Source organism: Meles meles, chromosome 8 (assembly GCF_922984935.1).
Source record: "Meles meles chromosome 8, mMelMel3.1 paternal haplotype, whole genome shotgun sequence".
In the NCBI taxonomy this organism is placed as follows: domain Eukaryota; kingdom Metazoa; phylum Chordata; class Mammalia; order Carnivora; family Mustelidae; genus Meles; species Meles meles.
In genome coordinates, this window is record NC_060073.1 from 16,956,730 (window position 1) to 17,028,818 (window position 72,089).

Below are 72,089 nucleotides of genomic sequence, written 5' to 3' on the forward strand. Positions count from 1 at the left end.
CGAGACTCCAGAAATTGACCCTCAACTCTATGGTCAACTAAGATTTGACAAATCAGGGAAAAATATCCAGTGGAAAAAGGATAGTCTCTTCAATAAATCGTTTTGGAAAATTGGACAGCTACATACAGAAGAATGAAACCGACCCATTCTTTTAGCCCATACACAAGACAACCTCAAATGGATAAAGTGCTCTTTTAAATTTCAGTTAGCTCATATACAAGGTAACATTAGTTTCAGGTGTACTGTATAGTGATTCAACATTTCTATACAACATCTGGAGTTCATCAAAAGTGCTCCCCTTAATGTGCATCACTTATAAAACCCATCCCCCATGCACTTATGCACCTACCTTATGATAACCACCATTTTGTTCTCTAGATTTAAGAGCCTGTTTTATAAAGAATATATGATCCATATGTACAATGGAATATTATGCTTCCATCAGAAAGGATGAATACCCAACTTTTGCATCAACATGGACAGGACTGGAGGAGATTATGCTGAGTGAAATACGTCAAGCAGAAAAGTCAATGATCATATAGTTTCACTTACCTGTGGAGCGTAAGGAATAACATAGAAGACATTTGGGATAAGGAAAAGAAAAGTGAATTGGAGGAAATTGGAAGGGGAGACAAACCATGAGTGACTGTGGACTCTGAGCAACAAACTGAGGGTTTTGGAAGGGAAGGATGTGGGGGAATGGGTAAGCCTGGTTTTGGGTATTAAGGAGGGCATGTATTGCATGGAGCACTGGGTGTGCATAAACAGGGAATCTTGGAACACTGAAAAAATTAAATAAATTTTTAAAAAATGATAAAAAAGAGTCTTTTCTGCTCCTTCTGAGACGAGCTATACGTGGAGCCAGTGGCCGGTGGACTCTTACCCACAGGGCTCTTTTTGGATGGACTCAAGGACCCAGAGCCATGATCGAATGGACCTTGGTGTGTTCCAGCCTGGTACCCAGCACCACTCTGCAGAGTTGAGCCCATCTGGGACGTGTTGGAAAGCGGAGGGCTGGGTTTTGGCACAGGGCTTGGACGGGGTGAGCGCCGCCTCACCACCACCGACTGGAGTGGGCTTTTAAGAGCAGGGCTTCGGAGCAGCCTACACAAAGAGGTACCTAGATGAGCAGAAGACAGAGAATGGAAAAGATAAGGAACAGAAACAAACAAATACCGATAAAGAGAAAATGAAAGAGAAAGGGAGCTTCTCTGACACGGGATTGGGTGATGCGAAAATGAAATCTGATCCATTTGCTCCCAAAACTGATACCGACAAGTCTTTTCGTGGTAGCCAGTCTCCCAAAAGGTATAAGCTTCGAGATGATTTTGAGAAGAAGATGGCTGACTTCCATAAGGAAGACATGGATGATCAAGATAAGGACAAAGCTAAGGGAAGGAAGGAATCGGAATTTGATGATGAACCCAAATTTATGTTGAAAGCTCTAGCAGGGGCAAACAAAAACCAGGAGGAGGAGAAGTCAGGCAAATGGGAGGGCCTGGTATATGCACCTCCAGGGAAGGAAAAGCAGAGGAAAACAGAGGAGCTGGAGGAGGAATCTTTCTCAGAGAGATCCAAGAAGGAGGATCGGGGAGGGCCCAAGAGAACCGAAAGTGGGCACAGGGGGTTTGTGCCTGAAAAGAATTTCCGAGTGACCGCTTACAAAGCAGTCCAGGAGAAAAGCTCATCACCTCCCCCGAGAAAGACCTCTGAGAGCCGAGAGAAGCTAGGAGCCAAAGGAGACTTTTCCACAGGGAAGTCTTCCTTTTCCATTACTCGAGAGGCCCAGGTCAATGTCCGGATGGACTCTTTTGACGAGGACCTTGCAAGACCCAGTGGCTTATTGGCTCAGGAACGCAAGCTTTGTCGGGATCTAGTCCATAGCAACAAAAAGGAACAGGAATTTCGTTCCATTTTCCAGCACATACAGTCAGCTCAGTCTCAGCGGAGCCCCTCTGAACTATTCGCCCAGCACATACTGACCATCGTTCACCATGTGAAAGAACATCACTTTGGGTCCTCAGGAATGACATTGCATGAGCGCTTTACTAAATACCTAAAGAGGGGAACTGAGCAGGAGGCAGCTAAAAACAAGAAAAGCCCAGAGATACACAGGAGGATAGACATTTCTCCCAGTACATTCAGAAAACATGGTTTGGCTCATGATGAAATGAAAAGTCCACGGGAACCTGGCTATAAGGCTGAGGGAAAATACAAAGATGATCCTGTTGATCTCCGCCTTGATATTGAACGTCGTAAAAAACATAAGGAGAGAGATCTTAAACGAGGTAAATCAAGAGAATCAGTAGATTCCAGAGACTCAAGCCACTCGAGGGAAAGATCAGCTGAGAAAACAGAGAAAACTCATAAAGGATCAAAGAAGCAGAAGAAGCACCGGAGAGCACGAGACCGGTCCAGGTCCTCCTCCTCTTCATCCCAGTCATCCCATTCCTACAAAGCGGAGGAGTACACTGAAGAGACGGAGGAGAGGGAAGAGAGCACCACAGGCTTTGACAAGTCAAGACTAGGGACCAAAGACTTCGTGGGTCCAAGTGAAAGAGGCGGCAGAGCTCGAGGGACCTTCCAGTTTCGAGCCAGAGGGAGAGGCTGGGGGAGAGGCACCTACTCCGGTAGCAACAACAGCAGCAGCAGCAACGATTTTCAAAAGAGAAACCGGGAGGAGTGGGACCCCGAGTACACGCCCAAAAGCAAGAAGTATTACCTGCATGATGACCGTGAAGGTGAAGGCAGTGAGAAGTGGGTGAGCCGGGGCCGGGGCCGAGGAGCCTTCCCTCGGGGTCGAGGCCGGTTCATGTTCCGGAAGTCCAGCACCAGCCCCAAATGGGCCCACGACAAGTTTAGTGGGGAGGAAGGGGAGATTGAAGACGACGAGAGTGGGACAGAGAACCGAGAAGAGAAGGACAATTTACAGCCCACAACTGAGTAGGGGCCACTCTGATGGGAGCCCCTGCCCAGGGGAGAGAGGGCGCTGGGAAGATGGCTGGTGAGGAGCAAAACAGAGGAGCCTGAAGATTGCAAAAATCCCACCCCTACCCCCCACCAGCCAGCCGTGCAGAATCCTACTACAGCCGAAAGCATCCCTGGTGCTGCGTCCCACTGGACAGAGGCGGCCGGCCAAGGAGCCTGGGGTCAGGCCCGACTCTTGAGCAGAGCAGAATACAACACGTTGGGCTTTAGCTGTGTTTCTCATTTGTTGTTGGTGTGTGGGGTGGGGGCTGGGGTAGGGAGGGGAGAGCGATACTTGGATTTTGGTTTGTTCCCTATTAGAAACCGACAGTTTTGTTCTTTCATTTGGAGCTAAGAGGACTAATTTGATGATTTTCAATCTCTTCTTTCTTATCCTGATTTTAAAAACCCTTCTTCTTCCCTTTTTTCTTTTTCTTTCCTTTTTTAGGCATATGTAGTAATAATAGCAGAAAGATTTAATTTGGGCAACTTTGATTCTTCAAAGAGAAAAAGCATGTGAATAAACATTGAAGTGTTCACCTCAGTTTGGGACCAAACTGCTTGGATCTTTGTAAAAATCGGTTTTGTATGTCGAGGAGGAGTTCAAGGCCTTTCTGACCACCTTGTGTTCCCCTTTTCTGCACAGCCATGTATTCCATGGCCATGGCTGTTAACCACACCCCACGTGTCCCCCCACCCCAATATTTTCTGATTTTTTTCTGGGCTGGGCATCCCATTCTCCACCAGCAGCTCCAGTATCCCAAACTTTGTAGTCCTGCTGATCCTCTCAGCAACAGGGGTGGAAACTGGTCGGCAGTTTCTGGTCTGTTTTCTAAGAAACTTCTGAATTCTATTATCTTTACAGATATAAGATGAGAAAATAATTTTTTCAATATTTTTTATTAATCTTTTTATAAAATGAAAAGAAACTCCTATGGTCGATTAAGGAAGGTGGTTATGGCTGGGTGGTTTGTGGGGGTTTTTTTCTTTTACTTTTTTTTTTTTTTTTTAACAAGCTTTAAGTTGAAACATTCTTGGATGTTTGGGGGGGGAACATCCTCTTTAAATGGGTCCTTGTGCTTGCCTTCTGGGGAGGCGGTCCTGAGCAGGTGAATCAAACGGCATTTATGCATATGTTATATGCGGACTGCACCCACCTCTTCTCCCCCCGCCCCAACCTTTGCCTCTTGGGTTGTTGTGCTTCTTTCCCCTTACTTTGCTACATTTCTATAGTTAAGTTGGTTTTTCTTGAATGATTCATGTTTAGGGGAAAAAAATGAAAACACCCTTAAAATTTGTTTCAACTCCTCCTGCAAATAAAAAAATAAATGAAGAAGGCAAAAAAAAAAAAAAAAAAAAGAGTCTTTTCTGTATTTACCTATCTATCTATATCTATCTATCTATCTATTCTCACATTTTCTTTATCCATTCATTATTTGATGTATATTCAGGCTGTGTCCATAATTGGCCTTTGTAGATAATCCTGTTATAAATATCAGGGTGCATGTGTCCCTTTGAAATAGTATTCTTGTTTTTCTGTATTCTTTCCACAAATATCTGGTAATAGTGCAATTTCTGGATTGTTGGGTCACATCTAAAGTATATACAGAACCTCAAAAACTCAACAATCAAAAACGAGTAATCCAATTCAAAAGGGTCAGGGGACTTGAATAAACATTTCTCAAAGGAAGACATTGGGGTGGTTAACAGACACACTAAAAGATGCTCAACATTACTGAACATCAAGGAAATACAAATCAAAACTGCAGTAAGACACTGAAAAAATAAATAAAATGAAAAAAAAAAGAAACAATGAAAAAAAAAAAACTGCAGTAAGATATCACATCACATTGCCAGAATGGCTAAAATCAAACAATACAACAAATAAGGCATGTTGGCAAGGGTGTGGAGAAAGGGCAACATTCAAGCACTGTCAGTGGGAAAGCAAAGTGATGGAGCCACTCTAGAAAACATACAGAGTTTCCTTAAAAGTTAAAAATATAACTACCCTAAAATCCTGCATTTGTATCTATTTTTTAAATTTCTTATCAAGTCTTGTGTACAACATAAAAATAGTAGTTCTGTGTTTCTCATTACTAAACTGCAAGTTTGGTTATATGTTCTAGATATAGGTCTTTTTGTATGTATATGACTTACACAAAATGTTAAATATAAAGTATATATTTACATATAATTTATATGTGGAATTGAATATATAAGATTTATATAATATAAAATGCTTATACATCTGTGAAGGGCATGTTGGCTCTTTCCACAGTTCAATGACAATGGCCATTACTGTTATGAATATTGGGGTACATATGGCTCTTCTTTTCACTACATCTGTAGTGAAACTGCAGGGTCGTCGGTGTGGTGAATAGAAAATGAATCTTGGAGCACTGAAAAAAATAAAATTAAATTAAGATGTTAAAAAATGCTTGTACATAAGTGTGTGTGACTACACATATATATTTTTGTTTTTTCCCTAGGCCATGTATTGCCTTTTAATTTTTAAAAAAGATGACATACAATGAGCAAAACAGCTAATTCCAGGATGACTTTTCAAACTGTTAAAATTTTAATTTTTTTATTTGCTAAATTTAAGAACCAATCAATTGTTGCATTTATGACCAAACATGAATCCAAAACATTTTTGTAAAAGGAAGTAATTGTTTTATGATTGACATCTTGTTCATGGGATTCAAGTTGTTAAATATATATATAAAGAATAAAGATGGCAAATTTTTAATGTAATGGATATATTAAATGTCTATTTGGGGGTTCTTTCTCTATTGAATTTTATTTCTTCTACTCTTTTGAAAGTTCCATTTGATTGGAAAAGTGTTCATTCAATAGTGCCTTTGATGTTCACTGCTTTTCTTTTTAATTAAATCTGTTGATTTCTGGAGAAATTGTTGGGAAATTGGCTTCTAGTTTATACCTGGGAGAAATTGTAATGCAGGCTTCCATGATTCTACTTTTTGATTGTAAGCCATTGATTTTGATCTCGACCACTAATATCCTTTGTTATTCCTCTACTATTCCTACTTTTCCCTTTCATCTCTTTTTTGCTTTTTTTTTCTTTACCCTTCCTATTTTCATCAAATCTCCTTCCTTTTTTTTTTCTTTTGTACAATATCCAAAATGTCAGACTTTTACCCATTTCTATTCCTAGAGTAACTTATAAGCTGCATACCCCTGGCTAGTTTCACCACTTACACAGCTGATTTCTTGATCACACTGGACCTTTTAAGAGAGACTATATGTTCCTTTTCCAAATAGCCATAAGCAGGGGAAGTTAGCCATTGACTTACTTTTCCCACTGGCTAAAGTTCAACCCTAGAGCAGGCCATTTGCACTGCCATCTCCCCATGTCACTGGACACTTCCCGAAGTTATAGGGAAAAAACAGAATCAAAATTTGCAGCAGGAGCATTTAAAGCAGAAAGCAAGCTTGATGAGAAGTCTGTGGGGCATATTAGGTTCTAATCATGTCACACAGTATCTACTACTTTAGCAGCAACAGGGAATATCTGTGGGTAGGATTTCAGAAGCAGCCCCATGAATGTGAGCCAAAGTCTTGGCAAATAAGGCCCTTGAATACCCTAAAGATGGAGAATACTTTCCATAACTATGTTCATCTATAGTCTCGTAGTATCACAATGGAATACAGGGCATTGCTAAGGCATCTATGTCTAACAGCAGAAGGGAGGAATGTGGGTGCCACATTGTTACCTGGGTTTCATGCTTGATCTGCCTCACATTCAGCTATTAGCTCTGGTTGCTTGACTGGTCAGTTGACATTCACCTTCACCCCATGGGTATTTGCCTCTTTCCTGCTTTGCCTTGTCAGTGAGATATATTCCACATACTATACCATTCATGTATTTAAAGTATAGAATTTAATAGTTTTTAGTATAGAAGGCTGTGAAACAGTCCAAGTACTAATCTTTTGTTTTAAGGAGAGAGAAAGAGAGCTCCCATTTGGAGCACTGGGGGACAGGTAGAGGGAGAAGAAGAATCTCTTAAGCTGACTCCACACTGAATACAAACCACAGCTGGGCTTGATCCCATGACCATGATGAGATCATGACCTGAACAGAAATCAAGAGTCGGTGGCTGAACAGACTGAGCCACCAAGGGTTCCATAATCTCCTTTCCTTGATTATAGATTAGCTTTATTAGACTTTTCATATAAAAGGAATTATATGGTATGTTTTCTTTTTTAACCGGTTTCTTCCATTTAGGGTAATGTTCTTACCATAAGTTTTATTCACCTTGTAGAAGAGTAACACTTCAGTTTATGAATATGTAATTTACACATTCATCAGTTGATTGGCATGTAGATTGTTCCCCCATTTTAGTACGTATGAATAATGATGCCGTGAACAATCGTGTACAAGTTTTTGTGTGCATATATATTTAACTTTCCTTAGGTAGATGCGTAAGATTAATTAGAATTGCTAGGTCATTGCTATTATATGTTTCATCTTGTGAGGAACTGACAAATTGTTTTCCAAAGCGGTTGCACCATTTCACATTACTATCAGCAATTTATGAGGATTCCAATATCTCTACCACCTCAGTAAGACTTGCTACTTTTTTTTTTTTTCTAGACATCCTAGTGGGTGGAAAGTGGTAACTCATTATGGCTGAGGTTTGCATTTCCTATTACCTAAAGGTGTTAAATGTCTTTTCACGTTCTTTTGGCCATTTGAATATTTTTGTAGAGATATGTTTACTCAGATATTTGGACAGTTTTTTAGTTGGGTTGTTGCCTTATTACTATTAAGTGGTATTAATAAGTTCTTTATGAATTCTGCTAATAAGTTCCTTATCTTAAACATGATTTGCAAGTATTTTCTCTCAGTTTGTGGGTTGGCTTTACACTTTGTTGATGACATCATTTTCATTATAAACGTTTTTCACTTTTGGGAAATCTAAGGCCACCATTCAGAGTATCTGTGATATACTAATTTTCAATAAAATATCTGTAATTTTCCTCTCATGGGAGTGAAATTCTTAAAGACAATCACTGTTCTGTTCCCCCGAACCCCAGAAATGATCACTAAATTTGAAAGACTTTTTTATTGGGGAGTGGTTGGGGGGATGCTTAGATATATTGGTAAGGTTTTTTTGTTTGTTTGTGTTTGTTTGTTTGTTTGTTTAGAAATACAATTCTTTTTCTGAGATAAATTTTAAACATAATGAAATGCAGACTGTTTAAGTATATGGTTTGATGAATTTTTATAAATGTATATACTCACATAGCCATTAAGAAATTCAAGACCTAGAATACTTTCATTAACCCAGAAAGTTCTGTCATGCTCCTTTTCAGTTAATTCTCTCAGATGCAACTATTGTCCTGATTTGTATCACTCCGTTTTAGTAGTGTCTATTCTATAACTTCATGCACATTGAATCATAGCATTTACTCATAATCCATGGTTTATTTGTTCTGGGATCTATAATATTGATGTGTGTATCAGTCCTTTACTTTTCGTACTGAAGATTACTCTGTCTATTCCATCAACTACTGCCTTTCAAGTACATTGTATTGACATTTAATGTAATTATTACATATTTGGGAGTCAGTTCATATTATTAAAGTTTGCTTTTTTCTCCCCTTTGTAAGTTATTTTCTTTCTTTTCTATATTATTCTGAGTAGAAGATTTTTTTCTAATATTCACTTTTCTCTTCTTCTTAACATCTTTTTAATTAATGGACTCTTTTTAGAGCAATTTGTGGCTCACAGGAAAATGGAGCAGAAGCTATGGAAATTTTCTTCACTTCTTTTTTTTTTAAAGATTTTTATTCATTTATTTGACAGACAGAGATCACAAGTAGTCAGAGAGGCAGGCGGAGAGAGAGGAAGGGAAGCAGGCTCTCTGCTCAGCAGAGAGCCTCATGTGGGACTCGATCCCAGGACCCTGGGATCATGACCTGAGCTGAAGGCAGAGGCTTTAACCCACTGAGCCACCCAGGTGACCCTTCTTCACCTCTTCTGATTACAAAATGAGCAGAGGCACGACACAGACATTTCTCAAATACTTACAAATTGTGAACCCTCTCCTCAAAGGGTGCTCAACAGCACTCATCATCATGGAAGTGCAAATAAAAATCATTATCACATCATTACCTTTGTTAGACTGTTATTGAGAAGATAAGAGATACAAAATATTGGTGAGGATGTGGCATCTAGGGGTCCCATGTACCCTACTGATGGGCATATAAATTGGTGCAGTCATTATAGAGAATATACTGATTCTTCAAAGAATTGAAAGTAGAACTGCCATCTATCAATCCTAATGTTGCATATAATCCAAAGAATCGGAAATTATGATTGTGAAAGGCTATCTGCGTACGTGAGTTCAATGCATCATTACTCACAGAAACCAAGGTATAGATACAACTTCATCCTTCACTGATGAATCAAGAGAGAAAATGTGAGATCTTTATTATTCAGACATTAAAAAGACAAAAGTTCTGCCTTTTGCAGTAACAAAGCAGAGCTGGAGGGGGCTGGAGGTCTTGAAGTTAAGTGAAACAAGAAAGACACAGAAAGAGAAATACTGCATGATCTCACTTATATGAGGAAATGGTTTAGTTCAAATCACAGAAACAGAGAGTACAGTGGTGGTTACCAGGGGTCAGGAACTGAGAAAAATGGAGAGATATTTCCCATAGTGTGCAAGGCCTCAGCTATGTAGAATGAGAAAGTTTTAGAGATCTAATATATAGCATGGTCACTATTGCTAACAACACCATAATGAATATCTGAAATTGCAACCAGGATAGATTTAAATTAAAACTTTTTACACACACACACACACACACACTAGTACTATATAGAGAAGATAGATGTGCTAATTACTTAGATTGTCATGATATTTTCATATTATATGTACATCAAAAGTCAATTTGTACAACTGAATATATATAATTTTTGTACATCAACATGCCAACTTTGGACACTAGGGCAGTCATTAAATTCATAATAACCCAGAAATCAAAAAGTAGTGAGAACATTGAAAACATGACACTCCAATGAATTTATTTTAAAATAGCCTTTGACAAGAGGAAACTATTTACATTAAAAAGGTTTTTCCAGGTAAATAATGTACAGCAGCATTAAAAATAAAATGGAAGCTTGTAACTGTTAACTAAGGATGTGGTAAACTTGAATATACTGAAAGTAAAGAATTTTATTTGTTATTTATTTTTCAAGTGTTTTATTTCAATTACAGTTAGTTAACATAGAGTGTAGTATGATTTCCAGGTGTACAATTTAGAGACTCAACACTTACATACCATACCAAGTGCTCATCACAACATGCCCACTCCTTAATCCCCATCACCTATTTAAACCCTCCTTCTAGACACCTCCCCTCTGGTAACCATCTGGTTGTTTTCAATAGTTAAGAAACCATTTCTTGATTTGCCCACCTCTCTGTTTGTCCTTATACTCATTGTTTTCTTAATTTCCACATGAGGGAAAACATGTGGTATTTCTCTTTCATTGACTGACTTGATTAGCTTAGCTTAATAGTCTCTAACTCAAACCTTGTCGATCTCATTCTTTTTAATGGCTGAGTGATATATACCCCGTGTCTATTCCATTCATCATTCAATGGAAACTTGGGCTGTGTCCGTAGTTTCGCTATTGTAGATAATGCTGGTATAAACTTCAGGGGCATGTACACCTTTGAATTAACACTGTACTCTCTGAAATCAATGAGTTAAAAATTCATGACAATATCCGTGGAAGGCACAAATTCAAGGCATGGTTGCTAATCTGCTCTGTTAACTATGAGCAACAAAATTCTACTGGCAATTCTAACTTGTCAATCCACATTACCACTTTACTAGGAAATGACAAACAGAGAAACAAAGTGGCTTCCTGCAGCAAAAGCAGGTTCACTCTAACTCCATTAACTAGAGACATTCCAGTGATTATTTCTGAATGCCTCTGGTAATTTATTTTATTTCATTTATAAAACATAGCAATAAATGAAATAATATGCTTTCCCTCCCCCTTTCAAATTGTGTTCTACTTTTCTGTACCTCAGTCTCAAAAAATACGGTTTACCAATGATGTATTTTAAATTAGTATTTAGTTTTGACAACATACATTATGTTGCTTCTTTTCCCTTTAGAGTTGTAGAATTCTCTTGTAGCTCCTATATACAAATCATACAACTGAGCTGAATATCTCCAGCCCATGTAATGCTACATTAAAAAAATCCGGAGCACTGGGTGTTGTGCAAAAAGAATGAATACTGTTACGCTGAAAAAATAAATAAAATGAGAAAAAAAAAAAAAAAAAAATCCTATATATAATGCTTCAATTATCCTGATAGTCAAAGGAAAAAACAAGGATAATAGTAATAATAATTAATTATGAATAATAAATTATATATATACCTTTTTGGTGAGGGGTTCACCATTACAAAATTTTTAAATGAACGAATGATATAATAAAAATAATTCTTGACACCCAAACTTAGTTCCTTTGCTCTGATGTGTTAAACAGAAAACAGGATACCTTGTTTGAAATTTTCTATAGAGAGAATTACAAATCTTAGAGAATATGCTCTTTTTTACTGATAAATACTCACTGTTTGAACAGTTGTGATTGTGTAAATAACTTTCTTCTTATCAAACCAAAGTGTAGACTGAAATGTGAGGAGTATTTCATATCAACAATGTCAGAATTGAACTCTCAGGAGAGGTAAGAACCTCTCTGGCATTATGAGGGAAGCTATAAGTTTGAGGGCAGAAGTACAGAAAAAAGTAAGGAAATCAGGTGCATTGTAATTGCAAAAGTGTGGATAGACACTATTATATTTGATATCTGTACAGATTGAAGAATCAACAAAAACCCTCAATTCATCCCTTGCTTTCTGAGGTATTTGTGATATGGCATAGCTTTCTCATGGCATTTTTCACTTCTGCATTCCTCAGTGTGTAGATGAATGGGTTGAGAAAAGGGGTCCCAATAGTATAAAATACAGACACCATCTTGTCCACAGGGAACGTGGTCTGGGGGCGTGCATATATGAATACACATGGACCAAAGAATAAGACTACTACAATTATGTGAGTAATGCAGGTGGAGAGAGCTTTTTTCCTCCCTTCTGCACTGTGGTTTCTCAGTGAATGCAAGATGACAGTGTATGAAATTATCAGAAACAAAAAACTGCCAGCGCAAATGCTCCCACTGTTAGACACCCATTCTAGGTTGATTGTATAGGTGTCCATGCATGCAAGTTTTAGCAAGGGCTGCAAATCACAGCAGTAATGATTAATCAAATTGGGCCCACAGAAAGGCAATTTCAAGGCTGGCAACAGCTCAGCAAGGGAATGGATAAAAGCCCCTATCCATGCAAGAATGATCAGGATTATGCAAACCTGCCGTCTCATGATGGTTGGGTAATGTAAGGGCTTACAAATAGCCACATAGCGATCAATAGCCATGAGGATGAGAACAAAGACTTCCATGGAGCCAAAGAAATGCATTGCAAAGACTTGAGTCATGCACTCATTGTAAGATATGGTTCTTTGTGAAGAGAGTGTATCCACAATGAGTCTGGGGGCTGTGGACGTTGAGAAACAGGAATCAGCAAGGGACAAATAAAATAGGAAAAAGTACATGGGGCTCCCAAGTGTGCGGCTGGACTTGACGGTCACAATAATGAGCAAATTCCCTACCACAGTTCCCACATAAAAAATGAAGAAGATTACAAATACCATCTTCTTTTTCATTGGGTCTTGGGTCAGTCCTAGCAGTATGAACTCAGTAACAGTGTTATTTTGCTCCATTATTTCAGGCCAAGTGGACAAAACCCAGGTTGGAAATCATCAATCTGCAAAGAAAGAAATATTAAGAAATGAATTCTCCATTTGGATGTCAAATTTGTATGCTAGTTCATGGAAGGGCCAGGTACCAGTGGGTAATCCCTTATCTTCTGTGTTGTTTTCCCTTGAATAAAGCAAGGATCATAATATTTATTCACAATCTATTCACCTGATTGCTTATGGAAACAAGGAAATATATTAATAATGAGAAAGTACCCAATTCTTCAGGCATAATAAATATTAATTTAAAGAATTTATTTCAAGAGGTATCATTCTGAGCTGAATATTTTTCCTTATTTTACATCATGGACCCATTAAGGTAGAATGTTGCAAAAATGAGAAAACTCATGCATGATATACATAATGTGCTTTCATATTTTTTTGAACTTGATAGATATTTATGAAGTATCTTCTAGTAAATTTTCTGAACATTCAATAAATGACATGGAAACTTTTAATAGTTTTTTGTTTGTTTGTTTTGTTTTGTTATTTTTAATGCAAGAATATTTATTTTCTTACAATGTCATTTTAATTTCATTTTGTTATTAAGTCTTTCAGTTATTGACAATCAGTTTTGTATGGTATGAGGAAGGATGTACACTCTTTCCTAGTTGTCTTAAATGAATAATTATTGATTTCTGCTACATATTCTTCTTCTTTTTTTAAATTTCTTTTCAGCGTAACAGTATTCATTGTTTTTGCACCAGACCCAGTGCTCCATGCAATACATGCCCTCCCTATTACCCAGCACCTTGTTCCTCCAACCTCCCACCTCCCGCCCCTTCAAAACCCTCAGGTTGTTTTTCAGAGTCCATAGTCTCTCATGGTTCATCTCCCCTTCCAATTTCCCTCAACTCCCTTCTCCTCTCCATCTCCCCATGTCCTCCATGTTATTTGTTATGCTCCACAAATAAGTGAAACCATATGATACTTGACTCTCTCTGCTTGACCGAAACCTATGAGAGAGAGAGTGAGATAGAGTGAGAGAAAGAGAGAAAAAGGACAAGAGAGAAATTAGTAAAAATAAATAAATAAATAAATAAATAAATAAAAGAGAGAAATAAGCAACATATTAGCAGTGAATATTTGGTCAATTCTTTTAGTCCATCGTTGTTTCTTTGATTGGTTCCCTTGACTAAATTTATTTCATTTTACTTTACTTCTCTATAATTTATAGTTGCTTATAGTTGTGAATTCAACTTCTATCATAACATTTTGTACTTTTTACATTATCCTATATTGTACAAAGTAGAATTATTCACCTCATCCAGTATTTTGATGGGTCTTTCTGCATATTTTCTTAATATGCAGAAGACACAAGGAGAAACTGGTACTAAAATAAATAGGAAACATTTGGCATAAATCAAAATATTGTTTCAAATTTCATGTTATTTTAAGCACCAGGGAAAGAAACTGCACGTCACAGCTGAAACTTTTTCATATGATTCTTGGAACACATTTTCTTGCAAGTCCCATGCCCTGACTTCAGTAAAATATAGAAACAGGAAAGGAATGAAAATTCATTTATATATACCAAACTGGAAAAATCCTTTTCTGTCTTCATCACTTATATTTCCCATATAATAGCACAATTAAATGTATAATTGCCAAGGCATTTAAGTATATTTACAACATGTACCACAGACAAAAGCATAATTTTCTCAAATATAAATAGATCTCAAGATTGAAAACACAATCCATATGGTGTCTGGGTAGCTCAGCCGGTTAAATATCTGACTTTTGATTTTCATTCAGGTCATGATCTCAAGGTTTTGGAATCCAGTCCTATGTTGTGCTGGGGATGGAGCCTGTTTAAGTTTCAATCTCTCCTTCTTACTATATCCCTTCTCTGCTTTTGTGTTCTCTCTCTCTAAATAAATCACGAAAATTTAAAAAAAAAAACAGTTAAAATGAAAATGGGCAAAAGAACTGACCTGAAAGAACTCTATTTATTAGAAATAATATGAAAAGATTATCAAATTCTTTCATAGAATAATACATTCCATTCGAATCCAATTATTTATCTCTTCACTTAGATTAACAAAATGACAGGTGTTTTGTTTTTTTGTTTTGTTTTTTTTTTTGTTGTTGTTCACTTTGTTTTTGTTTTTGTTTTGGTCAGGTTACTTTTTTATTGATTGCATCAGAACAAATGACAGTTTTGATAAATGTCTCTTAACAAACAGTTCTGAAAATGATGTTGGACACAATTGATTCCACACATTCTTTGGAGGAGTTTAAGGGGATACAGTCTCTCCTGGGGTGATTTTTAGCATTGATGATATTTCAAAGTTACATAGACACAGGTCTAGTATATGCATTTGCTGCAAATAATCTCACTCATAGGCAGGAAGATCATCACAGCAATCCTTTCCATATTGACCAAACGTAAGAAACAACTTCAATGCCCACCGGAAGGAAGCAAAATGACTCAAGGATGGTATTTTATGCAATCATCAAACAAAGGGAAGTGGATATATATACAATGGTTTCTAAAATATGTTGTAAATGGGCAGAGTTCAGGACTGTCTGTTGAAGGTGGTAATATTTAGATTAACAGCTGAATAATATCACACACACATACACACACACACAAGTTATATCAATTAATTGTATTTACAAGACTATTGAGATAGCATATGTGTGGCCTCAGGGTGGGGAAATTGTTTTCTTGGAATCAAAGTTAGGAGGATGACTTACCTTTTAAAACATTCCCATTGGTAGTTGAAAATCTGTCATAGTTGTGATGCAACAAAATAAAGTCTTTGAAAGACCTTCTCTTAGTAGATGGCTTAATACTGCCTTTGGTATATTTCTGGTCCATAACAACTGTATTCTGACACAGGCTGCAGAAACAGCCAAATTTCTAGGGTTAGAGTAAGATTAAAATGTCTGTGTAAGAGAGTGAGTCACTGTAGAGACAGTTCTGGACTCAGGGGTCTTTACCACATCATACCCCCACCACAATGCCATTCACTTCATGTCCCCCTACACTCTTAGGAGTTTGCCAAATATGCTCTTTGTCCAACTCTTCAACAAACAGGAGTGAAAACCTGTCTGTGGATTCTAACAATTAAGTATTGTAAAGCAATGTCTGTCTATCCATTCATCCATACATCTGCCTATCAATTTACTACTTTTCTATCATCTATCTATCATATATCTATCAATCAATCTATCTTTCTGTCATCTATTATCAATCATCTATCTTACAAAGATACAGACTGAAAGATTTGTGTCGTTCAAATAAGAGTAGATATAAGAGTGGCATATGTTCTAAAGAAGCAACATAAGGAAGGTAATCTTTATCTGTTCACTGCTGAATTCAAGCATCTAGAAAAATGTACATATTTAATAATAAGTATTCATAAAGTAAATGAAAGAATTAAGAGAATCTCCTATTGATACAATCCAATAGTGTTCAGTCAGTCCTTCAATACTTTGTTACCACTGAAAAGGGAAGCCTACTACATCCCAAGTAAAATCAGCATCTCCGTGGACCATCCTGGAACACTGGACTAGATACAATTTTTATTTGCCACTCTCTCCACCAGGAGCTACTATGTATTTCTTTTATTCTGTTTCTCAGTTTAGATTGTCAAGCACTTGTAGAAAATTCTCTAAACTTTCTATCCTTCCCCAAATGCCTTTTATGTGTTAGGTGCACATTTGACATAGATCAGATGAATTTTCTCAAGAGTATGAAGTACAATTAAGTTAATCCCCAACACAGACTCACCAGTTGTGTTAAGAGCTTATGCAAAGGGTAGGATGTTCAGTCATTCTCTTTTCTTCTCATTGTAATACTTTACTCCAATAGGAATTTTAAAAAGTGCTTCTAAAATTCTGTCTGATCTCTTTTGATGTCACTGAGGCTCAGGTTCTCACCTGTATGCCAGAAGACAAAGTTGACCCAGGATTCTCTTCCACACTTTCTGATATCCACTCTCATTTGTAATTTTGACAGGTGCATATTTGTCTTCTGCCTTTCCTACAGCAGTATTTAAACATGAGTGATGCAAAATATAGGAGTCTGGGGAGGTCATTCCCTAAAGTGTTCCTTCCCTTTTAATTAAGACACATGAGCTAGATGTGATAAGAACTTAATCTTCACTATGTACTAATGGATTTGGGGGAAAAGGTGACCTCTTCTTGCAATTAAAGTGTTTATTTATGTGGGCCATAAATGACAAGTTTTGACTAGAATAATAATACAAAAAAATGATTATCTAATGATCTAATGACAGGACTTGTTTTCTGATACCTTTATCCAAAAGAAATTAATTAGGATTTTTTTAAGATTTTATTTATTTATTTGACAGACAGAGATCACAAGTAGGCAGAGAGGCAGGCAGAGAGAGAGGGGGAAGCAGGCTCCCCGCCGAGCAGAGAGCCTGATGCGGGACTCGATCCCAGGACCCTGGGATCATGACCCGAGCCGAAGGCAGAGGCTTTAACCCACTGAGCCACCCAGGCGCCCCTAATTAGGATTTCCTAATCAAAAGGCTGATTCTAGGTCTCAGGTGGGGAAAGTACAAGATGAACTGGCAAGAATGTGGAAACACACACACACACACACACACAGAGGTAACTTACACAGTGATAAGTATATGAGAAAGGGACACAAGAGCCACTGGAATCAGCCCACAGTGCCTAGAGTTAGAAAGGAATTGAACAACAAGATAAATAACACAAATTGTTATATAACTCTTAGTTTAAAAAATCCACGAGTTTGTAGTAATATGAACACTTAAATAAATAGCTAATAAATAGGGAATAGTAGAAAACTTTCCATTAAAATTCTTATTAATTATTTTGTTGGTATTCTGCTCTCAAAGGGTTATAGGATAACACTCCGTCTCTTATTTGTGGGCTGCACATAAGTGAACTCCTTCCAAAAACTGTATTGTGGAATGCAGCAGGGGAAATAAATTTACAGAGGAGAAATGTGGCAAACACTACCTCATCCAGGTGATCAAGGTTAACCTGAAGAATGATGAGTCAAAATGAAAGTATGTACCCACTGGCATGATGCAATGCAAATGGAACTTTGCCTCTGTGACTCTTCTCCCAATAACTCATAACCCCAGTCCCATCTTGAATGAAATACAAACAAACCCCAAATAAAGTTCTAGTTCTAGTTATCCTCAAAACTTTCAAGTTTATCAAAAACAAGGAACGTTGAGCAGAATTATTATGATGGGCAATGAGTAAGCTCTGGAATCACAGAATCATATTACACAAGTTAAACTATTACAACCTTGTATTTTCAACATAACTGAAATAAATCAATAAAAGGATATTCAGAGAAACTCTCAGTGTCTGGAGGTAATGAAGAAGACATGATGATACACAGTTTATTTTATTTAATATGTCATCAGAGTAAATCTGTGTTGAGCATGGGTCAGAAATTCCTTCCTTTTCCATGCTGAATAATATTCCATTGTATGCATTCCACAATTTGTTTATTCATACGTTGATGGACACATGGGTGGCACATTTGGGCTACCATGACTAATGCTGATGTGGACATGAGGGTACACATGTCTCTTCTAATCTCCACTTCCAGTGCTTTTGCTATATTCCCAGAAGTGGAAATGCTGAATAACTTGGTCATTGTATTCTTAACTTTCTGAAGAAGGTCTTAATTTCTTTCACAGTGGCTTTATCATTTTAATATTTTTATGGACAGTGTGGATGAGTGTGTTTAGTAATGCTGAGTATCATTTTGTGTTGCTCATTGCTCATTTATATTTATTTTTTTGAGAAATATTTATTCACCTTTTGTGGATATTGAATTGTAGGAATTCCATGAATTGCCTTTCATTCTGTTGATTGTGGACTTTGATGCACAGAAATATTTTTTTTAATTTTGAGATAGTTTAATTAATTTATTTATTTATTCTGTTACTTGTGTTTTGTTGTGTGTGTGTGTGTGTGTGTGTGTGTGTGTGTGTGTGTCCTATTCATGAAATTATTTCCTAAGGTAATGTCCTGAATTTTTTATTTTATTTATATTTTATTACTTTTTGGTGTTGCATTCAGCTAGCCAACATAAAGTACATGATTAGTTTTTCCTTCTAAACATTTTATAGTTTTATTCTTCTACTTAAGACTTTGATCCACTTGGAGTTTATTTGTCTACAGTGTAATTTAGCAGTATTCCTTCATTCTTTTTTAAGATTTTATTTATTTATTGGACACAGAGAAAGAGAGATCACAAGTAGGCAGAGAGGCAAACAGAGAGGGAGGGGGGAAGCAGGATACCTGCTGATCAGAGAGCCCAATGTGGGGTTCGATCCCAAGACCCTGAGATCATGACCTGAGTGGAAGCCACAGGCTTAACCCTCTGGGACACCCAGGCACCCCTGCCTTCCTTCTTTTGCATATCTAGTGTTCTTCTGCATAACTAGATTTTGAATATCTAGTTAGCTAAACTATTTGCTGAAAACCCTATTCTTTCCTCTTGGGTTGTGTTGGCACCCTTGCAGAAATTCAGTTGACCATAAAAGAGATGGTATATTTCCGGGCTCTCAAGTTCATTCCATTTGTCTACGTCCTTGGCTTAATGCCTTTACCATAGTCTCGATTATGTAGCTTTATAATAATTTTAAAATCAAGACATGTGGGGCATACAAATTTTTCTTTTCAAGAATTTTTTTGATTAAAGATCCCTTGATATTCCATATGAAACGTTCAACTGATTTTTCTATGTCTGCAAAAATTGTCATTGGAGAGTTTACAGGGGTAGCATAACATGTATATTTTTCAGATATTATTGACATCTGAATGATATTGAGTCTCTTGATCCATGAAGATCTGACAGCTTTCTGTACACACATACACACACAATAATTTTCTTTTGTGTATATGGAATCTGGCAAGTGCAAAATCTGCATAATATAAGTCCCCTTTTGAGTCTAAACACCAGAAACTTCAGTTAACAAGAAAGAACCTAGTTCAGGTCCTTAGGCAGGAGGCTAGTGTAAAATCAGGGAAGAGTTAATGTGTCAGAGTGCAAGTCATCAGACAGGAGGAGCTAATGGTTCAGTCTGAAAGCTCTCAGGCAGGAGAAGTCCCTCTTACTCAGGGGAGGTTAGCCTTTTGTAATTTTCAGTCATTCATTTCATTAGATGAGGATGCTATGTTAGTGAGAACAATCTACTTAATTAACTCTACCAACTCAAAAGTTAATATCATCCAGGAAAATCTCATAGTCATAACCAAAACAATAGTCAAGGCACTATCTGAGCACCCTGTGGTGTAGGCAAGTTAACACATAAAATTAATTGTTAAAAACCCATTTATTATCCACATAGTACCTATACACATCTCTGTAAATCATACTTAACCTCCAATAAACACTACAAATGGTTATAATACCAAGTGACATCATACAACAATCCTGTACATAAACAAAAATACACTAAAGCTTCCCCAAGAATAAAAAGTAAAATTCTGGCATGAATTTTACCTTTCCCTTGATATTTAGTTAGATATATATATGCACATATATATATTCAGACAGAATTATAAGGAGTAAATACAAAAATTACAGTCCTCATTTTTGTAACAGTCACATGGTTTATTTATAATTACTTTCTTCTGTTACCTGTTCTGTATTCAATGTGCCTTCAACAAGCATCAAAACTGGTTGTGGTTTTTAGCTGGTGGGGTGACACCAACCTTCATTACTGAAGGGTCTGGGTAACTAATAGTTCTACCTTGATTGGGTTTCTGCAGTTTTATTGACCTTAGCACAGAACATGCTGACTAAGTGTCTACAGGATCTCCAGGATTCTAGATATGCTCTTCATTACCTCTATTATGGAGTAGTAGTCCAATTTCGCATTGGTTGTCAGGATCATTCACCCCAACCAGCACAGAAGCCTTCTTTGCCTATTGATTTAAAGGCATAAGCTACCCAAAAAGGTCAGGCAGCAGTCTTAACACTCTTTTGAATGGAATCTTGTTGTGTATCATGTTGGAAGCATTTCTCCCTTTAGAATGAACACCTCAAAGCACAAAGAGCATAAGCAAATGGGAATAGGAAGCAAAAATTTTGCTAGTGGACCACTAAGAGTAACAATGTGTGGTGCTTCTCCCATTTCTATTTTTTGATTATAGGACCTGGCTATGGGAGGAAGAGCAACAGGAAACTGATGCTGATTCAGAGCATATATGGTCTTCCTGAGAACTGAGGACGCTTGCTCCAACCCTGGAAGGCATTGCTACATAGCTCATACTAGAACTAATTCTGTAAAATGTCATTCTCCCATTTTGTCAGGGCAATCCCTTCAAGATAGTGGGAAATATGATAAGACCAGTGAATTCCATGAGCATGGGCCCATTGTGGCAGTTCATTTGCTGTGAAGTGAGATTGTTGATCAGAAGTAATGCTCTAAGAAATGCTACGATTTTAGGTTACAAAATTCTCTAAGTCCATGGATAGTAGTTTTGTCAAGAGTGTTGCTGGCAGGGAATGCAAATCTCTATCCAAAGGAAGTGTCTATGGCAGTAGGAACAAAACACTGCCCTTCCATGATGGAAACGTTCCAATGGATTCCACCTGAACCCAAGCATGCCAAGGAATCCTGCCACATTGTGGACTTCAGGTTGCATCTGCTGAGTTGACCCTTGGCAGTGGTCATGCCCACAGTAGCTTTAGTAGGTGGAAGTCTATGTTGTTGTGCTCATGTACAACCTCCATCTCTGCCACTGAGATCACTTTGTTTGTGAGCCCATTGGGTAATGACAGAATGAATGGAAAATAGGCTGACAGGTATCATGAACTGGGTCATTCTTTCCGCTTGATTCTTCAAATCCTCCTCTGCTAGTCAGTCCTTGGTGAGCATTCACAATGAACATAAATATGTTTGTGTGTTTTTATTCATTCAGAAAGGTATGGAAACATGACTCTTCCTCAAATTTTCTTGTTACCAGTTTTCCAATAATGTTTGTTTCTTTGTTTTTTTTCCCAAGTCCCTGATTATTCAGCCAAACTTTTGACCAAACCTATGAATCAGCATACTTTCTACATCCAACCATTTCTAATTCAAAGAAAGTGACCATTGGGCGCATTATTTCAGGTTCTATCCATTGAGAGAAACTCCCTTCACCATGGACCCTCAGGGATTTTTCCATAATGGGGATATAGTGTTCTATCTATTCACTTTTGTGGTGTACCTACAAATCACTACTGAATTTTCTATATATCAGTACCAAATCCTTTCTTCTGTCACTTGATCATAGTGAATTCCCCACAAGGCCTTTGGTGTAGGCTGTGAGAGAGAAAGCATTGTAGCAAAAGTAGGGAGTGTGAGCATTTGGGCACTTCTTTTCATAACATTTTCTTCAGTTCCTGCTTGGGACCGAGCACCTATAAAGTATTCCCTCCTTATGTGAGGGGAGCGATGTAAATCAAGACACCCAGTGAGTGACTGAGACTACGGATATTACTGAACCTTATATACATAATGATTTTTTTTCCTATTCATGCATTCCTGTGATAAAGATTAATTTATAAATTAGGTAAGCTAACAGATAACAACAATAATAATAAGATTAAAAAAATCTTATTAATATATTTTAACAAAAGTATCTGAATGTGGTCTCTCTTTTCAAAATATCTGAGTGTACTGTACTCCTTCTTCCTCCTTTGATGATGTGAGATGATAAAAAGCTGTTCTGATGAGATGAAATGTGATGAATGACACAGGCATTGTGTTGTAGCATTAGACTACCACTGACCTTCTGAAATAATTTCAGAAGGAGGAGCATCTGCTTCTGAACTTCTGGCAACTGTAACATGGAAAGCAAAACCATATATAGAAGGAGACTGTCTATTCTATGGTGGAGTGCTGCTTCTGACACCAACTCTATGGTTCTGCATCTGAAAACACCAAATTCATGATGAGCAGTTCAAATTTCACAGAAACTTGTAGCCCATAGTTAAAATTTATTCTGTACTAAGGTCCAGTATCAGGCCAAGAGCCATTTCTCCAAAGGAAAGTAATTACCTATATACTATAGTTGGAATTTGCTCCAACATCCTGAAGTTCTGTACTGCAGTCCATATTAGGAGGACTGCCAAAGACTCCAATAGCATCTCTTTCTTCCACTGACACTTCAAGAACCATTGGTTGTGATGAATCTTAACATTCATGTGCAATAGAAGTTTGTACCACAGTCTGGACCTGTGGCAGAGCCTTCTCTTTAGTCCAACTCAAACTAGCAGCTTTTTGAGTCACTTGAGTCACTTTTTCTGGTTTTATTTAAATTCAGCTTACTTAAATGCAAAGTATTATTAATTTTGAGATAGAATTTAGTGATTCATTTGTTGCTAAATGATAGCACCCAGTGCTATCTGATAACACTGATAACACCCAGTGCTCATTACATCAACTGCCTTCCTCAATATCCATAATTAAACTATCCCATTTGGCCACCCCCATCTCCTCCAGCAACCCACATTTTGTTCTATATAGTTAAGAGACTCCTATGGTTTGCCACCCTCTCTACTTTTATGGTGTTTTACTTCTCTTCCAAAAGAAATACTCTGATATGCTTTATACCCCTTGCCCTGGACATTTCCCTGTGTTACATTCCCTTGCTTTTTAATATAAATAATATAAAATAATGCACTTATTTTCCAATCTCTGACAAAAATGTCTTACCAGTAAATCTAGAGTCGATATGTCTTGATCATTAGATCCACTCAGCATAATGTCACCAATATAATGTACATACTGGTAAGTATGGTAAAATAAAAGGCAATCAAGATGTCTATGGAGTAAATTATGACATACTGCTGGTGAGTTGACACACCCCTGTGGTAAGGCTTGTAGACATATTGCTGGCCTTCTAACCTGAAATCAAACTGCTTCTGATGGTCCTTACAGACAGGGAGATAAGAAGCAGTTGCCAAATCAGGTGCTGCATACCAGGTACCAGAAAAATCTGTCAATTTGTTGAAGCAAGGAAACCACACCTGCTATAGCTGTTGCAATTCTTTGAGTCTCCACCTGAATAACCATGTAAGTAACCACTGTCATTCCCTAAGATCATCTCTCTCCTGAAATGTCCAAATAAGTAAGTTAAATGTGTGTGTTGCGGAGTTACTATCTCTGCTTCTTTCAAGTCCTTGATGGTGGCACTAATCTCTATGATTCCTCCAGGGGGGTGGTGTTGCTGTTGTTGTACTTCTTCCCTCAATGGAGGCAGTTCTAGGGGCTTCTATTGGCTTTTCACCATTATAGCCTGCATGTCAGGGAACCAATGTGGGGATTCTGCCAGTTGCAAATACATCTTTTCAAATAATGCATTCTGGACCTAGGGAAATAACCATAGGATGACTTCATTGACCTTCTGCCTACAACGCAGCCTAGGACTGAGCTAAAGCTTCAAAGACCACATTCCTTCAAAAGCTCCTCTCTGACTGGTAGATCATACTGTTGTTTTGGATTTGCTGGAATCAGTTTCAGGTCAAGATGTTCAGAAGTGCCTGAAAGACTGGTTATTTTCTTTTCTCCAATACACAATCTACTAAGAGAATGCCTCAGGTCTCCTTTGGGGAAGGCTGAGGGGAAGATTGATATATAGAAATGTCCCAGGGTCTTTCCTCAAGGGAATCCAATCTCCCCCTTATTCAAAAAAATTGAGTACATATACTGGTTCCAGTCTGGGAATTATTGTGAAGCCATGAATCTCTGATTTTATGATTAAGTTAGACTTCTGTTTACTTAACCCGGACTTTTTTCTAGAGAAGACTATTCAAGGAAGACTTGAATAGTCTTTTTCTCTATTTTACTTCTAAGAACACTGTGAAAAACTACCCAACACTGTTAGTCTGTTTGTATTGATTATCTCATTGATGTATTGCATCTTCTCTCCTTTAATGGGAAGCGTGCTAACCTTCCCATTGAAGAGCTTGAGTACTTCAACATGGCCACTATTATCTGGGATCAACTATCTCCCATTGCATTGGGATTTCACAGTTTAGTGACACTAAAGATCCAGTCTACAAAACAGTGATCATAAAGGTTTTCACGGGTTCTGGGATTACAGTGCCAAATTTATTTATCGTGACTATGATAAATGGTATGTCTTTTGGACCCTCCCAGGGGGGTTAAAGAGATCTTAAATGAAAAATCCATTCTTCATTTTATTATTATTATTATTATTATTTATTTTGTGTGTGTGTGTTTGCCCCTTTTCATTTTTTTTAATTTTTTAAATTTTATTTTCTTCTTTCAATGTTCCAAGATTCATTGTTTATGTAACACAACCAGGGTTTCATGCAATATGTGCTCTCCATAATACCCACACCAGGATCACCCATCTCCACATCCCTCTCCTTTCCAAAGACCTTAGTTTGTTTCTCAGAGTCCACAGGCTCTCATATTTCATCTCCCTTTCAGATTTATCCCAATTCACTTTCCTTTCCTTCTCCTAAAGTCGTCCATGTTATTCCTTATGCTCCACAAGTTTGTTTCATTCAACCAGAAAACCAAAGAAGAGATTAAACAATTCACTGAAAGCAATGAGAATGAAGACACATCAGTCCAAACCTTTGGGATAAGGCAAAGGCAGTCCTAAGGTGGAAATACATTGCCATTCAAGTGTCATTCAAAAAAAAATTGTTTTTTGAAAAATCCCCAATACACCAACTGTCCTTACACCTTAAAGAACTGGAAAATCAATAACAAATTAAGCCAACCCCATGCACAAGAAGGGAAATAATTAAGATTAGAGCAGAGATCAATGAGATAGAAACTAGAGACACAGTAGAACACATCACGAAACTAGAAGCTGGTTCTTTGAAAGAATTAATAAGATCAAAGTGTCCACCCTGTTGTTCATTGGTTTCTGCTGGGGCCTGGGATGTTGGGCAAAGCATACAATTTTGTTCTGGAACAAATCCACAGAGAAATTGGTGTACTGAGCTTTGAGTTTATAGCCCAGACAAACAGAAGCTGGGGCATTACAGGATCAAAGGGAAATGAGCTAGACATAGCATGCTAGACACTCTGCATCCCCTCCAGCATCACAATACTTCATACCTCCACCCTTTCCTATCCAGGTCATTTCAGGAACATCTTGATGTCACTCTTGTTCCCTTCATTCCGTTTCACACACTAATGACCCATACAGTTATGAAGTCAAACACAAATCAAACTCTATCACTTGCTGGTTCAAAGGCCACACTGCATTCATGTGGTTTTATGAATACTGATTTTCACCCCTTGGCTTTTGTTGGTGTTTTCTCTTGTAAGAATGCTCCTACTCCAACTTATGTGTACCTCTTCACACTTCTGACTTGGTTTCTAGTTTCAAGTTCCATTTTGTATGTCCTTTCATCTCGGAACATTATCCTGAATCCCCGGGTCTTTGCTGTGTGTCCCTCAAACATGCTTTCATAGCCCCTGTGCTGCCACTACCTTACCATTTATCACACTGCACTGTCATTTTCTGCTCCCCTCTGGGAGTCTCTCTGTGGATATGAAGACTGGAAGGCAAGAACCAGATTCTTCTCTACTTATCATTGTAAGCCCAGCAGCTATCGATGTGTCTGATATATTCTTTGGACTCAAGAAATGTCTGTTGATTAATGAGTGAGGGATAGAAGGAATAAGCGGAATATATTTATGCTGCCTTTGTTTTGTGTGTAGATGGAACCACATATTTTTAATAATACATTCTCATAATGAAATATTATCAAAATTAAGCTAATTGAAAGAGAAAAATAACATAGCTCCTCATCATATGATGAAAACTTTCTGAGAGCTGGAAAAGTATCCAAATAAGCTATTTCTTCCTTCACTGAGAATGTTTCAATTTGTTTCTCATCACACAGTTTAAGCAGGAATTACAACAAATTGTGGTTCCTAAAGAGATCTAGCTTGAAGTCTCAGAGTCTGAATCAGATAAATAGGAAAAAATTACTTCGACCCAGTAATTTTTTTTCCTGAAAAATTTTTTGACTTTATACATCTTCCTTTATACTTTTATTTTTTATTCAAAATTTATCATGCACCAGTCATTGTTGTACACATATACATTATTTTTTAGTTAGCAGGCTAGAACATTATGAGATAAATGTATATTATAAAATAAAAATTCCTGTCTGACATTAAAATAATCTTTCATTTGAAGCACTGCATTTTCTAATCACTTATAAGTGTAAGATACGTGATTTGAATAATACAAAATTATTCAGAAGCCTACAAGAAAATTTGGATACATGGTATAATATTTGTCACCTATCACTTAAGGTTTTAGTGGAGCATTGTTTTTACATTCCTAATGTAGTTACATACCACAATATGATAGTGGATGCATTATTATCAAATATGATAAAAATGAGCAGAGTTTTAATGAAATGTCCATAGAATTTTGTTATAGATAATGGATAAATATAAATATATATATACACACTCGTGTGTAATTATGATATATCACATATAAAATAATATAACATGTATATGTATGTTATATATAATATGTAAATATTATCTATTATATAAAATGTATAGTATTTTAAAATCCCCACTTTAATAAATGGTAACTATTATAAAAATATTTCTGTCATCATTGTCTGGCACTGTATCACAGCAGTGAAGAGCGTGGCCTGAAAAATCAGGTAGATTCTGATCACCAACACTTCAGTCCAGTTATTTTGATACTCACCTTTGTGTTTCCTCACCTATAAAATGGGAATAATTGCAGTAGCTCCCTGTTTGAATTTTAGAGAGATTATAGCTCAATTCCAATATATTTTTATTTTTTTTTTAAGATTTTATTTATTTATTTGAGAGAGAGACAGTGAGAGAGAGCATGAGCCAGGAGAAGGTCAGAGGGAGAAGCAGACTCCCCGTGGAGCTGGAAGCCCAATGCAGGACTCAATCCCGAGACTCCAGGATCATGACCTGAGCCGAAGGCAGTCGTCCAACCAACTGAGCCACCCAGGTGTCCCATATTTTTAATTGTTAAATTAGGATTAAAGTTTATCAATCCATATACATGAATGAAGCTAGTGAAACTAAAATGAAATTTGGTAGAAATGTCCAAATATACAAGGAATGATCTTGGGTTAAGATTATTTTTCCTTTTCTGTTTATTAGTGGGGGGTAGGAGTCAAGATGTTGGGGAAGTAGCAGGCTGAGGCGACATTAGGTAGCAGGGGATCAGCTAGATAGCTTATCAAACCAATCTGAACACCTACAAATCCAAAAGGAGATCGGAGAGAAGAGAAACAACTCTAGAAACAGAAAATCGACCACTTTCTGGAAGGTAGGACTGGCGGAGAAGTGAAGCCAAAGCAATGGGAAAATAGACCATGGGGGGAGGGTCAGCTCCCGGTAAGCGGTGGAGCAATGGAACACAAAATCATGACTTTTAAAAGTCTGCTCCACCAAGGAACATTGTTCCAGAGGCTAAACCAGGGTGAAGCCCACACAGGGTAGACGTGGCCCCAGGTCCTGTGGGATCAGAGAAGGATTGTGGGTGTCTGAGTGTCACAGAGCTCACAGGTATTAGAGTGGGGAAGCCAGCTACAGAGACAGAGCCAAGGAGTGAGCTCTCAACTCAGGGTTACCTTGCTCTGTAATCCGTGGCACAGGCCACTGCTCTGTGAGTGGGGTCCCCAAAAGATCTGGGGAGACCCCCCAAAGAGCTCAGGGATCTGCGGCGTTCTGAGACTCCAGACAGATCTGGGTGCCAGAGATAGAAATGCTTGGTCACAGGCTAGGTGAGCTCAGAGTGCAGCTGGAGGCCAGGGAGACAGGAATGATTGAGCACTTTTCTCTAAGGGCACACTGAGGAGTGGGGCCCCAAGCTCACAGCTCCTCCTGGACGGAGATTGGGAGGTGGCCATTTTCATTCCCACCCTCTGGAACTCTACGGAAAGCATTCAGGGAACAAAAGCTCCCAAAAGTGAACCTGAGCATATTACATAGCCTGGCCTCTGGACAGGGTGGTGCAATTTTGCCTGGGGCAAAGACACTCGAGCATCACTACAACAAGCCCTTCCTCCAGATCAACAAGAAATCCAGCCAAGACCAAGTTCACTTACCAAGGAGAACAGCGGAATTCCAAAGGAGGAGAAAGCAAAGCATGGAATTCACGGCTTTCTCCCCATGATTATTTAGTCTTGCAAAGTTATTTTTTTAAAATTTTTTTTCTGCTGAATTTTTTTAACTTTTACCCTTTTCTTTTTTTAACGTTTTTTAATGAGTTTATCTTAACAATACTTTTCTTTAAAAAAAATCTTTTTTGAACCTCCATTATTATAGTCATATTTTATCCTTCATTATATCTAACTTTATTTTTTTGTATACACATAGGGTTTTTCTTCTAAAAAAACTGGGGTACAACTTCTAATAGATCAAAATACACCCAAAATCTAGCACTGGGCTTGTTCTAGTCTCCAGCCAGAGCAAATTCTCTCCATTATCATTTTCTTAATTCTCCCAAACAACTTACCATATCATTCATCATTATAGTCATATTATATCCGTTCATTGTATTTACCCTTATATATGTTTTTCATTCTTTAAAATTTTGAGAGGTAGTTCCTTCTAAGAGTCCAAAATACTCCCAAAATTAAGTGAGTGACATGTTCTAGTCAACAGTTTAATATATATATATATAATATAAAAAATATAAAATATATGGAAAAAATAAATAAATAAATAAATAATATAAAATAATTAATATAATTATATAAAATACAAATATATAAATATAAATATATAAAAGATATAATAACATATATTATTATATAAATAATATAAAATATAAATATATGAATATATAATAAAAATATAAAATAAATAAAATAATATAAATAATATAAAATAATTAATAAATAAAATAAATAAATAAAATAAAAATATAAATATAAAATACAAAATATAAAAATACAAAAATATAAAAAAGAAGAAATATATCTATTTCTTCGTTTTATTTTTTTTCCTTATTTGTTTTTTCTTTCTTTCTTTCTTTCTTTTTTTCTGAACTTCCTTTTACCCCCACCATTTGGAGAACCTTCTGATTTGGTTAAAGCATATTTTCCTGGGGTCTTTGCCACCCTTTTAGTGTTTTATTTGTTCCTTCATGTATTCTTAACTGGACAGAATGACAAAGTGGAAAAACTCACCACAAAAGCAACAACAACAACAAAACAAGAGGCAGTACTGAAGGCTAGGGACCTAATCAATATGGACATTAGTAACATGTCAGATCTAGAGTTCAGAATGATTATTCTCAAGGTTCTAGCCAGGCTCCAAAAAGGTATGGAAGATATTAGAGAAACCCTGTCTGGAGAAATAAAAGCAATTTCTGGAGAAACAAAAGAACTAAAATCTAACCAAGTTGAAATAAAAAAAGCTATTAATGAGGTGCTAAAAAAATGGAGGCTCTTACTGCTAGGATAAATGAGGCAGAAGAAATAATTAGTGATATAGAAGACCAAATGACAGAGAATAAAGAAGCTGAGCAAAAGAGAGACAACTACAGGACCACGAGGGGAGAATTTGAGAAAGAAGTGATACCATAAGAGGAAACAACATTAGAATAATTGGGATTCCAGAAGAAAAAGAAAGAGAGAGTGGAGCAGAAGGTATATTGGGGAGAATTATTGTAGAGAATTTCCCTAATATGACAAAGGGAACAAGCATCAAAATCCAGGAGGCACAGAGAAACCCCCTCAAAATCAATAAGAATAGGTCCACACCCCGTCATCTAATAGTAAAATTTGCAAGTCTTAGCGACAAAGAGAAAATCCTGAAAGCAGCCTGGGAAAAGAAGTCTGTAACATACAATGGTAAAAATATTATATTGAGAGCAGACTCATCCACAGAGGCCTGGCAGGCCAGAAAGAATGGACATGATATATTCAGAGCACTGAAAAAAAAAATGCAGTCAAGAATACCATAACCAGCTAGGCTATCATTGAAAATAGAAGGAGTGGGGCGCCTGGGTGGCTCAGTGAGTTAAAGCCTCTGCCTTCGGCTCAGGTCATGATCCCAGGGTCCTGGGATCGAGCCCCACATAGGGCTCTCTGCTGTGTGGGGAGCCTGCTTCCTCCTCTCTCTCTCTCTGCCTGCCTCTCTGCCTACTTGTGATCTCTGTCAAATAAATAAATAAAATCTTTAAAAAAAAAAAGAACTTATCAAACTCAACACCCAAAGAACAAATAATCCAATCAAGAAATGGGCAGAGCAACAGAACAGAAATGAACAGACATTTCTGCAAAGAAGACATCCAGATGGCCAATAGACACATGAAAAAGTGCTCCACATCACTCGGCATCAGGGAAATACAAATGAAAACCACAATGAGATACCACCTCACACCAGTCAGGATAGCTAAAATTAACAAGTCAGGAAATGACAGATGCAGGCAAAGATGCGGAGAAAGGAGAACCTTCCTACACTGTTGGTGGGAATGCAAGATGGTGTAACCACTCTGTGAAACAGCATAGGGGTTCCTCAAAAAGCTGAAAATAGAGCTACCCTATGACCCAGCAATTGCACTACTGGTTATTTAAAGATACAAACGTGGTGATCTGAAGGGGCACGTGCACCTGAATGTTTATAGCAGCAATGTCCACAATAGCCAAACTATGGAAAGAACCTAGATGTCCATCAACAGATGAATGGATAAAGAACATGTGGTATATATATATACATATATATATATATATATATGCAATTTATTTTATTTCATCAAAATAAATGAAATCTTGCCATTTGCAATAGCATGGATGGAGCTAGAGGGTATTATGCTTAGCAAAATAAGTCAATTGGAGAAAGACAACTATCATATGATCTCCCTGCTAGGAGGACATGGAGATGCAATGTTGGGGGTTTGGGGGGTAGGAAAAGAATAAATGAAACAATATGGGATCAGGAGGAAGACAAACCATAAGAGACTCTTAATGTCACAAAATAAACTGAGGGGGGGCCGGAGCGAGCGGGGTAGGGAGAGCGTGGTCGGGTTATGGATATTGGGGAGGGTATGTGCTATGGTGAGTGCTGTGAAGTGTGTAAACCTGGCCATTCACAGACCTTTCCCCCTGGGGCTAATAATACATTATATGTTTATAAGAAAAATAAAAAAATAATAATAAAAATATTATTTTTCCTTTTCTTTCTCCCATTTCTTCTCTTCTCAATGCAAAATCTATGATTCATAGCATCTACTTTTTTACTTCTTTTCTTCATAGGTGTTCTTTGCTGAGATCATTCAAAATGTCTTTTTGACTTTGCTTGAGTTGCATCAATGAAGAACTCGAGACACATTTAATGTGTCACTTAAAATAACATTTTTACTACACAATTTCCTAATGGCATTTTTCATCTTGTCACTTACCAAGAAATAGATTCAAGGATTTAACATGGGCATCATTGTAGTATAGAACAATGCAATTGTCTTATCAATAGACAACATAGCTGTTGGTCTCATATACCTAGATGTGCAGGGTACAAATAATAGGATGACTGCTGTTATGAGGAAGACAGATGGAGGATGGTTTCTGCATCTCCTCCAAGTTGTGGTTCCTTAGGGAGGGCAGAATGACCACATAGGAGGTCATCAAGAAGAGAAAGTTTAGCAGAGAGATGAAACCACTCTTGGAAACCACAAAGAACTCTAGAGTGTGGATATCTGTGCAAAGAAGATTAAGCAAAGTGTTAGATCATGCATGAAGTGATTTATGATGTTAGGACCAAAAAAGGATAAGGGGATGATAAAAAGAACTTGTATGGTTGCATGTAGGAAGGCTCCCACCCACACCACTCCTGCTAGCAGGCCATAAACCCATGAATTCATGATGGTCATGTAGTGCAATGACTTGCAGATGGCTACATAGCTGTCCTATGCCATCACAGTAAGCAGGATATCATCAGCACCTCCAAAAAAAAAAAAAATACTCTCCAAATATTTGGGTAATGCAGGCATTAAATGGAATGGTCTTCTTTTCACAGAGTGAATCTAATATAACTGTAGTGATATTGACAGAAGAATATCAGGTGTCAGTGAAAGAGACAAAGGCCAGGAAAAGGGAAATGGGGAACCCTGAAATGGGAAATGGGCTGACAGTGATAGCGACGACAGTGAACACATTACCTACCACAGAGATGATATAGATAAACTGAACTGCAACAAAAATGATTTTCTGCATCTTTGGATTTTCTGTGAGCCCCAGTAAAACAAACTCTCTCGGGTTGTTCCTATTCTCCATCATTTCATATTATGTTTAACTACATTTCCTGAAAAAGAAATCCCCTTAATTAATGTAACCTTGACTTTATTAACTTTCTTCACCTTATAAATAATAAATGCATAAATTCTACTGAGTTGTGGATTCTCATAAGGTTTCTGAGATAGAAAGTGGTTTTGAGTTCTTGAAGAGCATCAGTGCACACATCATTGTCTGAGATGATGAAGAGCCTATCTTGATGTAGTCCTATTGGCTGTTAAGTATGAAAATCATGGTCAAAAATGGATGTTAAAGCTATAAATATAGAGCTAGGTACTTTTCCTTTATCCTAAGGGAATGGGGACACATGGAACATAATTGAGAGTATGAGTGGAAGGATGATCAGGGATTGGAGGAAGAGAGACTGTTTCATATAACTCTGGTAAGAACTTTGTGTGTCTTGCTGAAGTCAGTTGAGGTTCAGTAAGGGGATGCAAGTCAGTGACAGAAAGCCCAGTATCACACTATTTCTAACAGTTGCCAAAAAGTGTAACAGGATGTTTTTCATGAGAATGTAATAAAAGGCTCCAGAGCTACTACAAATGATAGTATTGTAGTATCAATACAAACATGTATGATAATACATGTTGTTAAATCCAATAACATTATAATAGCTGATAAATATATTTTTAATGATTGATTGTTATGTGCATGACATGGCAGTAAAGTGTGTAGTTAGTATTATTTCATTCTTCAAATGAAGAAACCATTACAGAGACTGATGGTAATAGTAATAATAATGATCATATCAACTAAAATTTACTAGACACTTCTGTGCTAAGTGCTTGCAGAAATGTGCCTATTTAATCCTTACTACAAATCTGTGAGATAACTATCACTATTGTTTTATAAGTCTTCTACACTTTAGGAGATATATACATAGAGAAGAATTTAAGGATCCTGCCCAAGATGAAGCAGTAAATAAAGGGTAGAGCCAGGATTATATCAAATTATATTTGTGAAATTTTTCCTAAATTTTTAATCATTTCCACACAATGTTAGGTTATAATACAAACATTGAACTAGTAATCTTTTGACAAGATCATAACACTTATATTGTATTTATTTCAGACAAGTCTACGTGAAGCAATTTCATGCACACACACACACACACACACACACACACACACACATATACACATACACAAATTGGATCCCTAAATATTAATAAAACATGGGAGTTGCTTTCATTAAAGAGTACTTTTACTTGACTTCTGATGTGGCTCCATTTCTTCTATTTTGAATCTTCTTTCATGCTTGATTTCCCAGATTTCTGCACAATGTTGAAAATGACTACCAGAGTGGTTAAGTGTACTGTATTGGTTTGGAAAATCAGAGTGACAATATTGGAATCTTGCTTTTGAAACTGCAACTTTTTTTTTAAATCCTGGGCACATTTATTGCCATGATATACCCTTACTTCCACATCTATAAAGTGAGAATGACCATATCCATATCATAGGTGTTACAAAAATTGATTGAGGAAACATATACACATACCCACCACATAAAGGGGGTCACATAAGAACTTTCACCTATTTTTGTGACTGAGTATGCAACTAGGAGATTTGAAGAATTGGTCATTTGAGTGAAGAATGCATAAACATTTAACTATGCAATCAGCTCACTAAGGTTCATCTCCAATTTTACTTCTCAAGAAGCCACAGAGACTCACATTATCCATAGCAGTTATCCTCAGGAAGGTCTGAACATGGTCTTCCTTGGATTAAATGACTAATGAGTTATGTCATTTATTAGTCATACTTATGTCTTTATGTGTGTGGAGTATATTTATCTTTGATTTTCATGCTCCTAATTAGTCTTGTTTGTTAAAGGAGGTGTCTCTTGGCAGAAGAGAGCAGTTGGTATTAGAGGTATGGGTCCTACAAATTGTGTAATCTGTATAAACCTCAAAGTTTTAATTTGCCAAGTTAGCTTAATGACATTTACCAAGTATCTATTGAAGAATTGATATAAGGATAAAATGTTATTATATTTAAAAATTGAAACATTGGACCAGATGGGCCTCATAGACATATACAGAACATTCCACCCTAAAACACCAGAATACCCATTCTTCTCAAGTCACATGGAACCTTCTCCAGAATAGGCCACATACTGGGTCACAAAGCAGGACTCAACCAACACCAAAAGACTGACATTGTTCCCTGCATATTCTCAGATCACAATACTTTGAAACTGGAGCTCAATCACAAGGAAAAGTTTGGAAGGAACTCAGACACCTGGAAGCTAAAACCACCTTGCTTAAGAATGCATGGATCAACCAGGAGATCAAAGACGAACTTAAATAATTCATGGAAACCAATCAGAATGAAGACACTTTGGTCCAAAACCTGTGGGATACAGCAAAGGAGGTTCTAAGGGGGAAATACATAGCCATCCAAGCCTCCCTCAAAAAAACTGAAAAATCCAGAATACACCAGCTGTCTCTACACCTTAAAGAACTGGAGAATCAACAACAAATCAAACCAACTCCACATACAAGAAGGGAAATAATCAAGATTAGAGCAGAAATCAATGAGGTAGAAACCAGAGATACAGTAGAACATATCAATGAAACTAGAAGCTGGTTTTTTGAAAGAATCAATAAGATCGATAAACCATTGGCCACACTAATCCAAAAGAAAAGAGAGAAAGCCCAAATTAATAAAATTATGAATGAAAAGGGAGAGATCACAACTAACACCAAGGAAGTAGAAATAATCATCAGAAATTATTACCAACAGTTATATGCCAATAAGCTAAGCAACCTAGATGAAATGGATGAATTCCTGGAAAACTATAAACTCCCAAAATGGAACCAGGAAGAAATTGACAACCTGAATAGACCGATATCTAGTAACGGATTGAAGCAGTGATCAAGCACCTCCCAAAAAACAAGAGCCCAGGAACTGATGGATTCCCTGGGGAATTCTACCAAACATTCAAAGAAGAAATAGCACCAATTCTCCTGAAGCTGTTCCAAAAAATTGAAGCAGAAGGAAAACTTCCAGACTCTTTTTATGAAGCCAGCATTACCCTGATCCCCAAACCAGGCAAAGACCCCATCAAAAAGGAGAATTTCAGACCAATATCACTGATGAATATGGATGCTAAGATTCTCAACAAGATCCTAGTAAACAGGATCCAGCAGCACATTAAAAAGTTTATCCACCATGACCAGGTGGGATTCATTCCTAGGTTAAAAGGATGGTTCAACATTCGCAAATCAATCAATGTGATAGAACAAATCAATAAGAGAAGAGAGAAGAATGACAAGGTCCTCTCAATTGATGCAGAAAAAGCACTTGACAAAATCCAGCATCCGTTCCTGATTAAAACGCTTCAAAGTATAGGGATAGAGGGAACATTCCTGAACTTCATAAAATCTACCTATGAAAGACCCACATAAAATATCATCCTCAATGGGAAAAAGCTTGCAGCCTTCCCGTTGAGATCAGGAACACGATAAGGATGCCCACTCTCACCACTTTTGTTCAACATTGTATTAGAAGTCCTAGCAACAGCAATCGGACAACAAAGAGAAATAAAAGGTATCCAAATTGGCAATGAAGAAGTCAAACTCTCTCACTTCACAGATGATTCTTTATATGGAAAACCCCAAAGACTCCACCCCCAAACTACTAGAACTCACACAGCAATTCAGTAACATGGCAGGATACAAAGTCAATGTACAGAAATCAGTGGCTTTCTTATACACTAACAATGAAAATACAGAAAGAGAAATTAGAGAATCGATTCCATTTACTATAGCACCAAGAATCATAAGATACCTGGGAATAAAGCTAACCAAAGAGGTAAATGATCTGTACTCGAGGAACTACAGAACACTCATGAAAGAAATTGAAGAAGACACAAAAAGATGGAAGACCATTCCATGCTCTTGGATCAGAAGAATAAACGTTGTTAAAATATCTATATTGGCTAGAGCAATCTATACTTTTAATGCCATTCCAATCAAAATTCCTCCGGAGTTTTTCAAAGACCTGGAGCAAATAATCCTAAAATTTGTATGGAATCAGAAGAGACCACGAATTGCTAAGGAAATGTTGAAAACAAAAACAAAACTGGTGGCATCACGTTACCTTATTTCAAGCTTTACTACAAAGTTGTGATCACCAAGACAGCATGGTACTGGCATAAAAACAGACACATAGACCAGTGGAACAGAGTAGAGAGCCCAGATAAGGACTCTCAACTCTATGGTCAAATAATCTTCGACAAAACCGAAAAAAATATAAGGTGGAAAAAAGACAGTCTCTTCAATAAATGGTGCTGGAAAAACTGGACAGCTATATGTAGAAGAATGAAACTCGACCATTCTCTTACACAGTACACAAAGATAAACTTGAAATGGATAAAAGACCTCAATGTGTGACAGAAATCCATCAGAAACCTAGAGGAGAACATAGGCAGTAACCTCTTCGATATCAGTCGCAGCCACTTCTTTCAAGATATGTCTCCAAAGGCAAAGGAAACAAAAGCGAAAATGAACTTTTGGGACTTCATCAAGATCAAAAGCTTCTGCACAGCAAAGGAAACAGTCAACAAAACAAAAAGGCAACCCACAGAATGGGAGAAGGTATTTGCAAATGACAGTACAGACAAAAGGTTGATATCCAGGATCTATAAAGAACTCCTCAAACTCAACACACACAAAACAGATAATCATATCAAAAAATGGGCAGAAGTCATGAACAGACACTTCTCCAGTGAAGACATACAAATGGCTATCAGACACATGAAAAAATGTTCATCATCACTAGCCATCAGGGAGTTTCAAATTAAAACCACACTGATATCTCAATGAGATATTACCTTATACCAGGTAGAATGGCCAAAATTAGCAAGACAGGAAACAACATGTGTTGGAGAGGTTGTGGAGAAAGGGGAACCCTCTTACACTGTTGGTGGGAACACAAGTTGGTGCAGCCACTTTGGAGAACTGTGTGGAGATTCCTCAAGAAGTTAAAAATAGAGCTTCCCTATGACCCTGCAATTGTACTGCTGTGTATTTACCCCAAAGATACAGATGTAGTGAAAATAAGGGCCATCTGTACCCCAATGTTTATAGCAGCAATGGCCATGGTCGCCAAACTGTGGAAAGAACCAAGATGCCCTTCAACGGATGAATGGATAAGGAAGATGTGGTACATATACACAATGGAGTACTATATATGTATATATATGTAGTGGTACATATACACCATACATAGTGTATATGTACACTATACATATACATATGTATATGTGGTACATATACACAATGGATAAGGAAGATATGGTACATATACACGATGGAGTACTATGCCTCCATTAGAAAGGATGAATACCCAACATTTGTAGCAGCATGGATGGGACTGGAAGAGATTATGCCGAGTGAAATAAGACAAGCAGAGAGAGTCAAGTATCATATGGTTTCACTTATTTGTGGAGCATAACAAAGTACATGGAGGACATGGGGAGATGGAGAGGAGAAGGGAGTTGAGGGAAATGGGAAGGGGAGATGAACCATGAGAGACTACAGACTCTGAAAAACAACCTGAGGGTTTGAAGGGGCGGGGGGTTGGGAGGTTGGGTAAGCAGGTGGTGGGTAATAGAGAGGGCATGTATTGCATGGAGCACTGGGTGTGGTGCAAAAACATTGAGTACTGTTATGCTGAAAATAAATAAATAAAAATAAATAAATAAATACTAAAAAAATAAATAGTACAAATTCATTGTTTATCCAATAGCACCTAGACAAATCTCCTTCTGCCCTACTTAATCTCTAGGTGGAAAAAAAAAAAAAAAAACAAGGTCATAATTCCACCTAACATCATAAAACTATCCTGCTTAGAACAGAAAATGCTCTAGGGGCGCCTGGGTGGCTCAGTGGATTAAGCCGCTGCCTTCGGCTCAGGTCATGATCTCAGGGTCCTGGGATTGAGCCCCGCATCGGGCTCTCTGCTCCACGGGGAGCCTGCTTCCTCCTCTCTCTCTGCCTGCCTCTCTGCCTGCTTGTGATCTCTCTCTCCGTCAAATAAATAAATAAAATCTTTAAAAAAAAAAAAAAGAAAAGAAAAAAAAGAAAATGCTCTAAAAGTTCCAGAGGTAAGGAAGGTAAATTTGGGGGATGATTTTTACTTTCCCCTTGACATTCAGTAAGACAAATACTACAGTGGAAAATAAGAATATTAAATAGTGGAAAATAAGAATATTAAAGTGCTATGGCAAGAATTCAATATTACTTCAGTTTCATGATAAGGTAATAAAAAATGAAGAAAACAAAGCTTTTGCTGTATATATATATGTGTGTATGTATATACACATATATATATGTGTATATATATGTGTATATATATATGTGTATACATATGTGTATGTATATATGTATATATATGTATGTATATGTGTACACATATATATATATATATGTATGTCCTGATAAGATGAAGTGGGATGAATGACACCGGCATTATGTTGTACCATTAGGCTACTACCTACTTTCTCTAATATGTCAGAAGGAGGATCATCTGCATCTGAACTTCAGGTAAGTGTATCTATGGAAAGCAAAACCTTATATACAAGAAGACATTACTGCTTTGCTCACCCAATTTTATGGTTCTATGAGTCAGAAAAAACACCAAGTTCATGATGAGAAGTTCAGGTTTCACAGATATTTGATTATCCATGGTTAGGTGTTTAGTGTCTACTAAGGCCCAGTAGCAGGCCAAGAGCCATTTCTCAAAAGGAGAGTGATTATCTGTACAGGATGGCAGGAATTTGTTCCAAAAACCTGAGGACCTGCAATGCAATTCATGTATGGAGTACTGCCAAAGACTCCAACAACATCCTTTTCTTCTTGACACATCAAGCATTGTAGGATGTGATGTGATGAATTGCTAACACCCACCTTGAATAGAAGCTTGGGACAGAGCCTGGATCTGTGGCAGAGCCTTTTCTTTTTTCTGAGCTCCAGGCAAACTAGCAGCTTTTTGAGTCACTTGATAACTATCTCAGAGTAAATCACGCATATTAAGTACATTCTACCTCCCCAGTCCAAAGAGGCTTAGTGGGTATTGTGCAGTTTTTGGTGTTGGAGGAGAGTGGTGGAGTAAGATAACCCTTTACCTTAAAAGGAATATCATTGTTGTTGTTGTTGTTTTCTTTGGCTTTATTTAAAGTTATGGATTCTAATTTGGAGGTAAAATCTAGTGATTCATCAGTGGTATATAGCAGTCGGTGCTCATTATGTCAGTTGCTCTACTTAAAACACATCATCCAATTACCCCTTATCCCACTCACCTCCCCTGCAGCAACCCTCAGGTTTTCTATATAGTTAAGAAGGTCTTATGGTCTTTTCCCCTCTATGTTTTTATCCTATTTTATTTTTCCATCAAAGAAAATATCTTGATATGATTTATACCACTGGGGCCATGGTGATTTCACTGAATTTCAGTTCCCTGAATTTTAATTGTATTTGTTTTCCAACCTCTGACTCAGAAGTATACCACCAAATCTAGAGTAGTTAAGTCTTGAGCATTAGAACCACTCAGCATAATGTCATCCATATAATGGACCAATATGGATATTATTTTAGAATGAGAAACAATAGAGTTCCCTATGAAATAATATATGACATAGTGTTGGAAATTTGAAACACTGTTAGGGTAGGCAGTGAAGACATATTTTTGGCTTTGTAAGCTGAAATCACATGGCTCCTGATGATGTTTAATGAAAAGGAGATAATGCAATTATCAAATAACTTGTTGCTTACCAGGTAAGAGAGAATGTCCTAATTTCTTTAAGCAAGGAAACCACATCTGGTACAACAGTTGTAAATAGCTGGAGTTTCCACCTGGTTAAGCTTATAAATATCCACTGTCATTCTCCAAAATCCATCTATCTCCTGGGAAGGGCAAATAAGTGAGTTAAATTTTTATGTTTTGGAATCACCACCTCTTCATGTTTCAAGTCTTTGATGGTGGCACTAATCTCAGATTCCTCCGGGAATGTGGTATCAATTTTGGAGTATTATTTTCCTATGTAGAGGCAGGTCTAGAGGATCTCACTTGGCTTTTTGCCATAATAGCCCTCTGTCCACATGCCAGGGAACCAATGTGGGTATTCTGTCATGTGCAAATTATGTCTGTTCAAATTATACTTTCTAAAGCTGGGGAGTTAACCATCGAATCTGTTCAGTGACTTACTGGACCCAGTGCAAAGTAAGCCTGAGCTAAAACTCCAACGATCACTTGTCCTCTGTAAGCTACAGCTCTGGCAGGTGGATCATACTTTTGTTGTGGGTTTCTATGAATCAAGTTCAGGTCAAAGACCAGTGCATAATTTGAGTGAAAAATAGCTGTAGTCCTCTTTTGGAGAAAGTCAAGGAAAAGATTATTTTAAGTCATTTTTAACAATGTCCCAAAGTCCTTCCTAAAGGAGACCCAGTCCCTGCTTTATTCATGGAATGTTGAGTCTATAAACTGGTTCCAGTCTGGGAATTGAGTATGAGGCCTTGAATCTCTGTTTTTATGATTAAGTTAGAGACATGACATACAAATGGCTAACAGACACATGAAAAAATGCTCATAATCATTAGTCTTCAGGGAACTTCAAATCAAAACCACAGTGAGATACCATGTAACACCAGGTATAATGGCAAAAATTAACAAGGCAGGAAACAATAAATGTTGGAGAGATTGTTGAGAAAGGGGAACCCTATTACACATTTGGTGGGAATGCAAGTTGATACAGCCACTTTGGAAAAGAGTGTGGAGGTTCCTCATAAAGTTAAAAATAGAGCTACCCTATGACTCAGCAATGATATTACTGGGTATTTGCTCCAAAAATACAGGTGTAATGATAAGATGGGCCATCTGTGCCCCAATGCTCATAGTAGCAATTTCCTCTATAGCCAAAATGTGGAAAGAGCTGAGATTCCCTTCAATGGGTGAATGGTTAAAGAAGGTGTGGTCTATATATCCAATAGACTATCACTCAGCCATCAGAAACATGAATACCCAGCATTTGCATCAACATGGATGGATCTAGAGGAGATTATGCTGAGTGAAATAAGTCAAGCAGAGAAAATAAATTATCATATGGATTCACTAACTAGTGAAACATAACGAATTACATGGAGGACATTATGTGAAGAAAAAGAAAAGTTGTGGGTGGTGTGAAGTTGAACCATGAGAGATTGTGGATTCCGAGAAAAAAAAAAAATGAGGGTTTTAGAGGGAAGTGGGTAGGGGCATGGGTGAGCCTGGTGGTGGGTATTAAGGAGGGCACATATTTCATGGAACACTGGATGTTATATGTAAACAAGAATCTTGGAACACTACATCAAAACAAGTGTATTGTATGTATCATCACAGCACGTGCCTACCTCATGGAAGTATATTGATTATTCTGATTGTTGTATTGAGTCTTCTGTCCTCTATGGGAAGCATGCCTACCTTGTCTTTAAGGAACTTGAGTGCTACCACTTGACAACTATTTCATGGGGAAAACTATCTCCCTTTGCATGGAGACTTCCCAGTTTAGTGACACAAATGGTCTGATCTACAAAACTACAGTGATCACAGAGGTTTTCAAGGGTGCTAGGACTAGCATGACAAATTTATTTCTCACAGTCATGATAAAAGTTATGTCTTCTGGACCCTTCCAGGGAGGTTTAGCAGATCTCAAATGACAAATCCATTCTAATATTCCAACCTCCCTATGCCTTTCAATCTCTCCCTTTCCTATAATCAAGTGAGGTCATATTTTAATTTGCTTAACATGGGTCACATTCTGGTCCATATTTCAGCCTCCAAGCAGAAAAACTGTTAGCTTTTACTCAGTTCCCCATCTATAATATTAAATAAAGAATCTCTTTTTTTTGAACCCATATCAAGAAATTTGGCTTGATTGAATTTTATGTTTCTTCCATGATTATGCTATTTCTGTCCTTTTAAATTAGAACGCACATCATTATTTTGGAATGTAGTTTGCTCCTCATGGGTCACACGTGAAACTTAACCTTTTGAGGTTTGCTGGGACTCATGTCTTAGTAATAGGACTAGGAGTAAAGAGGGTGGTAGGGGGTAGGTCCTGAGGAGAATCAGCTCTTTTTTTTTAAGGAAATGCCTAGGAGAGGAGCATTACAGTTTCCATAGGCAATGCAGAGTTAATTAATCTCCCTTCAGATTAAGAGGGAGAAGCCACTTAAACTGGCAAAGAAGATTCCTCTTCTCTGTTCCCTCATCCTCCCAGGCATCAAAGGAAGAATCTGTTTTTCCTCCATTATTTCTTTAAATCTTCATCCCATGTCAAGTTCTTCAGTTTGATTCCTTAAATATTTCTTATAATTGGTCTTTTTGATAGTTTGGTTTCCTAGGTAGATTCTCAGTTGAGTATTTTCATGAAAGTGATTTCTATGGACAATGGTTGAAAGAAGCTGACTACAGTACAGGAAGAAGGTTATGGTCCCAGTTAGGGCTTGGCTTTATCCTGTAACCATGAGAATTCTGGGATATATATTGCAATATAGTACTGGTTCCAATTGAGAGTATGGGACCACCCTGTCTTTCATTGTTCCCTCCTGGGTCCTGGGATTGTGTGCATAGCCTATAATTTTGTCCTGTGGCAACTGAAGGTAGGGCACTGAGCTCTGAGCTCTTAATAGCCCACAGAGCTGCTAGGAAGTGGGACTGGACACAACAGGGTCTACCATATCCTGTATCTTCACTGTCACCAACAAACTTCAGGGTTCTATCTTATCAAACCCAAGTCATTTCAGTAACATTGTGCCGTCACTCTTGTTCCCCTCACTCCATTTCCCAGACTGATAACCCATACAGTTATCATCTCAAACTGAAATCAGACTGCATCACTTGTGGGATCAAAAGGTCTTCTAATGTGTGCCTTAGGGTATTTAGCAGTAAAGTTTAACAGGATTATGAGACTCTTCATCATCTTCTCTGTTCCTGTCTCTCCAAGTTCATATTCTGCTATTTACCTTTTATGAGCTTGTTGTCTAGCACTTTGCCTGGCAAACAGTGATAGTAAAATAAATAACTGTTGATTGAATAGATGAATCAACCACTATAGTCACACTGAATTCACGAGGTTTCCTGCATACTTATTTTCACCCCCTGGCATTCGTGATGTACTCTCTCCTGCACGAATACTCTTACACCAAATGATGTGAACATATTCACACTGCTGACTTGATTCCATCTGCTGATTTGATTCCATCTTTCAGGTTCTATTTTGTATGTCTTTTCATCTTGGAACTTTTCCTGAACCCTCCAACCTCGGTTGTGTGTCCCTCAAACATCCTCATAGCACCCTGTGAAGCTGATACCTTAGCATATATAACATGGTGTAGTCATTTTGTGCTCCCCTCTGGGTATCTCTCAGTGAGTTTGAATCTCTGTGAAGTCAAGACCTATGTTCCTCACTATTTATCATTGAAGGCCCAGGAACCATCAATGTTTCATTTTGCTGACTGTGTCATTTGCTCTGCAGATGGTTTTTATATCTTCATGATTTCCCAAAAGCTCATTTTTGCTTGTTTCCCTCGCTTTTGGAGAAGTGTCTTGAAAGAATTTGCTGTGGCCAATTTCAAAAAGTTTACTGCTTATGATTTCTTCTAGGATTTTGATGGATTCCTGTCTCACAATGAGCTGGAACAAGCAATCCTAAAAGTTGTATGAAACCAGAACAGACCCCAAATCACCAAGTGAAAGTTGAAAAAGAACAAAAAAGCAGAAGCATCACATTGCCTGACTTCTAGCTGTATTACAGAGCTATGGTCACAAAGACAGCATGATATTGGCACAAAAACAGATACATAGATCAATGGAATGTAATAAAGACTCCAGAAATTGACTCTCAACTCTATGGTCATCTAAGCTTTGACAAATCAGGGAAAAATATCCAATGGAAAAAGACAGTCTCTTCAATAAATGGTGCTGGGAAAATGGACAGCTACATACAGAAGAATGAAACTGACCCATTCTCTTACACCATACACAAGATAACTTCAAAATGGATAAAGTTCTCTTTTAAATTCTTGTTAGTTAATATACAAGGTAAAACATATCCCCCATACACTTATGCTCCTATCTTATGGTAACCTCCACTTTGTTCTCTAGATTTAAGAGCCTGTTTCATAAAGAAGATGTGATCCATATATACAATGGACTATTCTGCCTCCATCAGAAAGGATGAATACCCAACTTTTGTATCAACATGGTCAGGACTGGAGGAGATTATGCTGAGTGAAATAAGTCAAGCAGAGAAAGTCAATTATCATATGGCTTCATTTACTTGTGAAGCATAAGGAATAACATAGCAGACCTTAGGAGAAGGAAAAGAGGTTAGTTGGAGGAAATCAGAGGGGGAGAAAAACCATGCGAGACAGTGAACTCTGAGAAACAAACTGAGGGGTTTGGATGGGAGGGGGGTGAGGGATGGGTGAGCCTGGTTTTGGGTATTAAGGAGGGCATGTATTGCATGGAGCACTGGGTGTGCATAAACTGAATCTTGGAACACTGGAAAAATAAAATAAAATTCTAAAAAATGATAAAACATGGTTCTTTTCTGGGTTTGCCTATCTATCTTCTATCTATCTATCTCTATCTATCTATCTATCTATCTATCATCTATCTATCATGTTTTCTCACATTTTCTTTGTCCATTCATCATTTGATGTATATTCAGTCTGTGTCCATAATTGGCCTTTGTAGATAATCCTGTTATAAATATCAGGGTGCATGTATCCCTTTGAATCAGTATTCTTGTTTTTCTGTATTCTTTCTGCAAATACCTGGTAGTAGTGCAATTTCTGGATTGTTGGGTCGCATCTAAAATATATATAGAACCACAAAAACTCAACAATCAAAAACGAGTAATCCAATTCAAAAGGGTCAGAAGACAAATAAACATTTCTCAAAGGAAAACATTGGCATGGTTAACAAACACATGAAAAGATGCTCAACATTACTGAACATCAAGGAAATACAAATCAAAACTACTATAAGAGGGGCGCCTGGGTGGCTCAGTGGGTTAAGCCGCTGCCTTCGGCTCAGGTCATGATCTCGGGGTCCTGGGATCGAGCCCCGCATCAGGCTCTCTGCTCGGCAGGGAGCCTGCTTCTCTTCCTCTCTCTCTGCCTGCCTCTCTATCTACTTGTGATCTCTCTCTGTCAAATAAATAAATAAAATCTTATAAAAAAAAAACTACTATAAGATATCACATCACACTTGCCAGAATGGCTAAAATCAACAATAAAATAAATTAGACATGTTTAAAAGGGTGTGGAGAAAGGGCAACATTCTCACACTGTCAGTGGGAAAGCAAAGTGATGCAGCCACTCTAGAAAACATATGGAGTTTTCTTAAAAAGTTAAAAATAGAACTACCCTAAAATCCAGCATTTGTATATCTTTTTTCCAATTTCTTTTCAAGCCTACTACTACTATAAAAATAGTAGTTTTGTGTTCCTACTACTAAACTGTAAGTGTGTTTATATGTTCTAGATAGGTCTTTTTGTTATATATATTGTTTACACAAAATATTAATATAAAATATATGTTTATGTATAATTTATTTATGAAACTGAATATGTAAGTTTTATATAATATAAAATGCTTATACATCTGTTGAAGGGCATGTTGGCTCTTTCCACAGTTCAATGATTGTGGACATTACTGTTATGAATATTGTGGTATTCATATGGCCCTTCTTTTCACCACATATGTAGTGAATTTGCAGTGTCATTGGTGTGGTGCATAAACAATGAATCTTGGAACACTGAAAAAATGTAAAATAAAATTAAGATGTTAAAAAATGCTTATACATAAGTTTGTGTGACTATACATATATAGTTTTTTTCCCTAGTCCATGTATTGCCTTTTCATTTTTTAAATGACATCCAATGAGCAAAAGAGCTAATTCCACGATGTCTCTTCAACCTTTTAAAATTTTTAAATTTTTCTTTATTTTCTAAATTTAAAAAACAATCAATTGTTGCATTTAGGACCAAACATGAATCCAAAACATTTCTGTAAACAGAAGCAATTGTTTTATGATTGATATCTTGTTCATGAGATTAATGTTGTTAAGTATATATAAAGATGATAAATTTTTAATGTAGTGGATATATTAAATGTCTATTTGGGGTTCTTTCTCTATTGAATTTTATTTCTTCTACTCTTTTGAAAGTTCCTTTGATTGGAAAAGTGTTGATTCAATAGTGCCATTGATGTTCACTGCTTTTCTTTTTAATTAAACCTTTGCTGATTTCTGGAGAAATTGTTGGGAAGTTTACTTCTAGTTTATATGTGGGAGGAATTGTAATACAGGCTTCCATGCTTCTACTTTTTGATTGTAAGCCATTGATATTGATCTTGACCACTAACATCCTTTGTTATTCTGCCACTATTCCTACTTTTCCCTTTCTCTTACCTTTTGCTTTTTTTTCTTTACTCTTCCTATTTTCATTAAATCTCCTTTTTTTAATAAAATGTCCAAAATGTAAGACTTTTACCCATTTCTATTCTTAGAGGAACTTATAAGCTGCATACCCCTGGCTAGTTTCACCACTTACAAAGCTGATTTCTTGATCTCACTGGATGTTTTAAGAGAGACTATCTGTTCCTTTTCCAAATAGCCATAAACGGGGGAATTTAGCCATTGACTTACTTTTCCCACTGGCTAAAGTTCAACCCTAGAGCAGGTCATTTGCACTGCCATCTCCCCATGTCACTGGACACTTCCTGAAGTTATAGAGAAAAAAACAGAATCAAAATTTGCTGCAGGAGCATTTAAAGCAGGAAGCAAGCTTGATGGGAAATCTGCGGGGCATATTAGGTTCTAATCATGTCACACAGTATCTACTACTTCAGCAGCAACAGGGAATATCTGTGGGTACGATTTCAGAAGCGGCCCCATGAACGTGAGCCAAAGTCTTGGCAAATAAGGCCCATGAGTACCCTAAAGATGGAGAATACTTTCCATAACTCTGTTCTTCTTTGGTCTCATAGTATCATGATGAAATGCAGGGCATTGCTAAGGTATCTATGCCTACCAGCAGAAGGGAGGAATGTGGGTGCTACATTGTTACCTGGGTTTCATGCTTGATCTGCCTCACATTCAGCTATTAGCTCTAGTTGCTTGACTGGTCAGGTGACATTCACCTTCTCCTCATGGGTATTTGCCTCTTTCCTGCTTTGCCTTGTCAGTGAGATATATTCCACATACTATACCATTCATGTATTTAAAGTATAGAGTTTAATGGTTTTTAGTATAGAAGGCTGGGAAACAATGGACACTCTAATTTTACAACAGCTTTACAACTCTAAAGAGAAACTCCATACCCATTATAGTCACTTATCATTCCTCTACATCACCATCACAAGGGGTCCTAGACAAGTACTAATCCTCTTTCTTTTGTTTTAAGGAGAGAGAAAGAGATCTCCCCTTTGGAGCACTGGGGGAGGGGTAGAGGGAGAAAGAGAATCTCTTCAGCTGACTCCACACTGAATACAAAACACAACTAGGCTTGATCCCAGGACCATGAGCTCATGACCTGAGCAGAAATCAAGAGTTGATGGGTGAAAGGGCTGAGCCATCAGGGTGTCCCGTAATCTCCTTTGCTTCATTATAGATTAGCTTTTCTAAACATTTCATATAAAAGGAATTAGACAGTTGTTTTTTAACCTGTTTCTTTCATTTAGGGTAATGTTCTTACCATAAGTTTTATTCACCCTGTAGAAGAGTAACACTTCAATTTATGAGTATATAATTTACACATGCATCAGTTGTTTGACATGTAGATTGTTCTCCCACTTTAGCTACTATGAATAATGATGCAATGAACAATCGCGTACAAGTTTTTGTGTGCATATGTATTTAATTTCCTTTAGGTACATGCCTAAGATTAATTAGAATTGCTAGGTCATTGTTATTATATGTTTCATCTTGTGAGGAGCTGACAAATTGTTTTCCAAAGCAGTTGCACAATTTCACATTACTATCAGAAATTTATGAGGATTCCAATATCTCTACTACCTCAATAAAACTTGTTACTTTTTTTTTTTCCTAGACATCCTAGTGGGTGGAAATTGGTATCTCATTATGGATGAGGTTTGCATTTCCTATTACCTAAAGGAGTTAAACATATTTTCAGTTCTTTTGGCCATTTGAATATTTTTGTGGAGATATGTTTACTCAGATATTTTGCCAGTTTTTAAGTTGGGTTGTTGTCTTTTTATTACTACTAAGTGGTATTAACAAGTTCTTTATGAAATCTGCAAACAAGTTCCTTATCTTATGCTGAGTGAAATAAGTCAAACAGAGAGAGTCAAGTATCATATGGTTTCACTTATTTGTGGAGCATAACAAAGAACATGGAGGACATGGGGAGATGGAAAGGAGAAGGGAGTTGAGGGAAATTGGAAGGGAAGATGAACCATGAAAGACTATGGACTCTGAAAAACAACCTGAGGGTTTTGAAGGGGCGGGGGGTGGGAGGTTGGGGGAGCCAGGTGGTGGGTATTATGGAGGGCACATATTGCATGGAGCACTGGGTGTGGTGCATAAACAATGAATTCTGTTACACTGAAAAGAAATTTTAAAAAAACACGATTTTCAAGTGTTTTTTCTCAGTTTGTGGGTTGGCTTTACGCTTTGCTGATGACGTAATTTTCATTACAAATGTTTTCATTTTTGTGAAATCTAAGGCCACCATTCAGAGTAACTGTGATATACTAATTTTCAAGAAAATTTTGTAATCTTCCTCTCATGGGAGTGACATTCTTAATGGCAGTCACTGTTTCTCCGCCCACCCCCGCCCTGGAAACGACCACTAAATTTGAAAGGCTTTTTTTTTTTTTTTTTTTTTTTTTGGTGGGGTGGTGCTTATATATATATTAGTATTTTTTTTGTTTTGTTTTGTTTAGTAATACAATTCTTTTTCTGAGATAAATTTTACACATAATGAAATGCAGAACTTTTAGGTATATTGTTTAATAAGTTTTTATAAATGTATATACTCACATAGCCATTAAGAAATTCAAGACTTAGGGGCGCCTGGGTGGCTCAGTGGATTAAGCCACTGCCTTCGGCTCAGGTCATGATCTCAGGGTCCTGGGATCAAGCCCCACATTGGGCTCTCTGCTCCGCAGGGGGCCCGCTTTCTCCTCTCCCTCTGCCTGCCTCTCTGCCTACTTGTGATCTCTCTCTCTGTCAAATAAATAAATAAAATCTTAAAAAAAAAAAGAAATTCAAGACCTAGAATACTTTCATTAACCCAGAAAGTTCTGTCATGATCCTTTGCAGTTAATTCCCTCAGATGCAACTATTGTCCTGGTTTGTATCACTCCATTTTAGTAGTGTCTATTCTATAACTTCCTGCACAGTGAATCACAGCTTTTACTCATAGTGCATGGTTTCTTTGTTCTGGGATCTATCATACTGATGTGTGTATCAGTCCTTTACTTTTCTTGCTGAAGATTATTCTGTCTATTCCATCAACTTCTGCCTTTCAAGTACATTGTATTGGCAATTAATGTAATTATTACGTATTTGGGAGTCAGTTCATATTATTAAAATTTGCTTTTTTTCTCCCCTTTGTAACTTATTTTCTTTCTTTTTATGTTCTTCTGAGTAGACAATTTTTATCTAATATCAATTTTCTCTTCTTCTTAACATCTTTTAAATAAAGGACTATTTTTTAGTGCAGTTTCAGGAAAATGGAGCAGAAGCTATGGCAATTTCCTTCATCTCCTCTGATTACAAAATGAGCAGAGGGACTGAATGGACATTTTTCAAAGACTTACACATGGTGAGCAGGTGCCTCAAAGGGTGCTCAACAGCACTCATATTCAGGGAAATACAAATCAAAATCATAATGAATTATCACATCACCTTTGTTGGACTGTCATTGAGAAGATAAGAGATACAAAATATTGGTGAGGATATGGAATCAAGGGATCCCATGTACACTGCTGATGGGCATATAAATTGGTGTAGTCATTATAGAGAATATACTGGTTCTTCAAAAAACTTGAAAGTAGAACTGCCATCCATCAATCATAATGTTGGGTATATAAACAAAGGATCTGAAATCATGATTGTGAAGGGCAATCTACATTCCTGAGTTCAATGCATCATTACTCACAGAGGCCAAGGTATAGATACAACTTCATCACTAAGTGACGAATCAAGAGAGAAAATGTGAGATCTGTAGTATTCAGACATCAAAAAGAGGAAAGTTCTGCCATTTGCAGCAACAAACTGGAGCTGGATGGCACTGGGGTCTTGATGTTCAGTGAAACAAGAAAGACACAGAAAGAGAAATACTGCATGATCTCACTTATATACGGAAATGGTATAGGTCAATTCACAGAAACGGAGAATAGAAGGGTGGTTACCAGGGGCCAGGGATTGAAAAAAATGGAGAGTTTTTTCCCCAATTGTGCAAGGTTTAAATTATGTAGAGGGTGCCTGGGTGGCTCAGTGGATTAAGACACTGCCCTCAGCTCAGGTCATGATCTCAGGGTTCTGGTATCAAGCCCCACATCGGGCTCTCTGCTCAGTGGGGAGCCTGCTTCCCCCTCTCTCTCTGCCTGACTCTGCCTACTTGTGATCTCTCTCTCTGCCAAATAAATAAATAAAATCTTTAAAAAATAATAAAATATGGGGACTCCTGGGTGGCTCAGTGGGTTAAAATCTCTGCCTTTGGCTCAGGTCATGGTCCCGGGGTCCTGGGATCGAGCCCCATGTCAGGCTCTCTGCTCAGCAGGAGGCCTGCTTCCTCCTCTCTATCTGCCTGCCTCTCTGCCTGATTGTGATCTCTGTCTGTCAAATAAGTAAATAAATCTTAAAAAATATATATAAATTATGTAGAATAAATAAGTTCTAGAAATCTAATATATAGCATGGTCACTATTGCTAACAACACCATAATGAATACTTGAAATTGCAACCAGGATTGTTTGAATTAAAATTTTTTATGCACAGGGACACCTGGGTGGCTCAGTAGGTTAGGCAGCTGCCTTCGGCTTAGGTCATAATCCCAGCATCCTGGAATCGAGTTCCACATCATGCTCCTTGCTTGGTGGGGAGCCTGCTTCTCCCTCTGACTCTGCCTGCCACTCTGTCTGCTTGTGCTCACTCTCGCTCTCTCTCTCTCTCTGACAAATAAATAAAATAAAAAAAAAATGTTTACGCACACACACACATGCACACACACACACTAGTAACTATATAGAGAAGTTAGAAGTGCTAATTACTTAGATTGTGGTGATATTTTCATATTATAAGTACATGAAACATCAATTTTTATAACTGAATATATATACATATATGTATATATATATGTATATGTATATATGTGTATATATATATATATATATATATATATACAGAGAGAGAAAGAGAGAGATAAAATTTTTGTACATCAACATGCTGACTTTGGACACTAGTGCAGTCATTAACTTCATAATAACCCAGATATCAAAAAGTAGTGAGAACATTGAAAACATGATACTTCCATGAATTTATTTTTTTTTCTTTTTTAAAGATTTTATTTATTTATTTGACAGACAGAGATCACAAGCAGGCAGAGAGAGAGGAGAAAGCAGGCTTCCCGCGGAACAGAGAGCCCGATGTGGGGCTCGATCCCAGGACCCTGGGATCATGACCTGAGCTGAAGGCAGAGGCTTTAACCCACTGAGCCACCCAGGTGCCCCTTCCATGAATTTATTTTAAAATAACCTTTGACAAAAGGAAACTCTTGGCATTAAAAAGGTTTTTCCAGGTAAAACATGGGAAATGGAATTAAAAATAAAATGGAATCTTGTAACAGTTACTAAGGATGTGGTAAACTGGAATACACTGAAAGTAATGAATTTTATTTGTTATTTATTTTTTAAGCGTCTCTGTGTGTTTGTTTGTTTGTTTAGATTACAGTTAGTTAACATACAGTGTAGTATGATTTCCAGGTGTACAATTTAGAAATTCAACACTTACATGCCATACCAAGTGCTCGTCACAACATGTCCACTCCTTAATCCCCATCACCTATTTAACCCCTCTTTCTAGCCACCACCCCTCTGGTAACCATTTGTTTGTTTTCTATAGTTAAGAACTCATGTCTTGATTTGCCCACATCTCTCTGTTTTTCCCTATACTCATTTTTTTTCTGAATTTCCACATAGGGAAATCATGTGGTATTCCTCTTTCATTGACTGACTTGATTAGCTCAGCTTAATAGTCTCTAGCTCAAACTTTGTCATGGCAAATGGCACGATATCATTCTTTTTAATGGCTGAGTAATATATACCCCATGTCTTTTCCATTCACCATTCAATGGAAACTTGGGCTGTGTCCATAGTTTTTCTATTGCAGATAACGCTGGTATAAACATCATGGGCATGTACACTTTTGAATTAACACTCTTGTACTCTCTGAAATCAATGAGTTAAAAATTCATGAGAAAACCCCTCGAATGCACATATTCAAGGCATGGTTGCTAATCTGCTCCATTAACTATGAACACCAAAATTCTATTGGTAATTCTAACCTGTCAATCGCACTACCACTTCACTAGGAAAGAACAAACAGAGAAACAAAGTGGCTTCCTGATGCAAAAGCAGGTTCACTCTAACTCCATTAACTAGAGACATTCAAGTGAGTATTTCTGAATGCCTCTGGTAATTTCTCTTATTCCATTTATAAAACATAGAAGTTAGTGAAATAATATGCTTCCTCCCCTTTCAAAGTGGGTTCTACATTTCTGTACGTCAATCTGAGAAAATATGTTTTATCTATGGTGTATTTTAATTTATTATTTAGTTTTGATGACACACATTATTTTGCTTCTTTTCCTTTTAGAGTTGTACAATTTCCTTGTAGCTCCTATATACAAATAATACAACTTAGCTGATTATCTTGAAGCCATGTAATGCTACATTTAAAAAATCCCATACATAATGCTTCAATTAACCTGATAGTCAAAGGAAAAAATAAGGAGAACAGTAACAATAATTTATTATAAATAATAAATTATATATACCTTTTTGTTGACGGGTTCACCATTATGGGAATTTTTAAAATGAATGAATGATATAATAAAAATAATTCTTGAAACACAAAGTTATTTCCTTTGCTCTGATGTGTTCAAGAGAAAGCAGGATACCTTGTTAGAAATTTTCTATAGAGAGAATTACAAATCATAGAGAATATGCTCTTTTTTATTTATGAATACTCACTGTTTGAACAGTTGTGAGTTTATAAATATCTTTCTTATCATTAAGCCAGAGTGTAGACTGAAATGTGAGGAGTATTTCATATCAACAAAGTCAGAATTGAACTTTTAGGAGAGGTAAGAACCTCACTGTCATTACAAGGGAGGCTACAAGTTTGAGGGAAGAATTACAGAAAAAGTAAGGAAACCAGGTGCATTGTAATAGAGTATGATCGACAAGTGAAGATAGACACTATTATATTTGATATCCATACAGATTAAAGAATCAACCAAAACCCTCAATTCATCTCTTGCTTTCTGAGGTAGTTGTGATATGGCATAGCTTTCTCATGGCATTTTTCACTTCTGCATTCCTCAGTGTGTAGATGAATGGGTTGAGAAAAGGGGTCCCAATAGTATAAAATACGGACACCATCTTGTCCATGGGGAAAGTGGTTGGGGGATGTGCATATATGAATACACATGGACCAAAGAATAAGACTACTACGATAATGTGAGTAATGCAGGTGGAGAGAGCTTTTCTCCTCCCTTCTGCACTGTGGTTTCTCAGTGAATGCAAAATGACAATGTATGAAATCATCAGAATTGCAAAACTGCCAGCGCAAATGCTCCCACTGTTAGACACCCATTCTAGGTTGATCATATAGGTGTCCATGCATGCAAGTTTTAGCAAGGGCTGCAAATCACAGCAGTAATGATTAATCAAATTGGGCCCACAGAAGGGCAATTTCAAGGCCAGCATGATCTCAGTAAGGGAATGGATAAAAGCCCCTATCCATGCAACAATGATCAGGATTGTGCAAACCTGCCGTCTCATGATGGTTGGGTAATGTAAGGGCTTGCAGATGGCCACATAGCGATCAGCAGCCATGAGGATGAGCACAAAGATCTCCATGCATCCAAAGAAATGTAAGGCAAAGACTTGAATCATGCACTCTTTGTAAGTGATGGTTCTTTTTGCAAAGAGTGAATCCACAATTAGTCTGGGGGCTGTGGACATTGAGAAACAGGAATCAGCAAGGGACAAATGAAATAGGAAAAAGTACATGGGGCTCCGAAGTGTGCGGCTGGATTTGATGGTCACAATAATGAGCAAATTCCCTACCACAGTTCCTGAATAAAAAATGAAGAAGATTACAAATACCATCTTCTTTTTTATTGGATCTTGGGTCAATCCTAGCAGTATGAACTCAGTAACAGTGTTATTTTGCTCCATTATTTCAGTCCAAGTGTAGAAAATGCAGGTTAGAAATAATCTGCAAAGAAAGAAATATGAGGAAATGAATACTCCATTTGGAGATCAAATTCATATGCTTGTTCATGGAATAGCCACGTACCAATGGGCAATCCCTTATCTTCTGTGTTTTGTTTTCCCTTGAATAACACAGGGATTATAATATTTATTCACAATCTATTCTTCTGATTGCTTATGGAAAGAATGAAATAAATTAATAATGAGAAAGTACACAATTCTTCAGGCATAATAAACATTAACTTAATGAATTTATTACAATAGGGTATCTTTCTGAGCTGAATATCTTTCCTTATTTTACACCATGGACACATTAAGTTAGAATGTTGTGAAAAAGAGAGAACTCATGCATGATATATATAATGTGCTTTCATACTTTTTTGAACTTGATATATTCTTATAAAGTATCTTGTAGTAAATATACTGAAACTTCAATAAGTGACATGGAAACTTTTAATAGTTTTTTGTTTGTTTGTTTGTTTGTTTGTTTGTTTTTAATGAAATCTATGAGAGAGAGATTGAGACCGGGTGAGGGAAAGAGAGAAAAACAACAAGAGAGAAACAAGCAATATTTTAGCAGTGAATGTTCAATTTGTTTAGTCCATCACTAAGTTTATTTTGATCTGTTTCCTTGACTAAATTTATTTCCTTTTACTTTAACTCTCAATAATTTATAGTTGCTTATAGTTGTGAATTCAGCTTCTATCGTAACATTTTGTACTTTATAAATTAACCTATGTTGTCCAAAGTAGAATTCTTCACCAGTATTTTGATGGGTTTTTCAGCATATTTTCTTAAGACACAAGGAGAGACTGATTTTAAAATAAAAGATAAATAAGGGGGGCAACTGGGTGGCTCAGTGGGTTAAAGCCTCTGCCTTCAGCTCAGGTCATAATCCTAGGGTCCTGGGATTGAGCCCCACATCGGGCTCTCTGCTCACAGGGAGCCTGCTTCCACCTCTCTATCTGCCTGCCTCTCTGCTTACTTGTGATCTCTGCCTGTCAAATAAATAAATAAAATCTTTTAAAAAAAAGATAAAAGTCATTTATGGTTTGTCTCCCTCCCAATCCCATCTTGTTTCGTTTATTCTTCTCCTATCCCCCTAACCCCCCATGTTGCATCTCCATGTCCTCATATCAGGGAGATCATATGATAGTTGTCTTTCTCCGATTAACTTATTTCACTAAGCATGATACCCTCTAGTTCCATCCACGTCGTTGCAAATGGCAGGAACGACCACTTGGCAGTATCTAGTAACTACAGATAATATAGGATATTCATCCCTGCAATTCTACTTTTATATATGGTAAATATATTCCAGATGAACATGCAAATATGTAAGAAGAGACATTTACAATAATGTTTGAAGTTGCATTCATGAATTCTTACATACTAATGCCATGGAATACTATCAGCAGATGAAAACAATAAATTTAAATTGCAGATGATAACGTTTGTCATGGTGAGAGAATTAAATGTTAGAGTGATAGTATGTTCTTGTTTATGATTTATTCAGAAACCTAAGTAGTACTGTACCTTATTTATTATTAACTCTCTATCTGGGGTGGGGGGAGCTGGATGGCTCAGTTGGTTAAGCATCTGCCTTCAGCTTAGGTCATGATCGCAGGGTCCTGGGATCGAGTCCCGTGTGGGTCTCCCTACTTAGGTGGGAGCCTGCTTCTCCCCTGCTTGCCATGCCCCCTGCTTGTGCACCCTCTTTCTCTCTCTGACAAATGAATAAATAAATAAATAAAATCCAAAAAAATAAAATAAAGTAATAAATCTATATCTAGTGATGGTATAGAAACATGCATGAGAGTAATAAATCACCCATTCATGATTGGAGTTACATCTATGGAGAAAGGTGTGGAATTAGCATCAGAGAACTGTACATAGGGGCTTCAGCTGTAATGTTGTTGGGGTTTTTTTATGATTTTATTTTTAAGTAATCTCTACTCCCAACATAGGACTCAAACTCACAACCCCAAGATCAAGAGCTGCAGGCTCTACTGACTGAGCCAGCCAGGCACCTATTTCTATTTAAAACTGTAGGCACAAACATGGCAAATGTAATGACTTTAATAAAGTTACATAGAGGTAAAAAAAAAAGATAAATAAGGAACATTTGGCATATATCAAAATATTGTTTCAAATTTCATGTTATTTTAAGCACCAGGAATTTAGACAATGAGCTAAATAAACTGCAGGTCATAGCTGCTAAAATTTTACATATGACTCTTGGAACATATGGTCTTGTAAGTCCCAAGCCTTGACTTCAGTAAAAGATAGAAACAGGAATATAAAAATAGTTGCTTGGGGGAGTCAAGATGGCGGGGAAGTAGGAGGAGGCACCATTTCAACCTGTACCCTAAAGTGAGCTAATTACCTACCAAAGAACTCTGACCACCCATGAAATCAGCCTGAGATCAGAATTATACACGTCTGGATCTCTACAGGAGCAGAAGACACCAGTGGCAGGTAAAGCAGACTGGGAACGTCCCACTGATATCAGAAGATAAACAAAAGGGGGAGGGAGCCACCAGAGGTGACCGATTGGAAAGTAACACCCCAACACGAGAGTGCTCTGCATCTGGGGACCAGCATTAACTTGGAGTCTGGTTGAAAGCACTCAAAAAACAAACAGCAAAGGATCACGGGGAGTAATAGTGGGAACCTGGGCGGTTAGGGTCAGGGACCTAAGTCCCTGGGCCCAGGACAGCCTCCCCTGGCGCGGAGCCAGAGAGAGTGCGGCGGAGAAATCAGGTCTCCCTCCCTGAGCCACCAGTGCGCCTGAACACCAGCACGCCCAAGAACGAGTGGGGTCTGGCTCCCGTGAGGGGCTGGGAGCCTGGCCAGAGGGCAATCCTGAAACGCGCGCGTCCCACACCCTCCCTTGGGATACTTGCTCATAGGCGCTAGCCTGGAGCTCTGGCAGCCGGAAAAACCAGACATTCCCAGCCCGGGACAGCGGGAAAATCTCAGTGTGCGATCTCTGCTCTGAACCTCTCTGGCGGTCTGGAGCTGCCTAGATAGCCACCGCTGCCCTGGTTTTGGGTACAACGAGGAGCTCCTTCATCCCCAGGGACAGTGACTCAGAACTGACTCTGCCAGCAGCTTTTGCAAAACAGTCTGAGGCTTCTCTCTGAGAGGGAGGTTGGGGTGCTGTTTGCTCTCCTCTAAACCTCCAAAAACCATCAAAAGCTGTCAAGGCGAGAGAAAGCAGATGAAAGAACATAAAAACCCCCAGAAAACAAAAGGCTGAAAAAAACAGTTTCCTGAAAAAAAGAAGAGCTCACCCCGTTGAGGGGAGCGGGAGGACCTAACTCAGGGAACATCATTGTCTGAAAACCCACGTGGCAGGCCCCTCCCCCAGAAAACCAACCAGGAAGGAAGAAAAAAAAAAAAAAAGACTACAAGAGAACAATCACCACTACTTCATAAATACAAATTTTATTTTTAACTCTTTACCAATATTCTGGTTCTTTTTTTTTATACATACAGATAATTTTTTAACCTATTTACCATCACACTGAGATGTCCAGTACATCAAATTCTTTAATAACCTTTTAACCTGAACTTTTTGATACATATACCCGTGTTTTTCTTTTGTTTTTCTATTTTTTTAATTCTTTTTAATTTTAACTTAGTTTAGTCTAGTTTATTCTTTTTTAATTTTTATTTTCTACTATACATATAGAGTTAAACTTCAAGGTAATCCCCTTTCCCCAATCAATGCTACCCCTATAGGCAAACCAGTTTCTAATCCCCCTACAACTTAAGAAAGTTGAGTCCCTTAACAAAAACATCAAGATACCTTTAGGAAGAATCAAAATAACCTTCCTCACCCACACTGAGAATCTATAACCATTCTCCCAATTTTCCTTCTGTCAGTGTTTCTGTGAATTTGTGTTTGTCCTGATAATATATAAACCTTATACTTGGGGTTCTTTCTGATGAGGTTCTTCTCATTTTTTTTGCTTATATATACATATTTTTTTTCTCTTGTCATATACTTTTATCACTCTTTTTGTCTGTCTGTTTTTGTTTGTATACTCCACAAATCTTACCTTGTGGCCCATTTGGACTGAGCCTTCTCTTTTATCTTCCCTTTTTTTCCTCTCTCTCTCTTTTTTTTTTCCTTTTTTCTTTCCCCCTTTTTTTTCTTTCTTCCTCTCTATTTCTTTTTCTTTTCTTTTTTCTCTCATTTGGGTGGGGAATCCTGATTGCACAGAAGCATTCCAGGGTGCACATTGACTGCACCACAATTGATAAGTCCAGCTGCATCTGTTTAGTCATCTCTTACCAAAATGACTAGGAGGAGGAATACCCAACAGAAGAAAAATACAGAGGATGGGCCTTCTGCAACAGAGCTAATGGCTATTGACATAGACAATATGTCAGAAAAGGAATTCAGACTAACAATTATCCAGGCAATAGCTAGGTTGGAGAAAGCCATGGATGACCAAACAGAATTGATTAGGGCAGAACTAAAAGCCACCAGGGATGATGTTCACAATGTTAGGGCAGAACTGAAAGCCACCAGGGATGATGTTCAAAATGCTCTCAATGAGTTCCAATCCAATCTAAATTCTCTAAAAGCTAGGGTAACTGAGACAGAAGATAGAATTAGTGATCTGGAGGACAAACAGATAGAGAGAAAGGATCAGAAGGAAGCCTGGAACAAACAGCTCAGAAGCCACGAAAACAGAATCAGGGAAATAAACGATGCCATGAAACGTTCCAACGTCAGAAATATTGGAATCCCTGAAGGGGAAGAAAAAGAAAGAAGTCTAGAAGATATAGTGGAAGAAGTTGTCTATGAAAATTTTCCCAATCTCACGAATGGAAACAACGTTCATGTACTAGAGGCAGAATGATTTCCTCCCAAGATTTTAGATTCTCGAAAGTCCTCACGGCACCTTATCGTTAGAATGGGGAATTTTGTTTCAAGAGAGACCCTCTTAAAAGCAGCTAGGACAAAGAAGCTTCTTACATAGAGAGGAAAGCCCATTAGAATAACGTCAGACCTTTCCACAGAGACCTGGCAAGCCAGGAAGGGCTGGCAAAATATATTCAGAGTACTACATGAGAAGAACATGCAACCAAGAATACTTTATCCAGCAAGACTGACATTTAAAATGGATGGAGAGATAAAGAGTTTCCAAGACCGGCAAGGCTTAAAAGACTATGCAACTACCAAGCCGACACTGCAGGAAATATTAAGGGGGGTCCTATAAGAGAGAAAAAATCCTAAGAATATCATTGAACAGAAATATAGAAACAATCTATAGACAGAAAGACTTCAAAGGCAACACGATGTCAATGAAAACCTATCTCTCAATAATCACTCTCAATGTGAATGGCCTAAATGCGCCCATAAAACGACACAGGGTTGCAGATTGGATAAAACGACAGGACCCATCCATATGTTGTCTACAAGAGACCCATTTTGAACCTAAGGATACACCCAGACTGAAAGTGAAGGGATGGAGAAGCATCTTTCATGCCAATGGGCCTCAAAAGAAGGCCGGAGTAGCGATTCTCATATCAGATAAATTAGATTTTAAACTAAAGACTGTCGTCAGAGATACAGAAGGACACTACATAATTCTTAAAGGGACTATCTGCCAAGACGATCTAACAATTGTGAATATCTATGCCCCCAATATGAGAGCACCCAATTACATAAGAAAACTATTGATCAAGATAAAGAGTCATATTGATACGAATACAATAATAGTAGGAGATCTTAATACGCCTCTCTCAGAAATAGACAGATCATCGAAGCTGAAAATTAATATTGAAATAAGAGCATTGAATGAAATATTGGACCAGATGGACCTCATCGACGTATACAGAACATTCCACCCTAAAACAACAGAATATTCATTCTTCTCAAGTGCACATGGAACCTTCTCCAGAATAGACCACATACTGGGTCACAAAACAGGACTCAACCGATACCAAAAGACTGACATTATTCCCTGCATATTCTCCGATCACAATGCTTTGAAACTGGAGCTCAATCACAAGGAAAAGTTCAGAAGGAACTCAAACACCTGGAAGCTAAATACCACCTTGCTTAAGAATGCTTGGATCAACCAGGAGATCAAAGACGAACTTAAACAATTCATGGAAACCAATGAGAATGAAGACACCTCGGTCCAAAACCTATGGGATACAGCAAAGGTGGTTCTAAGGGGGAAATACATAGCCATCCAAGCCTCCCTCAAAAACATTGAAAAATCCAGAATACACCAGCTGTCTCTACACCTTAAAGAACTGGAGAATCAACAACAAATCAAACCAACTCCACATGCAAGAAGGGAAATAATCAAGATTAGAGCAGAGATCAATGAGGTAGAAACGAGAGATACAGTAGAACATATCAATGAAACTAGAAGCTGGTTTTTTGAAAGAATCAATAAGATCGATAAACCATTGGCCACACTAATCCAAAAGAAAAGAGAGAAAGCCCAAATTAATAAAATTATGAATGAAAAGGGAGAGATCACAACTAACACCAAGGAAATAGACAATCATCAGAAATTATTACCAACAGTTATATGCCAATAAGCTAAGCAACCTAGATGAAATGGATGCATTCCTGGAAAGCTACAAACTCCCAAAATTGAACCAGGAAGAAATTGACAACCTGAATAGACCGATATCTAGTAATGAGATTGAAGCAGTGATCAACAACCTCCCAAAAAACAAGAGCCCAGGACCTGACGGATTCCCTGGGGAATTCTACCAAACTTTCAAAGAAGAAATAACACCAATTCTCCTGAAGCTGTTCCAAAAAATTGAAGCAGAAGGAAAACTTCCAGACTCTTTTTATGAAGCCAGCATTACCCTGATCCCCAAACCAGGCAAAGACCTTACCAAAAAGGAGTATTTCAGACCAATATCACTGATGAATATGGATGCAAAGATTCTCAACAAGATCCTAGCAAACAGGATCCAGCAGCACATTCAAAAGATTATCCACCATGACCAGGTGGGATTCATCCCTGTGTTGCAAGGTTGGTTCAACATTCGCAAATCAATCAGTGTGATAGAACACATCAATAAGAGAAGAGAGAAGAACCACATGGTCCTCTCAATTGATGCAGAAAAAGCATTTGACAAAATCCAGCATCCGTTCCTGATGAAAACGCTTCAAAGTATAGGGATAGAGGAAACATTCCTGAACTTCATAAAATCTATCTATGAAAGACCCACAGCAAATATCATCCTCAACGGGAAAAAGCTTGCAGACTTCCCGTTGAGATCAGGAACACGACAAGGATGCCCACTCTCACCACTCCTGTTCAACATAGTATTAGAAGTTCTAGCAATGGCAATCAGACAACAAAGAGAAATAAAAGGTATCCAAATTGGCAAGGAAGAAGTCAAACTCTCTCTCTTCGCAGATGACATGATTCTTTATATGGAAAACCCCAAGACTCCACCCCCAAACTACTAGAACTCATACAGCAATTCAGTAACGTGGCAGGATACAAAGTCAATGTACAGAAATCAGTGGCTTTCTTATACACTAACAATGAAAATACAGAAAGGGAAATTAGAGAATTGATTCCATTTACTATAGCACCAAGAACCATAAGATACCTGGGCATAAACCTAACCAAAGAAGTAAAGGACCTATACTCGAGGAACTACAGAACACTCATGAAATAAATTGAAGAAGACACAAAAAGATGGAAGACTGTTCCATGCTCTTGGAATGGAAGAATAAACATTGTTAAAATGTCTATACTGCCTAGAGCAATCTATACTTTTAATGTCATTCTGATCAAAATTCCACCGATATTTTTCAAAGAGCTGGAGCAAATAATCCTAAAATTTGTATGGAGCCAGAAGAGACCACGAATTGCTAAGGAAATGTTGAAAAACAAAAACAAAACTGGCGGCATCACGTTACCCGATTTCAAGCTTTACTACAAAGCTGTGATCACCAAGACAGCGTGGTACTGGCATAAAAACAGACACATAGACCAATGGAACAGAGTGGAGAGCCCAGATATGGACCCTCAACTCTATGGTGAAATAATCTTCGACAAAACAGGAAAAAATATTCAATGGAAAAAAGACAGTCTCTTCAATAAATGGTGCTGGGAAAACTGGACAGCGATATGTAGAAGAATGAAACTCGACCATTCTCTTACACCGTACACAAAGATAAACTCGAAATGGATAAAAGACCTCAACGTGAGACAGGAATCTATCAGAATCCTAGAGGAGAACATAGGGAGTAACCTCTTCAATATCAGCCACAGCAACTTCTTTCAAGATATGTCTCCAAGGACCAAGGAAACAAAAGCGAAAATGAACTTTTGGGACTTCATCAAGATCAAAAGCTTCTGCACAGCAAAGGAAACAGTCAACAAAACAAAGAGGCAACCCACAGAATGGGAAAAGATATTTGCAAATGACAGTACAGACAAAAGGTTGATATCCAGGATCTATAAAGAACTTCTCAAACTCAACACACACAAAACAGATAATCATATCAAAAAATGGGCAGAAGATATGAACAGACACTTCTCCAACGAAGACATACAAATGGCTATCAGACACATGAAAAAATGTTCATCATCACTAGCCATCAGGGAGATTCAAATTAAAACAACATTGAGATACCACCTAACACCAGTTAGAATGGCCAAAATTAGCAAGGAAACAACGTGTGTTGGAGAGGATGTGGAGAAAGGGGAACCCTCTTACACTCTTGGTGGGAATGCAAGTTAGTGCAGCCACTTTGGAGAACAGTGTGGAGATTCCTGAAGAAATTAAGAATAGAGCTTCCCTATGACCCTGCAATTGCACTGCTGGGTATTTACCCCAAAGATACAGATGTAGTGAAAAGAAGGGCCATTTGTACCCCAATGTTTATCGCAGCAATGGCTACGGTCGCCAAACTGTGGAAAGAACCAAGATGCCCTTCAACGGATGAATGGATAAGGAAGATGTGGTCCATATACACAATGGAGTATTATGCCTCCATCAGAAAGGACGAATACCCAACTTTTGTAGCAACATGGACGGGACTGGAAGAAATTATGCTGAGCGAAATAAGTCAAGCAGAGAGAGTCAAGTATCATATGGTCTCACTTATTTGTGGAGCATAACAAATAACATGGAGGACATGGGGAGATGGAGAGGAGAGGGAGTTGAGGGAAACTGGAAGGGGAGATGAACCATGAGAGTCTATGGACTCTGAAAAACAACCAGAGGGTTATGAAGGGGCGGCGGGGGGGTGGGGGGGTGGGAGGTTGAGGAACCAGGTGGTGGGTAATAGGGAGGGCACGTACTGCATGGAGCACTGGGTGTGATGCCAAAACAATGAACACTGTTATGCTGTAAATAAACAAATAAAAATAAATAAATTTAAAAAAAAAAGATAGAAACAGGAAAGGAATGAATATTCATTTATATATACCAAACTGGAAAAATCCTTTTCTGTCTTCATCACATATATTTCCCATATAATAGAAAAATTAAGTGTATATTTGCCAAGGCATTTAAGTATATTTACAACATGTATTGCAGACAAAATCCTAATTTTCTCAAATATAAATGGATCTCAAGATTGATAACACAATCCATATGGTGCCTAGGTAGCTCAGCCGGTTAAATATTCAACTCCTGATTTCTACTTAGGTCATGATCTCAGGGTTTTGGAATCCAGCCCTATGCTAGGTTCTGAGCTGGGGATGGAGCTTGTTTAAGATTCTGTCTCTCCCTCTATCCCTTCCCCTGCTTTTGTGTTCTCTCTCTCTCTAAATAAATCACAAAAATTAAAAAAAAAAAAGAAAACAGTTAAAATGAAAATGGGCAAAAGAACTCATCTCAAAGGAACTCTTCTTATTAGAAATAATGTGAAAAGATTATCAATTTCTTTCATAGAAAAATACATTCCATTCAAATCCAATTATTTATCTTTTCATCTAGATTAATAAAATGATAGTGTTGATAAATGTCTCTTAACAAACAGTTCTGAAAATGATGTTGGACACAATTGATTCCACTCATTCTTGGGAGGAGTTTAATGTGATACAATCCCTACTGGAATGATTTTTAGCATTGATGATATTTCAAAGTCACATAATGTCACATAATGTCTAGTGTATGCATTTTCTGCAAATAATCTCACTCATAGGCAGGAAGATCATCACAGAAATTCTTTCTATGTTGAGCAAAGTTAAGAAACAACTTCAATGCCCACCAAAAGGAAGCTAAATGATTCAGGGATGGTATTTTAGGGAATCATCAAACAAAGGGAAGTGGATATATCTACAATTATTTCTAAAATATGTTGTAAAATGGCAGAGTTCATGACTGTCTGTTGAAGATAGTAATATTTTTATTGACAGCAGAATAATATCACACACACACACACACACACAGAGTCATATCAATTAATTGTATTTATGAGAGTATTTAGATAGCATATGTGTGGCTTCAGGGTGGGGAAATTGTTTTCTTGGAATCAAAGTTAGGAGGATTACTTACCTTTTATAATAGTCCCATTAGTAGTTAAAAATCTGTCATAATGGTGCTGGAACAAAATAAAGCCTTTTAAAGACCTTCTCTTAGCAGTTGGTTTATTACTGCCTTTGGCATATTACTGGCACATAACAACTGTATTCTGACACAGGCTGCAGAAACAGCAAAATTTCTAGGGTTAGAGTAAGATTTAAATGTCTGTGTAAGAGGGTAAGTCACTGTAGAGCCAGTTCTGGACTCAGGGGTCTTTACTACATCATGCCCCCACCACACTGCCATTCACTTCATGTTCCCCTACACTCTTAGGAGTTTGCCAAATATGCTCTTTGTCCAACTCTCCAGCAAACAGGAGTGAAAACCTGTCTGTGGATTCTAACAATTAAGTATTATAAAGTGATGTCTGTCTGTCCATTCATCCATACATCTACTTTCAATTTACTACCTTTCTATCATCTGTCTATTTACCTATCACATATCTATCAATCAATCTATTTATCATCTATTACCTATCATCTATCTTACAAAGATACAGACTGAAAGATTTGTATAACTCAAATAAGAATAGATATGAGTGGCATACATCCTAAAGAAGCAACATAAGGAAGGTAATATGTATCTGTTCACTGCTGAATTCAAGCATCTAGAAAAATGTACATATTTAATAATAAGTATTCATAAAGCAAATGAAAGTATTAAGAGAATCTCCTATTGATAAATCCAAAAGTATTCAGTCCTTCAAAACTTTGTTACCGCTGAAAAGGGAAGCCTACTACAAGTAAAATCATCATCTCCATGGAGCATCCTGGAACACTGGACTAGATACAATTTTCATTTGTCTCTCTCTCTACCAGGAGCTACTGTGTATTTCCTTTATTCTGTCTTCTCAGTTTAGATTGTCAAGCACTTGTAGAAAATTACCTAAACTGTCTGTCTGTCCACAAATGCCTTTTATGTGTTAAGTGCACACTTGGTATAGATCAGATGAATTATCTCTGAGTATTAAATACAACTAAGTTAATCCCCAGCACAAACTCACCAGTTGTGTTAAGAGCTTATGCAAAGGGTAGGATATTCAGTTATTCTCTTTTCTTCTCAATGTAATTCGGTCACTCTTTATTCCAATGAGAATAAAAAATATCCTTCTAAAATTCTGTCTGATCTCTTTTGATGTCACTGAAGCTCAGGTTCTCACCTGCATGCCAGAAGACAAAGTTGGTCCAGGATTCTTCTCACAATTTCTGATATCGACTCTCATTTGTAATTTTGAAAGGGAAATATTTGTCTGTTGCCACTCCTACAGCAGTACTTAAACATGAGTGATGCAAAATATAGGAGTCTGGGGAGGTCATTCCCTAAAGTGTTCCTTCCCTTTTAATTAAACCACATGAGATACCACCTCACACCAGTCAGAATGGCTAATATTAACAAGTAAGGAAATGACAGATGCTGGTGAGGATGTGGAGAAAGGGGAACCCTCCTACACTGTTGGTGGGAATACAAGCTGGTGCAACCACTCTGGAAAACAGCATGGAGGTTCTCCAAAAAGTTGAAAATAGAGCTATCCTATGACCTAGCAATTGCACTACGGGGTATTTACCCTGAAGGTACAAATGTAGTGATCCAAAGAGGCACATGTACCTGAAAATTTTTAGCAGCAAATTACCACAATAGCCAAACAATGGAAAGAACCTAGATGTCCATCAGTAGATGAATGGATAAAGAAGAAGTGGTATGTATATACAATGGAATACCATGCAACCATCAAAAGAAATGAAATCTTGCCATTTGCAACAACATGGAATGGAAATAGAGGGTACTATGCTTAATGTAATAAGTCAATCAGAGAAAGAGAATTATCATATAATCTCTCTGATATGAGGAAGTTGAGAGCCAAAGTGGGAGATTTGGGGGGTCAGAAAAGAATAAATGAAACAAGATGGGATTGGGAGGGAGACAAAACATAAGAGACTCTTAATCTCACAAAACAAACTGATGGTTGCTGGGAGAGGGGGGTAGGGAGAGGGTGGGGGGATATGGACATTTGGGAAGGTATGTGATGTTAAATTAAGTGTGTAAAACTGGTGATTCACAACCTGTACCCCGGGGGCTAATAATACATCATATGTTAATAAAAAATAAAAAATAAATAAAAATATTAAATAACTGTATCACAGTGACTTGGATCTCTTTCCTTATTAAAATTTTAAATGATCAAGATCATATTTGAAAATTCAGTTTTTATCATTCATACAGAATGGCTCATAGAAATTCTATTATTGGGAAATAAATGGCATGTGACATATGAAAAGGCCATCTGTTTCTAATCTGCAAAATGGTGCCATATAAACTACACCCAGGACATCTGCTTCAGCACCCAAGTGCAGAGCACAGTGCTGTCCAATAAAGACAAAATTTTTATGTGTTGCTAGAGTAGTCCATGTTCCAGGTGATTGAGGAGCATAGGACAAAGCCCCCACTAGTGCTGAGAGGTGTAAGTGAGGAACAAATTTTTGAGTCAGGAGAACCTGACTGGTCCAGCTCCAACTAAACAGCCCCAAAGGTCTGTCATCATAAAAATCAGGTATTTTTTGCTTTTTGAGTATTGCCATTTATTACCACATTGATGGATCATTATGGGAATTATGCTAGTAAGTCAAACAGGAAGACAGACACTGTATCATCTGATTAGCATGGGGAATCTTAAATAATAATTGTTTTTGAAAATGAATTTATAAATAGAGAGATCATACTGGTGGTTGCCACAGTGGGGGACAGGAAGGGTGGATGAAATAGGTGAAGGTGGTCAACGGAAGAAATTTTCAGTTATAAAGTAAACAAATATTACCTGATGGGAATGTAATAATGTCCTGGAGATTGTAGTTAATAATATTATATTCTTTATCTCAACATTACAGAGTAGCTCTTGAAAATTTTCATCATAAGAAAAACATGTAACTATGTGTTGTGATGGGTGCTAACTAGATTTTTATGGTCTTCATTTGGAAATATATTCCATATCGAATCATTAGGATGAACACCTAAATCCACCAATACTGTTATATGATAATTATATCTTACAGAAAAAATAAAGAAGTGGAGTCTATCTCTTTATGCGTTTATCTTGGTAAAACTTGTGACACAACTACATGTAACCTTTAGCCACATGAACAGAAGATGGGAAAAGTGATGTTGTATAATCCCTAAAGGCTGGCTTGAGAGGTCTTTAAACTTGTTTTGTGAAACATTCCTGTCCTGTAACAAACAGTGGTGTGATAGTGCCCAATCTACACTCCTGAAGAAACTGTGAGAACTGCCATACCTGAGCCAATTATCAGATGTATATATAAGGCCATCTTGGACCATGCACTCCATTCAGACTCCATTCATAATACTGAGCATGTTTCCAGGTGAAAGCAGAAGAAGGAACACTCCGCTGAATCCAACCTACATTGTAGAAGCATAATCAAATAAATTGCTTTTATTTTAAGTTTTCAGGTTTTGGTTTGCAATTTAAAACTAGTAATTCGGGGTCAGGTTGGGGGGGATGGCGATTGGGTTGCTCAGTCAGATAAGCATCTGTCTTAGGCTCAGGTCATGATCTCAGGGTCCATCTAGGGCTCTCCACTTTGCAGGGAGTCTGCTTCTCCCTCTCATACTCACTCTGCACACACACGCACACACTCTCTCTGTCAAATAAATAAATAACAATCTTTAAAAAAAGAAAAAGAAAAACTATTAATTTGGAAATTCGATTTGTGGTTTTAAGCCACTAATATTTTGCTTAGTGTCATTTCCTATATATATATATATATATATATATATATATATAACAGTATATATAGCAGTAGGTAATTAACACAAATACTATGTTCACACAAAGAAGAAAGTAGAAGATAAACATTATGATGTTTCAGAGAACAGTCACATGGGCAGAAAGTGATGTGGCCTAAGAGATGCAGAGATTCCCTCAATCAAAAAAAGTAGAGTTTTGTATTCATATCTCCTACTAGTAGGAAAGAAACATAGTATTTCATGGGCCTCTAAATTTGGGAAGTAACATACTGTATCTGAGAGCACTGTTCAAAATCTTTCTTTTTTTCTTTTTTAATGTTAACTGTAAAGATGACTAGTTTTCAGGAGGATCCATCGACCAAAGCAAAGAAGAAAAGAGTCAAATCTGTTTGCAGTGAAGGTGAACATCACCTGACCAATCAAGCAAAGGAGAGCTAACATCTAAGTGTGAGGCAAATCAAGCAAGACGCTCAGATTTTTTTATGTCACCCACATTCCTCCACTTCTCTTGCTTGTAGCCCGAGATGTCTTAGCAATGTCCTGCATTTCATCATGATACTATTCTCCATCTTTGGTCACTCATGGGCCTGACTTGGCAAGACTTTGGCTCATATTCTTGGGGACACTTCTGAAATCCTACCAAGAGATATTGCCTATTGTTACTGAGGTAGTGGATGCTGTGTGACATGACTGGGACATAATATGCACAAAGGCTTTCCCATCAAGTTTGCTTTCTGCTTGGAATGTCCCTGCTGCTCATTTGGACTCCATATTTTTCTACAACTCTAGAAAGAATCCAATAACATGGCCAGATGACAGTGCAAATGGCCCACTCTGGGCCTGAACTTTGGCCAGTGGGAAAGAAACTCAATGGCGAATTTACCCCCTCTGTGGTGTTTTACAGATTGTAAAAGGAATGTATAGTCTCTCATAAAAGGTCTAGTGAGATCAAGAAGTCAGCTGTGTAAGTGGTGAAACTAGTCCAGGCATAGGCAGTTTACTGGCTCCTTCCAGGAATAGAAACAGGTAAGAGTCTAGCATTTTGGACATTGTATGAAAAAGGAAGAAGTAGGTTTGATGAGCATACAAAGGGAATAGAAAGAAAAAAAAGAATGAGGTGAATGAAATGAGTAAGACTAGGAGAGGAATAAGAAAGGATATTAGTGGTCAAGAGTCAAGTTAATGTCTTACACTCAAAAAGCAGAAGTATGGAAGTCTGCATTACAGTTTCTTCCAGGTATAAACTAGAAATCAATTTCCCAGCAATTTCTCCATAAATCAAAGATTCAATCGATCATGACCCTCGCCGAAGGCAGCAGCTTAATCCACTGAGCCACCCAGGGGCCCCTCAAACAGAAAAGCAGTTTCTGAATTCGATATGTGATGCAGAGAATTTGTTGTCTCTCTCTGACTTTGTTTCCTCATTTAATGTGAATGGATTGACTAAAAATGGAGGTAACATGATCAAAATATGTGTACTTCAATTTCCTTAATCATTTATGCCAAACGGTAGTAAGTACCCATTTTCCTTTTGCAACTACTAGGATTCTTCATTTATCTTCATCAAAAATAAATGTTGTTGTTCCTTGATATGTTTGTCTTTCAGATAATTTCATTGTCCCTTCAAAACTGGGTGTGCTAGAATTATTCCATGGAAAAAAATGAATAATGTAACAATTCGTGTTCTGGGGTCTTTCTCAGTACCTAGATGCAAGAAGTTTGTTTCTTGGTGGTGTCATTCTTTTACAAGGTCATTCTCTGGGAAACCAGAGAGGTGATGTGATATCTCATTATGATTTTGATTTGCATCTCCGTGATCATCAATGATGTTGAGCACATTTTGAGGTACCTGTTGGCCATTTTTATGTCTTTGGAAAATGTCTGTTCAGTCCCTCTGCCTATTTTTTAAGCAGAGATGATGAAAGAAATCACATAGCTTTGGCTCAGTTTTGTTGTGAACCTGAAACTGCTCTAAAAAACAGAGATTTACAAAAGTTTTATAAAAATAAAAATAAAGAAGATGTGAAGAAAAGAAAATTGAATAATAGACAAAAACCATTTACTCCATTAACTCAAAAAATATAGAAAAGAAGTAAAATAAGTTACAAAGAGGACAAAAAAGTAAACTAAAATAATATGAACTTCCTCCCCAAAATTTAGCAATTGCATTAAATTCAA

General features: G+C 37.5%; 3 protein-coding genes across 3 annotated transcripts; 1 reads left to right on the forward strand and 2 right to left on the reverse strand.

Annotated features, from left to right (window-relative positions):
• The first annotated feature begins 699 nt into the window (after positions 1–699).
• Positions 700–4,328, forward strand: LOC123948642 (thyroid hormone receptor-associated protein 3-like). Its single transcript, XM_046015835.1, has 2 exons — positions 700–703; positions 1,086–4,328. The coding sequence occupies exons 1-2, from the start codon at positions 700–702 to the stop codon at positions 2,945–2,947; spliced, it is 1,866 nt and encodes a 621-aa protein (XP_045871791.1). The 3' UTR covers positions 2,948–4,328.
• A 7,528-nt stretch (positions 4,329–11,856) lies between these two features.
• Positions 11,857–12,789, reverse strand: LOC123949643 (olfactory receptor 4C11-like). Its single transcript, XM_046017201.1, has one exon. The coding sequence runs from the start codon at positions 12,787–12,789 to the stop codon at positions 11,857–11,859; it is 933 nt and encodes a 310-aa protein (XP_045873157.1).
• Positions 12,790–54,638: 41,849 nt separating this feature from the next.
• LOC123949489 (olfactory receptor 4C11-like) lies at positions 54,639–55,571 on the reverse strand. The gene has a single exon (XM_046016992.1). It carries the CDS (start codon positions 55,569–55,571, stop codon positions 54,639–54,641), a length of 933 nt encoding a protein of 310 aa, XP_045872948.1.
• Between the last annotated feature and the right edge of the window lie 16,518 nt (positions 55,572–72,089).

What these genes read in the sequence shown, in the direction of transcription:
- LOC123949643 (XM_046017201.1), bottom strand. Translation starts at nt 12,789, where the DNA reads ATGGAGCAAAATAACACTGTTACTGAGTTCATACTGCTAGGACTGACC.
- LOC123949489 (XM_046016992.1), bottom strand. Translation starts at nt 55,571, where the DNA reads ATGGAGCAAAATAACACTGTTACTGAGTTCATACTGCTAGGATTGACC.